General features: G+C 53.7%; 17 protein-coding genes across 17 annotated transcripts; 10 read left to right on the forward strand and 7 right to left on the reverse strand.

The window, feature by feature from the left end:
- Positions 1-294: 294 nt before the first annotated feature.
- Positions 295-1,835, forward strand: J4E83_010550 (uncharacterized protein; the record flags this gene model as incomplete). The annotated part of the gene is made up of 4 exons (XM_049337431.1): positions 295-359; positions 413-1,174; positions 1,376-1,500; positions 1,678-1,835. The coding sequence occupies 4 exons, from the start codon at positions 295-297 to the stop codon at positions 1,833-1,835; spliced, it is 1,110 nt and encodes a 369-aa protein (XP_049183415.1).
- Positions 1,836-2,413: 578 nt separating this feature from the next.
- J4E83_010551 (uncharacterized protein) lies at positions 2,414-3,373 on the forward strand (the record flags this gene model as incomplete). The annotated part of the gene is made up of 1 exon (XM_049337432.1): positions 2,414-3,373. One exon carries the CDS (start codon positions 2,414-2,416, stop codon positions 3,371-3,373), a length of 960 nt encoding a protein of 319 aa, XP_049183416.1.
- Positions 3,374-4,186: 813 nt separating this feature from the next.
- On the forward strand, positions 4,187-6,060 carry J4E83_010552 (uncharacterized protein; the record flags this gene model as incomplete). Its single annotated transcript, XM_049337433.1, has 2 exons — positions 4,187-4,193; positions 4,262-6,060. 2 exons carry the CDS (start codon positions 4,187-4,189, stop codon positions 6,058-6,060), a joined length of 1,806 nt encoding a protein of 601 aa, XP_049183417.1.
- Positions 6,061-7,069: 1,009 nt separating this feature from the next.
- On the forward strand, positions 7,070-9,172 carry HSP90 (heat shock protein 90; the record flags this gene model as incomplete). The annotated part of the gene is made up of 1 exon (XM_049337434.1): positions 7,070-9,172. One exon carries the CDS (start codon positions 7,070-7,072, stop codon positions 9,170-9,172), a length of 2,103 nt encoding a protein of 700 aa, XP_049183418.1.
- A 714-nt stretch (positions 9,173-9,886) lies between these two features.
- Positions 9,887-11,424, forward strand: J4E83_010554 (uncharacterized protein; the record flags this gene model as incomplete). The annotated part of the gene is made up of 4 exons (XM_049337435.1): positions 9,887-9,932; positions 9,979-10,593; positions 10,642-11,043; positions 11,138-11,424. 4 exons carry the CDS (start codon positions 9,887-9,889, stop codon positions 11,422-11,424), a joined length of 1,350 nt encoding a protein of 449 aa, XP_049183419.1.
- A 2,602-nt stretch (positions 11,425-14,026) lies between these two features.
- On the forward strand, positions 14,027-14,740 carry J4E83_010555 (uncharacterized protein; the record flags this gene model as incomplete). Its single annotated transcript, XM_049337436.1, has 3 exons — positions 14,027-14,347; positions 14,392-14,399; positions 14,596-14,740. 3 exons carry the CDS (start codon positions 14,027-14,029, stop codon positions 14,738-14,740), a joined length of 474 nt encoding a protein of 157 aa, XP_049183420.1.
- A 947-nt stretch (positions 14,741-15,687) lies between these two features.
- J4E83_010556 (uncharacterized protein) lies at positions 15,688-17,335 on the reverse strand (the record flags this gene model as incomplete). The annotated part of the gene is made up of 4 exons (XM_049337437.1): positions 15,688-15,736; positions 15,796-16,198; positions 16,257-16,764; positions 16,820-17,335. The coding sequence occupies 4 exons, from the start codon at positions 17,333-17,335 to the stop codon at positions 15,688-15,690; spliced, it is 1,476 nt and encodes a 491-aa protein (XP_049183421.1).
- Positions 17,336-19,179: 1,844 nt separating this feature from the next.
- J4E83_010557 (uncharacterized protein) lies at positions 19,180-21,513 on the reverse strand (the record flags this gene model as incomplete). The annotated part of the gene is made up of 1 exon (XM_049337438.1): positions 19,180-21,513. The coding sequence occupies one exon, from the start codon at positions 21,511-21,513 to the stop codon at positions 19,180-19,182; it is 2,334 nt and encodes a 777-aa protein (XP_049183422.1).
- A 2,960-nt stretch (positions 21,514-24,473) lies between these two features.
- Positions 24,474-29,104, reverse strand: J4E83_010558 (uncharacterized protein; the record flags this gene model as incomplete). Its single annotated transcript, XM_049337439.1, has 11 exons — positions 24,474-25,666; positions 25,715-25,938; positions 26,836-27,474; positions 27,535-27,649; positions 27,700-27,807; positions 27,893-27,972; positions 28,021-28,183; positions 28,244-28,265; positions 28,324-28,496; positions 28,546-28,681; positions 28,742-29,104. 11 exons carry the CDS (start codon positions 29,102-29,104, stop codon positions 24,474-24,476), a joined length of 3,216 nt encoding a protein of 1,071 aa, XP_049183423.1.
- Positions 29,105-31,335: 2,231 nt separating this feature from the next.
- J4E83_010559 (uncharacterized protein) lies at positions 31,336-32,021 on the reverse strand (the record flags this gene model as incomplete). Its single annotated transcript, XM_049337440.1, has 3 exons — positions 31,336-31,770; positions 31,819-31,847; positions 32,009-32,021. 3 exons carry the CDS (start codon positions 32,019-32,021, stop codon positions 31,336-31,338), a joined length of 477 nt encoding a protein of 158 aa, XP_049183424.1.
- Positions 32,022-33,391: 1,370 nt separating this feature from the next.
- J4E83_010560 (uncharacterized protein) lies at positions 33,392-35,523 on the forward strand (the record flags this gene model as incomplete). The annotated part of the gene is made up of 2 exons (XM_049337441.1): positions 33,392-33,519; positions 33,558-35,523. 2 exons carry the CDS (start codon positions 33,392-33,394, stop codon positions 35,521-35,523), a joined length of 2,094 nt encoding a protein of 697 aa, XP_049183425.1.
- Positions 35,524-38,295: 2,772 nt separating this feature from the next.
- On the forward strand, positions 38,296-39,211 carry J4E83_010561 (uncharacterized protein; the record flags this gene model as incomplete). The annotated part of the gene is made up of 2 exons (XM_049337442.1): positions 38,296-38,514; positions 38,567-39,211. 2 exons carry the CDS (start codon positions 38,296-38,298, stop codon positions 39,209-39,211), a joined length of 864 nt encoding a protein of 287 aa, XP_049183426.1.
- An 817-nt stretch (positions 39,212-40,028) lies between these two features.
- Positions 40,029-42,529, forward strand: J4E83_010562 (uncharacterized protein; the record flags this gene model as incomplete). Its single annotated transcript, XM_049337443.1, has 3 exons — positions 40,029-40,173; positions 40,226-40,590; positions 40,637-42,529. 3 exons carry the CDS (start codon positions 40,029-40,031, stop codon positions 42,527-42,529), a joined length of 2,403 nt encoding a protein of 800 aa, XP_049183427.1.
- A 6,467-nt stretch (positions 42,530-48,996) lies between these two features.
- On the reverse strand, positions 48,997-51,312 carry J4E83_010563 (uncharacterized protein; the record flags this gene model as incomplete). The annotated part of the gene is made up of 4 exons (XM_049337444.1): positions 48,997-49,698; positions 49,949-50,402; positions 50,455-51,204; positions 51,263-51,312. The coding sequence occupies 4 exons, from the start codon at positions 51,310-51,312 to the stop codon at positions 48,997-48,999; spliced, it is 1,956 nt and encodes a 651-aa protein (XP_049183428.1).
- A 5,690-nt stretch (positions 51,313-57,002) lies between these two features.
- On the reverse strand, positions 57,003-58,527 carry PHO85 (negative regulator of the PHO system; the record flags this gene model as incomplete). Its single annotated transcript, XM_049337445.1, has 3 exons — positions 57,003-57,923; positions 57,971-58,257; positions 58,524-58,527. The coding sequence occupies 3 exons, from the start codon at positions 58,525-58,527 to the stop codon at positions 57,003-57,005; spliced, it is 1,212 nt and encodes a 403-aa protein (XP_049183429.1).
- Positions 58,528-62,376: 3,849 nt separating this feature from the next.
- J4E83_010565 (uncharacterized protein) lies at positions 62,377-64,374 on the reverse strand (the record flags this gene model as incomplete). Its single annotated transcript, XM_049337446.1, has 1 exon — positions 62,377-64,374. One exon carries the CDS (start codon positions 64,372-64,374, stop codon positions 62,377-62,379), a length of 1,998 nt encoding a protein of 665 aa, XP_049183430.1.
- Positions 64,375-64,837: 463 nt separating this feature from the next.
- On the forward strand, positions 64,838-67,108 carry J4E83_010566 (uncharacterized protein; the record flags this gene model as incomplete). Its single annotated transcript, XM_049337447.1, has 1 exon — positions 64,838-67,108. One exon carries the CDS (start codon positions 64,838-64,840, stop codon positions 67,106-67,108), a length of 2,271 nt encoding a protein of 756 aa, XP_049183431.1.
- Positions 67,109-67,921: the final 813 nt, after the last annotated feature.

Raw genomic sequence — 67,921 nt, forward strand, 5'->3', positions numbered from 1 at the left:
GTCTGGGCACGACAGTTGTGGTTGGTCAGAGTGCGCTGCATTGTCTTAATCTGGAAATATACAATAACCTTTGATTGCATCTGCAGGAAGCAAAATTGGGGAGTTCTGCACAGCCTGCCAATCATCGGGTTGTGCCTTTGATTGCAGGGAAGAACACAGTCAGCAAGTTGGAAGTTCGGTTGCAGTCCAATATAGGCTCAATGATACAGGTAGAGTACTTTCCTGCTACTTTGCGCTCAGTCCTAGACACATGCAAAAGAGCGTTGTTCATCTCAGCCTAGAGCTTTTCGCAATATGGCAGGAGCGCTCTCACTTGCAGCATCGGGTGGCTGGTTTGGTAATGACGGAAGCTGGTCGACGTGCGTCTCTCACACGTTGCGAAAGTGTCCCATGCTCGTGCTGACAATGATAGGTTCCTCGTTCATGTGGGAAGTCCACCACAGACATTCAACGTGTTGCCTGCAACACAAGCTGCAAACATCTGGCTTCCCATCGCTGATGAGTGTATGAGGCTGCAGAACGGCTCGGCTTCGTGTGGCAACTCTCGAGGTGTGACGCCTTTTCAACAACGTCCGAGTCCTGGGTTTCAAGCGAATATGTCGTCAACCTGGAAAACCATTGGCCTTTATGAACTCGGAATGGGAAGGATCCACGAAATCAACGGGAATGGCCTCCAAGGATTCGACAGTGTTGAACTGAACGACTTCACAATGGAGGGTCAGGCGATCACCGCCTATGCCTCACCCGGTTTCTGGATCGGTCAGATGGGACTATCGCCATTGCCACTGAACTTCTCAGAGACAATAAGCTCGCCATCTTTGATGTCAGCCCTCAAAGATGAGGGCCATATACCCAGTCTATCGTATGGATATCAAGCTGGTGCTTCGTATCGCAAAACCAGAATACCCGCCAGTCTCGTTCTCGGAGGATACGACCTGTCACGCTCGTCAGAACCCTTGACGGTCGACATCAATTCCGATCTGTCCAAAGCTCTTACAGTCGGACTCCAGGATATCATAGTGACCGATTCGCTGAACGGAACACTTTCGATGGTTGATAACGAACGGATACTAGCCCCGATCGATTCGTCCATTCCAGACATGTGGCTCCCCAAATCTGTTTGCGACCGCTTCGAATCTGCATTTGGCCTGGAGTATCATGAAAGGTCTGGGAGGTATGTCCTCACAGATTCGGCCAGGGATCGACTCCGGGAACTCAATCCCACCTTAGCGTTCACCATCGGTACCAACGCTGTCACGGGTGGCAACACTACCATAGTCCAACTTCCATACGCGGCCTTCGACTTGCAGGCAGGATATCCGATTTTTGCGAACGCGACGAACTATTTCCCGATTCGAAGAGCTGATAACGAAAGCCAGTATGCTATAGGCAGGGCGTTTCTACAAGAAGCCTACATCGGCGTTGACTTCGAGGCTGGCACATTCAATGTCAGCGCAGCAAAATGGGACGACGTAAAGCCTGAGATTGTAACGATCTCAGGTAAGGATAGTGATAACGGAGCGGCTAAGGAGCCAGGCCTCTCGGGTGGTATGATAGCTGGGATCGTCCTTGGCTGCGTGGCAGCGATGTTGATTTGCGCCGTATGTATATGGTCTGTGGTACGGAAATCCAGGCGGATGCGGGAGCCAGATACAGCGCTGGCAGCTGACAAGGGAGCGCACGACGCGCTGTATTCAACTCCACAGTTGGCTGGTATGGCTTTCCACGAGCTCCCCGCTAAGCACGGCGATAGCGAACTTTGGGAGGCAGAAATGATACCTGAACTGGGTAGTAATGAGTGTGCGCACGAATTGCATCCGGACTGCGTTCGGTGAGGGACGACTGGTGCCGGATGACGCCTGCCAAATGAGCGACGCGCCAATGACTAAGCACGCTAGCGCGTTAGCTTCCAAGGCTGTCGCGCCCCCGGAGCGCTCAACTGTACACCACCTTTCTCTCGACATGTCATTTCTCAAAGAACATTGGAACAGATAACCTCTTCTTTTCCCCACAGATCACGAGCAATCAGCGCACTTGTCAGCCTCGTATTGCATCATACATTCCTTTTTTACACTGTGGTCCACCGGAGAGGAGTGCGTAGGTCTCTCCTTTGCGCCTAATATATAAAAACTTCATTCAGTTGACCTATTGAAGCATGCGTAACCATCATGCGTAGTATTGGTACTACCTTCACGCTCGGTCAATCCCAACTGCTCCATGATTGGATAAGGCAACCTCGACTAAACACCCGTCTAGACTCTGTGAAATGACAGGAAGCGATGGATGAACACTATGCGGCAGGTTGCGACTCATCATAAGTCTTTCACAATACAACCTCTCCGACGGCATGTGAACAGAATCATTATTTTTCTCCTGATCAGCGCAGCCCGTCACACAGTCCCAACGCATAACAATGACCGTCGACCCACACACTCTCACGCTGTCCACCGCTCTCGAAGCTCGCTATTCGCCCTCTGGTGAGAAGTGTGCTATCTGCCAGGAGTCATTAGAGGACGCGCCTCCTGTCTACGATCCAGCAAATGAGCATACATCCGATACAGATGGTCAGGCTGACATGGAAGCAGTCGTTACGAAGGCCTGTGGCGACAAACACTTCTTCCACCGAATTTGCATCGAATCGTGGTGGAAGTCCGGTAACCCTCATCTAAACACTTGCCCTATCGATCGTACACTTTGCTACGGCGACGTACGTGTACCCCAGGAGCCTGTCAACCTTCCTACGTATACTACATTCCCAGGTCATGACCCACATGCACACGGTACCGTTCACCTAGGACGTCTTTCAGCTGATGATTTGAACTTCATTACCAGCGCACGAAACGAGGCATTCATCTCAATGCTCACTCCGCATCAGGTCATTACAATCGGTCCACTCGTGGGCAATCTGCTTGAAAGTGCAATCGAGACTGTGCAGAGACGTACATCGGAGCTTGCTAACGAAGTTACGATCGACTGCTACCTGGATGCTCGCGACCTTGCGGAAGGGCTGGCCACAGGTTACATCACGCGCGAAGATATAGATTTGGCCAACAGCATCGCCGAGAATATAATGATCACGGCTGTGAACCGTAGCATTGTGCCGGTTGGAGCGGGGGAAGGTGTGCAGGCTCCTTCCACTGCCGGTCCACATATTTCTGACGACATGTTTGGGCAAACGGTAAGAACTGGAGCCGACGAAGCCATTCCTAACCCCCAACGTGATCAACTCAGCCACAATGGTTCTGTGATTCACAGGACTGTACGCCTCCAGCTACAAATGCACGGGCCACAGCATTACCTTGATAGTATCACTCATATGGTTGGCTTCTTCGACGATGACCAAGATGATTCTGGTGGGGGTAACATGGGTTAGGATTCTGTTGACGAGGCTGGTGATACCATCAATGCCAGCTTCTTCGAACCTCACCATTGAGATCATTGTAGATAGGCAATGGCAAAAAGAGTATCCATGCGCCATACGTGTATCGTCTAGGTGAAGCTGAGTCGAACTGTGAAATCGTCTCCAAGGCACCCCGACGTCTACGTCGCTTTCTACAAGCGTGCGCCTTGCCACAAATACTAGCCACCGTACCCCTGAGATTTTCCGGATTTATCCATCGGCTCTTATACCAGGTAGAAAGGGAGGTTAATAGCAACAAGGCAAGCCGGTGGGGAACATGCGCAGTTCACACACGGCTCGACTCGAGCTGACAACCCCACCCCGCCACCGCATGCGGCAAAGCGCCAGATCCCGCTCAGGATGGCTGGCTAGCCTCCCAAATAATCTCAGCACGTCACGAGCACGAAAGCAACGCAAGCACGGTATTCTAAGCCCGCAAGTGAAATCGCAAAGATCTCCGACTATTTCCATCTCTTGCAGCTCCGATGGCCATGGCCCCTTGGATATGTCTCCACTGAAGCGTCCGAGTGAGGATGCGGAGCATGAGGATGGGCGCCGACCTGCACCACGAACGCCGAGGATTAGAGCTTGTAAGTTCATGGACCGCGCCCCACTTCATTATTGCTTCTCTTTTTTTTTTCTTACAATGTGTTGTTGTAGGTGCGGAGTGTAAAAGACACAAGATCAAATGTGAGCCTGTCGACAATGAAGCGAAATGCGCAAAGTGTTTGCGCAGCGGGACGGAATGCGTTCCTTATAATTTGAATCAACGGCTTTTGGATGAAGATGCGGCGTAGGTCAATGTCACACGTGCTCTCTTTACCATCGCTAAGTTCTTCAGTTGGAAATCAAATGCGACAGCCGAGTTGTCGCAGCTGCGCTCTGCGGTGCAGCGTCTGCTGCAGCACAACAAACTGCCCGGCTTGGATAGTCCAGTTAGTCAAGACACGCCGCCGCATTCAGCAGGACGTACCATGACCATCAGCCCGACAAACGTCATGTCGGAGAGCGGACATGCGACGTTCGTTGTTCCGCCGCCCATGGATATGACGAGAGATACCTCTGTCGAACGCGAGTCTGGAGAAGAGTCTGGCTTGGTGACAGCGCCCATGAAGAGTTTATACGACCTTACCCGGATCCGGAACCTTCGGAGTAGCGTGCGATGGAAGCCCAATTCCAACTCTGTGGAGGAGGACTTCATAGCTCAAGGCATTGTGTCGTTACCGGAAGCTGAGGACCTGTTCAGACGGTATATGCAGGACATTCGGCTTTATCTCTGGGCTGGTGTACTTTTCCCGTATGACTCTCTCGATGCAGTCCGTCGCCAGTCCACTCTTCTCACTGCGGCTGTGCTCACCATCTCCGCACTACACACGCCTGGTCGAGACGAAGCATTGCAGAAATGTTACAACATCTTCGTTTCATTAGTCTACAGTGCCTTTCTCGCTCGGCCTCAGAATCTGGATGACATCCGCGCGCTGGCTCTTGCCGCTTTCTATCTCTCGAATTTGAGCTGGAAGTTGGCCGGCCTGGCTGTGAGGAACGCCGTGGAGATGAATCTGCATATGTCGTACCAGAAGCTGATGCGAGGGCATGAGGACCAGCGCGATAACGTGCGTCTATGGTACGCATTGTATGTCTGCGACAAACAGTTCAGCATCGCATACGGGCGACCATCTATCGTCCACGAAGACATTGCCATCAAGAACATTGAGAATTTCCTCGACAGTCCCAAAACGACCCCAGGAGATATCAGACTGGGAGCTCAAGTTACTTTGTTCAAGATCCTGACAGAAGCATACATTGCCTACGGCAGCGATCCAGAGCAACCGCTTACAGAACCCGACTTTCAACAGCTCCGCCTCTTCAACTTCGCCATCGAACAATGGCGGCTCGCATGGCAAGCCCGATCCGCCGACAGCCCATCCATCGGATCCTACCCATCGAAAGGCGTGGTACTATACTACCACTTCGCCCGATTCCAACTGAATTCCCTCGCGCTGCGTGCTCTCCCACCACCCAGCGCAGCCACATCGGAATCACTCTCCTACGACCGCCGCGAAGCAGCCAACATCGCCATTACAGCCGCAACCAGCACCCTCACCCTAATCTTCGAGGAGCCTGATCTGCGCAAGGCCATGACAGCAGTACCCATCTTCACGCACACCATGGTCGCTTTCTGCGCTACTTTCCTGTTGAAAATGGCAAAGACCTGGGGTGGCATGGCACAAGTGCAATCGCCAGAGTGGGCAACCGAACCCGTTGGTCTAGGTCTCAACTTTAACATTAACCAAGTCCTATCCTTATCGCGGCGCTCCTCTTCTTTTCTCGCGAAGGTGGCGGAGAATCTGAACGAGAAACATATCACTACGCATATCGTGCAAGGTATCAATGATCTGTTGAAACGACTGGATGTTGCGGGTACGCCGTCGGGGTCTGTGACCCAGGGAGGCTTTCCGGCTGCTTCGCCTGCTGCCACGACTGTGTTTGATCCTGTCAAAGCGGCTACGGCGCGCAATGATGAGGGTGTGGATGTGACGGCGGGGAATGAGTATAACATGTATGATTTGATTGGTTCTTATGGGTTTGGGTTTGACGAGACGTTTTTGGGTCAGGTTGCGCCTACGAACTTGGATTTCTGGCAGACGGAGCCTTTTTGATGGGCGGTATGTATTCGTAATTCGGAAGGGAAACCCTCTCGCCCTATGTTCCAATGCACTTGAGGGTCTTGGGATCCTTGTGACAATAGACTCCACACCTACCTTTACATTATATCACTCTTGAGGTTGTAGCCCAGCCAGGTTTGGCGCTCCTGATTATTCCTACGTCACACCTCCACTCAGCCGACACCTCGCATCCAATGTTGTTATTCGAACGTGGTAAAAGGCGGCGGTATTGGGTGGTGAAGGTGAGCGCGCGGAGCTTGCTGGGAACTCGGGCGTCGGCAATGGTGATGTTTGGCGAAACGAGCTGCAGTTTGCTACGTCGATGGGATAGGCAGCAGCAGCGATTGCTATGGCGGAGCGGGTATGTAGGCAGCTACACAAGTTTAGCTATGCGCAAGGCTGGACAAGGCTGCTCGAGGCTGAGGCCGATGCTCTGAGCTTCCGCGCGCGCTCGTGAGGGGAAGCTGCGACGGCCGCCGGGGAAGCTCGTGCTCTCCATCGAGACGGTGACAATAATAGCAACGAGGTTTCTAGAAGGATATTATGCGGTGTCGCCGGCGAGACAAGCATCGTGTGAGTGCATCGACAACGTCGCGATTGTTCTGCCCCTCGCTACTAGGCGTTGCCGGGGAAGGCGCGTTTGGCGGTGAGGCGCAATTGGAAGGCGCGCCCCACCGTGATTGGCTTAGCCGCAGCCTTCTCTGCGTTTCTGCCGCTCTGTCTAGAAGATTCTCGAGCTCCACCAAAGACTATATCAGCCCCAAACTCGACTCCTCCCACTACTTTTTCTTCATCGAATTGCTCTCTCCCACTGCCACTACACAGACATCGACGTCGCTCTGCTTGCTCTTACCCACGCGCATTAGAAGAGCTCAGCAACCGAACTACCCCGCCTAACTGTACGTCTTCCCCACACTCGCCCACTCGCCTGTCACGTCAGCCTAGTACCATTGAGCCCGGACTGACTCTTCTCCCACAGCTCAACACCCACACAACCGCCACCATGTCTGGGGAGACCTTCGAGTTCCAGGCTGAGATCTCTCAGCTGCTCGGCCTCATCATCAACACCGTCTACTCAAACAAGGAGATCTTCCTGCGAGAACTCATCTCCAACGCCTCCGACGCCCTCGACAAGATCCGATATGAAGCCCTCTCAGACCCAAGCAAGCTCGACAGCGGCAAGGATCTCCGCATCGACATCATCCCCAACAAGGAAGCCAAGACCCTCACCATCCAAGATAGCGGTATCGGTATGACCAAGGCCGACCTCATCAACAACCTGGGTACGATCGCCCGCTCAGGCACAAAGCAGTTCATGGAGGCGCTGTCAGCCGGTGCCGACATCTCCATGATTGGTCAATTCGGTGTTGGTTTCTACTCCGCATACCTCGTCGCCGACCGCGTCACCGTCGTCTCCAAGAACAACGATGACGAGCAGTACGTCTGGGAGTCCAGCGCCGGTGGCACCTTCAAGATCACTGAGGACACCGAGGGCGAGCAGATCGGCCGCGGCACCAAGATCATCCTCCACCTCAAGGATGAGCAGATGGACTACCTCAACGAGTCCAAGATCAAGGAGGTCGTCAAGAAGCACTCCGAGTTCATCTCATACCCCATCTACCTTCACGTCCTGAAGGAGACCGAGAAGGAGGTCGAGGATGAGGACGCCGCCGAGGAGACCACCGAGGGCGACGACAACAAGCCCAAGGTCGAGGAGGTCGACGACGACGAGGAGAAGAAGGAGAAGAAGACCAAGAAGGTCAAGGAGTCCAAGATCGAGGAGGAGGAGCTCAACAAGCAGAAGCCCATCTGGACTCGCAACCCTCAGGACATCACCACCGAGGAGTACGCCTCATTCTACAAGTCCCTCTCCAACGACTGGGAGGACCACCTTGCCGTCAAGCACTTCTCCGTTGAGGGTCAGCTCGAGTTCCGTGCCATCCTCTTCGTTCCCAAGCGCGCTCCCTTCGACCTGTTCGAGACCAAGAAGACCAAGAACAACATCAAGCTCTACGTCCGCCGTGTCTTCATCACCGACGACGCCACCGACCTGATCCCCGAGTGGCTCAGCTTCGTCAAGGGTGTCGTCGACTCTGAGGACCTTCCCCTCAACCTGTCCCGTGAGACCCTCCAGCAGAACAAGATCATGAAGGTCATCCGCAAGAACATCGTCAAGAAGACCCTCGAGCTCTTCAACGAGATCGCCGAGGACCGTGAGCAGTTCGACAAGTTCTACTCTGCCTTCGGCAAGAACATCAAGCTCGGTATTCACGAGGACTCGCAGAACCGCGCTTCCCTCGCCAAGCTGCTCCGCTTCAACTCCACCAAGTCTGGTGAGGAGCAGACCTCGCTTACCGACTACGTCACCCGCATGCCTGAGCACCAGAAGCAGATGTACTACATCACTGGCGAGTCGCTCAAGGCTGTCCAGAAGTCGCCCTTCCTCGACACCCTCAAGGACAAGGGCTTCGAGGTTCTCTTCCTTGTTGACCCCATTGACGAGTACGCCATGACTCAGCTCAAGGAGTTCGACGGCAAGAAGCTCGTCGACATCACCAAGGACTTCGAGCTTGAGGAGTCCGAGGAGGAGAAGAAGGAGCGTGAGGCCGAGGAGAAGGAGTTCGAGGGTCTCGCCAAGAGCCTCAAGACTGTCCTCGGTGACAAGGTCGAGAAGGTTGTCGTCTCCCACAAGCTTGTCGGCTCACCTTGCGCTATCCGTACCGGCCAGTTCGGTTGGTCAGCCAACATGGAGCGTATCATGAAGGCCCAAGCTCTCCGTGACACATCCATGAGCTCGTACATGTCTTCCAAGAAGACTTTCGAGATCTCGCCCAAGTCCGCCATCATCAAGGAGCTGAAGCGCAAGGTCGAGGCCGATGGTGAGGATGACCGCACCGTCAAGTCCATCACCCTGCTTCTCTTCGAGACCTCGCTCCTTGTCTCTGGCTTCACCATTGACGAGCCCGTCCAGTACGCCGAGCGCATCCACAAGCTTGTCTCCCTCGGCCTGAACGTCGACGAGGAGGTCGAGACCGAGCAAGAGAAGACCGAAGCTGCCGAGGCACCCGCAGCGGCTGGCGAGAGCGCCATGGAGGAGGTCGACTAAGCGCATCGCCCGTCTTGACTGGTTTTGAAAAGTTTGGTCGGCGCTCTGATATCCCTTTCATGTGTCATGGCTTTCTTTCACTTTCTACACCTCACTTGCATGGTACACGAAGCTTAATCTTCGATGGCGTCTTAGAGTGGTGGTACTTTATGCATCACGAGTAATGGATATCCCGAAATGTATCTTACGTAGACTTGCCTCTGGGTAGTTTTCATGAATGATGAAATGTTCAAACAATCTTGACTGTGCTTTTGATGTGGCTTTTGCTTTTGTGGTGTTGATGCATGGCCTTTATGGTCAACGGGGCTGGGCATCGTCCACCGTACCAGCTAGCCATCGACGGTTCAAATCTACTCGCGTTCTTCCGTCATCTCTCACTAGCTTTGCGCTCTGTTTGAAAGATGTCAGATTTGACAGATGCCAGTTTGGTGTTGCGACGCATCTCACAACGTCAGGGTCCAACCCATGCAACGGCGATCGTCCCGTGTCCGAAAAACAGGAATCTCCACAAGCCTGGGCCGTTTCGTACCTCCACAACAGCAGGGATGAGAGGCGTGCATGACGTATGACGGAGCCGCGTTCAAGATGTCTAGAACGCGGTTTCTTGGTACAGGACCATAGACTACTAGATTCTGCCCTCCCTTTTCGCTGTCATTACGATACTTTGACGTTCCAGCACCAACTTCCTGAAGCTTACGTTGTTGTTATTTCGATATGTCGGCCGTAGACCAACTCAAGCAGCAGAATGCTGCGCTGCAATGTATGTTGGTAGATGATGTAAAGGACGGGGGCTAATGCGCGCTCAGCAAGTGTTGGAAACATTTCCAAAGTCGCTGGATCGACCGCGACGAAGCCGGCTTCTACGACTCCGGCAAAGACAGCGACGTCGGCTAGTAAAGCTACCCCTGTGAAGAAGCCTGTTGCGACAGCTACGGATACCGCAGGATCAGCTGCTGCGCCAGTAAAGAGAGTACCGAGGAAGCTCAATGCAACGGGCGCGTCGGCTTCAACGCCAGTAAAGACCACGCCTGTGAAAGCGACCCCAGCAGCATCTTCAACACCAGTAAAGAAGCCCGCAACCGCTGCTTCAGCAAGCAAGCCCGCCTCTACCACCACACCCGTAAAGAAGACGCCCGTCACCACAGGCAAAACACCCGTCAGCGAAGCCTCCAAGCCCGCCCGCCAACGCACCCCCCTCGGCACCACGAAGCCGCTGCCCATACGCAAGAACCCCACAACCGGTGCCGCGCAATCGCAGCCCGCAAGCGCAGTCAGCAAGGCGCCCGTGAAGAAGACAACAACTGCCGCAGCATCATCTCCCGTTGCAAAGACCACTCCGGCAGCGAAAGCAAGCCCCGTCAAGCGCACACCCACCAAGGTAAACCCCGACGGCACAGCGCCCACCAAAGTAAACATCGACGGTACCTACCCAACCCCTCTTGACGTAATCTTAGCTCATCCCGCTCCAGGCCAACCTACTCCTCAGTCTACCATTGCTACCGCGAAGAAACAGCCGGGTATCGTGGGTAAAAGTGTTAATACGGCTACGGGCACGCTGAATAAGACTGTTGGGACGACGACGGGTGGTTTGAACACCGTTACCGATAGTGCTACTACGGGGCTTAATAGCACCGTCAATGGCGTGACGGGGTACGCGGGCAAGGGCCTGGATAAGTTGCCAGGTGGTGTGGGAAAGCCGGTCAAGCATGTAACTGATAATGTGGGTAAGACGGCGACGGGCGCGGTGGATAACGCGTATTACACTGTTGGGTCTGCGACCAAGGGGCTGCAGGGCACGGTTAGTAAGACGACGGGGGCGATTGGTAGGGGTGATGCGAAGGGGACTGTTGCTGGGGCGAGCAGTGGTGTTGGTATGTTCTCCTTTTTCCCATCTCATCTCTAACACATCTTCGTCGATATGCACTTGTTACATACGTCTGAACGCCCCTACTAACACCACCACAGGCAACACAGTAACAGGCGTAGGCAAAGGCGTCGGCAACACCGTCGGCGACGGGCTCGCAGGCCTAGGCAACACTGTCGGCGGCCCTGTCGGCGGCGTCGTCGGCAACGTAGGCAAAGGTGCTAACAACGCTGTTGGCGGCATCACCAGCGGCGTCGGCGATGGCGTTAGTAAGCTCGGCAAGGGCGATGTGATTGGTGGTGTGGGCAGTACACTGGGTGGTGTAGGAAAGGGTGTGGGTGGCCTGCTGGGCGGCATCACGGGGTATGGAGAGGATAAGGAGAAATGAAGGTGCAAGGTTGAGAGGTGGTTGGCGGGGGTTGAGGAGCGTGATGAGGAGGATGAGGGTGTGGAGGAGTTGGGGGAGGGGCAGGAAGAGAAAACCAAAGAAGAAGACGCCAGAGAGGGCGATGGTGTGCGGGAAGAAGGAGGAGAAGGGGAAGAAGCGAATGTGAAGGCTGATGTTGTCGAGGAGGAGGGGTTGAAAGCAGATTCCGTGCATGGCGGAGGGGATAGGGATAGTAAGGAAACCTGATATTATCGCACGTATGTATGTCTATGTAAATTGTTATCCTCATTACTTTTAGCTTACCGACATCTCCTCTACGTCTTCCCAAAGCTGTCTGATGCTCTCTCTCCGTTTCGAGCGGGAAGGTATGCAGGCGCATATCCCCTATCTCACAATAGAACCCAACGCCATATTCCTAACCCACCGGCAGAAACGGCGTTGTGTTGCACAGCCTAACTAACGCTCGCCCGTCCCTCGCTTGGAAACAAGCCACAACTGGCACGAAACCTCGCGCTGATCACTTTGGAGAAATAACGCCGAATCCGCTCCTTCTGCGGTGGCATATATTATACGCGGTATACGGTGGTGCGGGACTGGGTTTGGGACCTGAGTTCGGGGGGTGGTTTTGTTTTGATGGGATTCGATGGAGGGGGTGTAGTTGGGTCTTGAGAATAAGGGGATGGGATGAGATGTTGGGGAAAGGGTGGAAGTGATGATGCGGTTGGTGGTATGGGAGGAGGGCAAGGGAGAATGAGGGGGAGCTACCCGTGGATATAAGGGCTAGTGGAACGCTTTGTGAGGCATTTTGCGGTAGACTTGCAAGTCTATACCACGTTGCCATGTTCAAGTCGTATGCACCGTATGTGAAAAAGGTCGCTGGTACTTAATCATCCACGCTACCTAGGTATCTCACCCTACCTAGGTAACCCAACGAATTACCAAGCTCCCCATCCGGTTACCCAACGGCCCTTCCCAGCACGCCTAACACACCGGGCTTGGTCAAGAAATTGAACCACAAACCTGCGCCTCTTTTTGCGTCGTCACCTCAGCCACTAACCCAGCACCACGATCGGCGCTTGCCCGCTAGCCATCTCGTGTTCCCAAACGCACTCACCCAGAATTGTAATTATTCGCGAACTGGACTTTCGGAGTCTACGCCGGTCCGCGGTGTTATGGGACGCAGGTCTAAATGGCCCGATATACGCTGCGGGGGCTGTGATAGGTAGGTAAGGGTCGGTTTCGAAACTCATTAGGCTTTCGGGAGGCACGTTGCGTCCGGACAGGGAGGGGGGATGAGGGATTTTGAAGGGCTGCATGGTCTGAGAGCCGGGAATATCGTGGCTTGCGCGTCAGGGTTTGTGGAGGGATAAGCTTTTTGAGAAGGCTTGGTATCGTTTTGACAGGTGTCTAGGAAAGCTTGGTATCATGGCTGGTGACGATCGGGGAGTCGTCTGCTCCTATCAGCTTGGAGATGGAACTTTTTGATTAGGCGATTTGCTGCTTAGCTTGCATACATGGGCATATCTGCACCACTTTGCTTTCGTGGCATCGGTTGCACGCAGCAAACAATCCCCCTCGAGCAAGACATCAGGCAACATCTCACGACACGACACACTCAGCCAGCTGTTCCCTGCTTTGACACTGTAGCACGATGCCCAGGGCCCCCCAAACCACTCTCGTAACCTTCCAGATTGGTTTCGCGCATCATCAGCCCTTTTTAACGCCAGCGCGTCGATTCAAGCCACAAGCACAGACGCGCAGAGCGCACGCACTAACCCCATCGCAGCCGTAAACCAGTCGATCAGGGACCAATCCGCCTACCTCCCTCGCAACGTGCGCGGAAACGTGTGGCTGAGCTAGGCAATTATCACCGGCACTATCCTCCTCTCACGAAACGTGTGGAACAATAGCGCGTGCGACGACACCGTACCGGTGTTCCTTCTGGAGACGGTCTTGAGAAGCTGGAAATGTGACTATCGGAACTATTGGCTCGCCGGAGCCGGCGTATAGGATGACCACCGTTTCCGGGCGGCCGCTCATGCAGCGTGAAATCTGTCGTGTGAGACTTGATTATGTGCCTGGGAAAGTCAAGATCGCTGCAAGGATGTCGTGTGATATTCACTCACGCATCTGGGCCCCCCAGTTAAGTTACCGAGGTTTAGCGCCACGCGAGGGTGAATGCAAGCTTGCGCATACATGCCCTGGTTCCAACGCTCATACCCACGCTTGTTTCGAACGGGTTCATAAGCCACTTCTGTCGCTCCCCTCGACTGCACATGTGGCTCACGACGATTGTTACTTCGAGGTACGCAGATATTTCATTGGTAAGTTGGTGATTGAGGGTGTTGTCTGTTCGCTTAATCAAGAGGAGCAGATATACGATAGTGAGGGCTGCGCTAACGAGGGTCTAGATTGCTGCGCATAGCTCTTGGACCATATTACCTCCATCCCAAAGCAGCAGGTTGACTCTATATCGTGAGGTTTCTCCGCTCCGCCGCTGCGAATCCAGAGTCGTTGGGTTCCTCCGTTTCGCCCAAATTCAACGCCTGCGATTTCAACCGCAGCAACGATCCAAGCTGCCAAACACACAACTACGCCAACCATGTCGTCCAACCGACGAATCCCCCTCCTTCTCACCATCATGGCCCTCACCAGCGCATCTCTTGCCGCCCCCACACAACCTGACCCTACACCCCAACTAGAAGACCTCCAATGCCGCTGCCTCACCTTCTCCACCAGCCGCACCCCAACCCCATGTTCCTACCAAGAGCTCCTAACCCTCGACTGGGAAGCCGCCTTCTCCCTCTCCATCACCAACGCGCTGCCCATCCAATTCGCCAGCCAAACCACCATGGACACCTTACTCGCCATTCCCAAGCCCCTCCCGCTTAACCTGCTGCAGAGTATGCATGAGGGAGGGGAGGTTAGTCCCTTGGATCCGAGCAGCGGGGTGACGAGTGAGAACAGAGTTGTCTGTGGGTTTGGACAAGAGGTTGATGGGGTGAGTGGGAGGGGGAGGGGAGGCGTCGAGCAGGAGGTGCATTATGTGGGGACGGTGCTGGGGCTGTTCATGTTGGCTACGATGGTTTGGGTTGCGGGGGAGTGGGTGTGGATGAGGTGGGTTGCTGACAGCTTCCGGGAAAGAGACGCACATACTAATATCTGGCATAGGTTCTTCTCGAGGACTGGAGCTATCATGCTGGAGGGCGATGAAAAGGCTCTAAGAGCCGAGTTCGACGCTCTGACTGCTGAGGTCGAGGCCCTGACCGCTGAAGTCAAGGCTGAGACGAGGAGATTGCCTACCGATTACTCTTGAGGGGAGTCGACGTGATCGACTACCTGATTTGACGACACGGTGGCATCGGCATGTTCATTACGGGATTCCCATCGAAGCGGCGGCCTTACGGCACTCACACCCCTCCCTATCAGAAGCAAGACCACGGCCGAGAAACGCTCGACCGAGCTCCTTACTACCCACCCACACCTACCATCAGCTATCGTCCCGGACAGGCGTATCCCTGGAACATCATCATCCGCACTGCCCTTTCTGAACTCTACTTTCGACGCTGGAGAGGCAAACACAGCGCAGTGACCCCTCCCAGACCATCCAGGAGGTTTTGTTATCTGTCTCTACACACACACGCTCCTGCACTCTGCATCGCGCTATCCCGCACTTCGTCCACCTTCATGGGGACTGTTGAGAGACATAGGCCAACACCACACACACACGGTGGCTGAGGCCCAGAGGAACAATCAGCCTCGTTGCAACAACCAGGCGGGGAATGCATATAGGGGCTCTGGGATTAGTACTGACGGTCTACGAGATCTTGTATCAATAACAAAACGTTACATGTATACAACTCCCTTTTTCACGTGTCTGCACTCCTTTCAAGTGTGAGATGTCTTTTACCATGTGTCGCAGATTCAACAGCTCTGAAACGGTACTGTAGCCGTGTGTATCACGTCATAAGACTATCACATAAGATACACGCCGATAAGTTCAGATCTCATGCGTGTGAACTAGTCATGTTTGAACCAAAGCTATATTACGCATCACTCTACATAGTATCGTAACTAGTTAACATCGCTTTTACTTCCCTCTTCTAAAACCCCCATCGGCCAAGCAAGTAAACAAAATTCGCAAACGCGAAAGGGGTATAAACGCTCTCAAATAGCTATCCCGCCTATACTCCAGAAGATGTAACAGCGGCCAAACAAGGTCAGCTGCTATGTAAGTATGCGAGCGAGTTTGAGACATCAAGCTCAATGCGCCGATTCCGGGTACGAGAGTTGGATTTTGGGTTCGTAAAGCCTGCCAGATGTGTTAGCCCTGCAAATCTTCACTCTTTGCCCGAGTCCGAGGCAACTTACATGAACGTCTCATACCTTACCCCCCTCCTCCTCACCCTATTCCTCTCTTTCGCCATCCCATCCTCACCACTCCCAGCAAACAACACGGGTTCCCAATCGACAACATCCCTCCACCTCTTCATGAGCTTCCGCCAATAACACGCTTCGGCCGCTTGCGTCAGATATCTTTCCCTGAAAACTTGCACCGAGTTATCTGCTATGCGCTTCGCCTTTTCAGGGTGGTCGAGCAGGTCTTCCATAGCGGATGCTAAATCGGAAAAGTCGCGTTCGACCTCGACGAAGTTCTGGTTGGAGCCGTTGGAGCGGAAGAGGTAGTGGTGGTGTTGTATCCATTGGAGTTTGTGCGAGACGATTACTGAGCGGCAGAGTTGGCGGTATTTGAGGGAGCCGGAGTAGGAACGTCCTAGATGGTGTTGTTAGTCTCCGTCGAGTCAAGCTTGATAATGTCAGGGCTGTAGTACCTTCGGCGTGAGCAATGAACATGTAATTACACTGATCCACCGGGCCCAGAAACTGCTCTTTGAAATTTGGATCCGTCCACTTGAGTTGGCCAACGTCACTCCATGGCTTGCCCTTTGCTGCATCGAGAAGCGCTCTCCGCAGCTTAGGCGCGAAAGTAATTTTGCCTCTCCAGACTAGCTTCTCGATCTTTTGGTCCCACGACTCGACGGCTTCCCGTTGTACTGCTTCTTGAGCGACTTCGTCCAGTGTGCCCAGCGCGGGCATGTCCCAGCTCCAAAACCCAAAGTCAGGTATCAGCCAGAGGTTGTGGTCTTGGACGCGGCGGGTGAGGGACCATATCGGTTTGTGGGGTTGCGCAGGGAGGTCCTCTACGGAGAAGACGAATTCGATGTTTGGGATATCGGCGGTTGAGGGGGCGGCGAGAACGGCGCGGTATATGGCGCTGAGAGTTGCAATGGCTTTTTGGCGGTTGACGTTATCGACCATGTGAGTCTCGAGGATGTAGAGCTGTTGTACGTTAGCATGCGCTCAGCACTTGCCAATTGTCCTGGACTCAACAAACCTCTCTATCATAAACCATAGCCCTCACCATCCCCTTCGTAAGCTCGAAGCTATTGAGATCCGCCTGCGTCACCTTACCCCAGCGACTCCGCACCTTGACCGCACGCTCAATATCCTCATATTGCCCCGGAAAAGCGCTGTCGCACTGCGCCTCATCAAGCCCATAATTATTCTTATCCCTTGGATACGTAAAAGTCCACAGCCCATGTTCTTCCAACTCGGTCGCATTAGTCGTGAGAATAGCCTGGTTTGCAGCGCAATCGAGACAAGTGTCGCAGGAGAACGTCGTACTGAACTCGCATAAGCAGCGGCCGGCGGGCATGTACTCTTTGACCAGCGGGGGCAAAGACGGGTTCTGTGTGCGCGTGCCGTAGAGAATGGTGCAGATGATGAGGAAGAGCAGGGCGCATGCCGAGACGAAAAAGAAGGAGAGGACTTCTCCGCCAGTCGGACAGCGGCGACGGTATACAGTCTTGTCCTTCCGCTCCTCCACTATCCACATCTTCTTCATGAGCATGGGTGCTAGCGGGATCCGGGCGACGTGAACCGGAGCGACGATGGGGGGTGCGGGTAGCGTGGACACGCGAGCGAAGTCGGTCGCGCGTGTCTATATTATCGAAATTGGGGAGCTTCGGAGCGTGGCTGGAGGCGACATGGATGGCGACACTACCAATATGAATATGTACAAGTGAAAGGGAAGCGAAGCGCTATGACGGCGTCGACGAGGAACGAGGGTCGGCACGCGACTGGCAGAGGTGAAGGGTTCCAAAGACGGTTGTGGAAAAAGAAGAGGGGCGGCGATGGGGACAGCCGGCGGGAGGAATGACGATAGACGCTTCACGGTGGAGTTGGCATGGTGATGGACAAGACGGGTTGCCCCCAATGGGAGATACGGTGAGGGCGTTGCGGAGTGCAGTGCGCGGCGGGATATTTAGATCGGTCAACGCTTAGCACATTACAGTAGTACGTATGACAGGGGCGAGAAGGTACCGACGCCTCAGATGCACCTCGTCGTTACCTCAACACTATGTCTCCAGATTATTCGCAAGCAGATACTGTAACCCCGAGTGCGAAAACAAGAAGAATATACACTATATCTGCATACAATCCTGTACAAATGACCTCTACCACACACGCCCCGCCTTCCCCACGCGTTGTCTGTCGTCCACGGGTATGTCAAGCATTCGGCTGCACCCGCTGCAGGATGCGAATACGAGCATAAGATCCTCGTCTATCAACTTCAGGCCCCCCGTGCAACTTCAGGTGCAACTATGATAGAATACCAGCACAACCGCACTGCATCCGTCGTGAGATGCGACCCTGCGCGCGCTTACCTTGGAACTGTTGAAGCACGCGCGGCCTCTAGCACCTGCCAGCCCAATCCAGTAAGGTGGCGCACGCGACCCACCTGCATTTCCTTGATGTCATTCAAGCCACCTGCTTCAAACGTGTCTAAGTGCATTGTCGAGACTATTGAGGATGGCAATAGTGTAGGTATCATCATTATACCGGACTGCGAACTCATGCATTTACATTTAGCTTCATACAAGTTCATACGGTAGAACGCGTACGTCTTCGTATAGCGCATATACACATACTTGGTCAGTAGCGTCCTGCGGCAGTTGAAATATACCCGACGTCAAAGCAAGTGTTGATCCATCGGGCATTAAATTCTTCTGCGTTTGTGGGTCGTGGGCCAGTTCCATGGTTGTCACACTCGTGGGTAGTGGGTCACCCGTTGCACGTCTGCATCTGCGCAAGTGCCGGTGTGGAGTACCTTACATCATCGAACCACGACACGTTTAGAGGGTGGAGCTTACGAGAGTCATGGCAGATTGTGAGGACGTTGGCTTTTATGATGGTGATGGACATGCAGTCGAACGTGGCAGAAGAAGATTTGAACACATCAGTGGCACGATATTCAGCTCATGGGATATTCGCATTCCATACAAAGCATTCACAAACTTTCCAACCGGCGCTCAACCCGCTATACCTTGCGAGGAGGCCATCAATGCTATGCGTGACTCCTGGATGCAACAGTCAAAAACAAAAGAGACACTAAAACCATATAACGTGAAGAAGCCACACAAAGGTAATTGACCAAAATATAGATAGAAAGGCTATGTACATGAGAAGCCTATAAGTGAAAGAAGAAGCTCGAAAAAAAGAAGGTAAGTAGGCAAAGAAGAGGAAAAGAACAAGGAGCCTAAGAAGTTTGAAATCGCTGGGTGCTTCCATAGCAACCCTAACGAGAAAGTGGGATCAGCGACCAACAAGCCCTACAACAGACTGCAGGGAACATGTAAAAATGCCGAATGTATACGGCGGCGCTGATCCTCACCTGTACAACACGTCTGTCGTCTACGCCGACAAAACATGCATATCCTCCTCATCCGCATCTTTGCGGATTCCAAACGGCTGAAAGGCATTTGTCTTGCCTTTGTGAGCGTGTACCGCGAGTCCCATCTCGCGCATGCGTTCTGCACCGCGACCAGGAGCGGGGCGCTTCTCTTTGGCACCTTTTCGGTGTTGCTTGCGGTACAGCTTCTCCTTGCGTCGTTGCCTCTTCTTCTCGAGCCCGACTTTGATGTCAATGGCGCGGCGGATGGGCATGTCGGAGCCGTCGGCGTCTTCGTCCTCGTCGAGGTCGAATGGGTTGCGCATGGTGATGGGGGTGCGTGGGACAGAGGCTGAGACTGTGGGTGCAGGGCGCTCGGCGATGCCGGCGAAGCGAATGGATGTGTCGCTGCGTTGACGTGTGGTCATGGTCACGGGGTTGACGGAGCCACGGCGTGTAGGTGGTGGAGACCTGAGGCGCATTGGGGGCGGAGGAGAATGGTGGCGCTTGGGGGAGTTTCCAAACAGCTTGCGTGGTGGAGGGGAGCGATGCACAGCACGCTTTGCGGGTGGAGGAGATCGTAAGCGCTTCGGTGATGGCAGAGGAGAACGCTTTTTTGAAACCTCTTTGCGGCGACCTCGTCCATCGATGTTGACAGGGTCCATGCGGCCATGAATCATGAGATGATCAGTCTCGGAAGCTTTCTCATCTTCAGAAACCTCATCCTCATCATCGTCAGGAAGCTCCGGATCTGATGTCGGGAAGGTAGGGTCGATGTCCTGTGGAGTAGGCTTGTGCTTGGCCGCACGTCGACGTTCGAGTGTCGACATGTACGCAGCTTCAGCTGGCCTATCCTCATCAAGTGTACCGCAAACAAAATCTGTGCTGTCGGGCAGCTCAGGGGTGGGAACGCGAATGTTGACCGGCTTCGATGACTTTCTGCGCTTGGAAGGCTTGTCCATGATCTTGAGACCCTCACGGCTCTCCAGGGACCCAATCGATGATTCAGAGACGGTTCGGTGAGTCTTCAGTCGAAGCTGTTCCAGATGCTCTACAGATGTCGCTGCAGTTGATGCTCCAGGCGCCCACCAGTCGTAGTCAGATCCGGCATCGCTGTCGTCATCTGAGACGGCAAATCCATTCTCATCGTCAGTCTGGAAACCCTCGTCAGTCGCATCGCTGTACGCGGCGTCGTCTTCATCCTCGTCTAGCAGATCGTCATCGTCGTCATCCATTTCGACGTTGTCCTCATCATCGTCCTCGTCCTCTTCATCAATGGCCTCCTCTTCAGCAACCTCTTCGCCTAGCTTACGCAGGTTGTTCTCAATCTTGAGAGTATCCTGGACCGTAAGCCGGCTTCGATGGCAGGTAACTTCTTGAGTCCACTCTTCGACCTCCTCTTCTGAGCTAGCAAACTCGTGGAACCGGTATGCTTCACAGCGGGCAAGGTCGGAGTTGGAACTCAAGCGCCGCGTGTGGTCAACCGGGCGGACTTTACGCACGCTCACGGGGGAATTGTTGCGGACCGTAGAATCAGAGTCGCGATGGACTTTGGTGGTTGGCTTAGGAGACGAGGGTATCCGGCGTGGTGGCGGTGCGGGGCTAGCCATGCGGCGGGGTTTTGGCGCTGCTTCTGTAGATGGCTTGGACGGGCACGCGAACTTGATGGTGCAGACGCGCTTAGGGGGTTCTTCTGCTTGAGGAGCAGGCGCGGGCTTCGCAGGTACCTCTGCTGGCTTCTTGTCCTCCTTGGGCCCGCACGCAAACATGATGCGCCTCTTCCTTCCCAGAACAGCCTCGATGCTCTGCTCGGTGCTCTGAGCAGGCGCGGTCTTGGGTACTGGGGTGATGTTCTCGTCGTCGTGTGAGACCACGGAGATGGGTAGCTCCAACGGCTTGTTGTTGAACGTGGGCAGCATGCTGTGGAACGCTGCCGAAGGAAGTGGCGGGCTCGGCGTGCAGGGCCGTGTGCCAGGGCTCGTGAAGCCTCCATCGCTAGTGAGATCTGCGGTGCCGCTGTTGTTACTCCATGTCGAGACGCACGACATGCCGCGGACGGGGCTCGCATCCGAGTGTTCCTCAACAGGCGAGCTCGCGTTCGAGCCCGACTTGAGCGCAGAGGTAAGGAGCGATGCTTTGCGGTCGATTACGGGCTTCGATTTGGTGAAGGATGTGGAGGAGGAATGCTGGAGCACCAGGGGCGCAGGGCGTTGCGCGCGAGGTTCAGGGGGTTCGTCCAGGTCGCCGACCGCCTCCTCCTCTGCTGTCATATCTGGCGGACATGTATTCGACATGTTCTGCTGTGTGTTTACTTGCAACGCGCCCTGTCTAGCAAAGTAATCCTGCTCGTTCGCCATGTGTTCTGTATTCGGTGGTGTGTCGATCGAAGAACGTGCGTGGGGTCGGTGCAAGGTCGTGTATCAGATTCAATTGCTGAGTGCGAATAATATTTCGAAGTGATGCCGTAATAGTGAAGTTGTGTGGTCGTGATGCAAGCGGGTGAGGCGTTTCACGGTTTCTTTTTGGCGCAGTGCACCTGGCGCAGCGTTCCTGGACCCTCGTTAGAGCAGGAGGCGTGCTATGTCGATCGTGTCGAGTGCAATGCAATTAGAGGCGGTTCGGCGGATTACTGCTGGGCGGTATGGATGGGTGTGTAGGAGAGTGGGGCCCCAGTGAGGCGAAGTGTTATAATATGGACAGAAACATGGTGGAGCAGTGTGTGAGGAGCCGTGGGTGGAACTAGAAGCGGGCTCGAAGACGTGTCAGAAGCGACAAGCGTCGGGCAGTGTCGAGTGGGAAGGGGTACCTGGAGAGGATGAGGTCGAGTTCCCACAGCGACAGCGACGTGTGGCGACGGGCCGCAGGCTAGCAGAGGGCCCGTTGACAAGTGCGTGAGTGCGCGGTGCTAGGGACGGTGCAGATCGAGAGCCAAGCTGTGCTGTCAGACGACTTCAGACTGCAACAGTAGTGGCGCAACGCAGGTGGGACTGGTGGTAGGAGAGAGGGAGCGAGGAATTTGATATGCGCTCTGGCGGCTCGGCACCATCTGGTCTGCAAAGCACAAACAGTGGGTAGCCGGCATTTTAATTCGCGCCCACGCCCGCGCAGCCAATGCCACGCTGGGCCTTTGTCAATTGTGCACTGGTCTAGCAATGCACCTGCTCACGCTGCCACACCTGCACTTCCGTGACACGAGCCCTCTGGCCGTCAGATTCGGCAATCTATGCGCGCAGTCACCCTCACTCATCAACAATCAATGAACTTTGTTGCGGCTGTTGTATTGCTTTGTTATCGCCTTTGTTGTTGATTATTGACTTCCTCCCCTTGTCAGTGCGGAGATGACATCTGCGACTAGAATACTCCAGCACCTGGGAGTACCCCAAAGCAGGTTTCATCCCTCCAGCACAGCCGATGCAAGACGCAATCGAGCAGCGCAGCCCATGCCAACCTTCTTTCCGCAAGCTTCGGAAGCAGGACCCTGATCAACGCGACGCCGCCGACAACGCCCCGCTAGCCAGCCCTCACACCTTCTTTTGTACCATCTGTCCGACGTCGCATGCATCAACACGACCACATGCACGCCCTCTGCTCAACCCCAAGCACAGCGGCTTGATACCATTTTCCTCAAATGCCTCATTCCTCGCCATGTCTCCATACCTCCTTCCTTCTCCCTTCTCTCAGCTCCACATGGCAGCTTCATCTCTCGCAACCACCTCCACACCGCTACTTGACCGCTTCTCCTACACCCGCGCCTCACCTTAGTCCAAAGAGGACGCGTCTACACTGTAGAAAGTAGTCCATCATCTGACTCCATTCAAGCCTCAAGAACGGGATATCGGTTGAATCCACCGTGCTCTGCCGCCAATCTGCAGCTGCACGATACTTGTCGTGCATCGCCGCCTGCAGTGCCCAGCAAGAGCCCTGGAGGGTCCATCTCACGTCTGGGGTTCCGTTCGCTGAGACGCAGTACAACATTTCGCCAGCAAGCGCCTCAGCCGGCTCCAAACGAGCCTGTCCCAATCGCCGACATTGTATTCGCGGGGAAGGCACCCGTACCCCATGACGCGTGACGCTCCTGCTTAACAACCCCCACGCGTGGTTTTCGCGCCAATGCCATCGTCCTGTTGCTTCGTACTCCTCCATACGTATCTGCTACGGCTGTGTAGGAAGAAAAGGTACCCCACACAACTTACGCAGTGTACAGTACGACAGCTTGGGTATTACCCGGTATCCGGCACGGCTTGCTACTTGCGGTCAGGCCTGAACAGCTGTCTGCCGTCCTCTTACATCTAATCCTTGTCTCTGCATCGCAGTATGACGCAGTTGCTCCCTTGCCATTCCCGAACAACCGATCCTCATCATATGCGCGTGATATCAGCAGCGTCGTAAACACACATACATCGGCGCTCTCCTCCACCAGCACCACGTGTTGGAATGTGGAGAGTACGAGCGATGTAGTTTGGGATTACCCCTCATTTGCTAGTTAGACTCGGCAGCGGCGCGCGTACTAATGTTGCTTGCTTGCGCCATACTTGCCTGAAGTGTGCAGTGTGGTTTCAAACTGGCTAAAACGTTAGAAGCTGGGTTACTCGTCGCGACATGCGAAGAGCTAGCAGTGACAGACCGGGATGATGCTTTGCTGCGAACAAGACCCTTGGTTCACAATACGCAGAGAAGTACATCGACAGTGCATCTTGGAAAAGAAGTGTATGCTCTGCACACCTCTAGACCTGAACATCTTTCTCGCATCATCATTCCACATCACCAGACCTTCCCTCCCCTGCTCTTCACCACACTAATCCCATCTCACCCATCACCCACCGTCACACAACAACGTCCCGTCGATCCCGCACCTGGGGCAGCCGCCTAAGCTACACACAACCTTCCCCCCAAGACACTCCTTACTTCAGCCAAGCGGCTCGGCATTTCTCCTAGTCACCTGCTTGTTTCACGACCCGCTGATCCAGTGCGAGTAATACCGAACAAGAGACCAACAACATATAGTACACTGGGGTAAACTCCGGGGAGTGCGTGGAGGCTATGGGGTAAGACGATTGCTGGAGATTGGGTATGGGACACAAGACAGGTACTCTGTCTAACATTCTTTCCCTGTAAGTTGTAGTACCAGATACGTGCCTCATACATCGCACAATACAGATATTTTGCTGAACGTTCATGTCAGAACACCTACTCACTATCGAGAACAGCTGTGGTGATTCTCGTCTCGCCCCAAGACTCGCCCCTATGCAAAGATATCGCTTTCTCGGTGTAGTGAATTTCTATTTACCAGACGTAAAGCTGCACTTAAAACTCCATCTTATTCATCCTCACCAGGTATACTCAGCCTCCTCAACTCCTGAATCTGATTCCCCAGCTGCCGCTTCTCAACCTGCAACTCCCTCCTCCAATTATCCCTGACAAAATCCAGCGTCCGTGCAAACACCAACTCCCTCTCACTGCGCTCATGCTGAGGTACAAAAGTATCCGGAAACTGCGTCCAACCATGTCTGCACCCAGGTGCGTGCCACACTTCCATACCTCCGTTCTGGCTACTGGGCACATTGTCTGATCCCGCTTGTCCACCTTGCCGGCCGTCCCAGTCGCCTGAGCGCCCGTCGCCGAAGCGTACAGGCCCGTTCCAGTCGTTGTTGTTCATCTTGTCGACCCAGACGTCGCTTTGCACGGCCAGGGTGTCTTTTTCGGGGAGGACGAGGAGGATGGCGGCGTTCTTCTGGATGTGCATGGGGTCATTCAAACCGGGGCTGGCTCGCGGGTGCGGTCGTAGTTTGCGCGGGAGGTAGGTCGGGCCCATGATTGAGAAGAGGCCAGGTGCTTTCGGCTTCTGTTTGTGGTGGTCATCTGGCCGTAGCGCGTTGGGTAAGGGTTTCATGGGGCGCTCGTGTGGGAGTAGGCGTGCGTCGAGCGAAGGGTAGAATAGGAGGAGCGGCAGCATGCGGGGCTGTGCTTGAGGGGGAGGGAGGAGAGAGGGCCACGACTCGAAGGGATCGTCTAGGATAGTGGCTCTGCGGTTTTCGGGCATGATGGGCGACATGGTGTCTGCATGCGCAGGCTCATTCGTGCGCGAGCGAGGACCGATCGTAGTCGACATGCCGAGTTCAGGACAGGGCGGTACTGATATAGCCATGTTCAAGGCGATATTTCCTCCTGCCGAGAAGCCTGAGATCGCGAGACGTGTAGGGTCGAGGGTGATGGTCTTGACGTGCTCAAGATGTGGTGCAAGAGGTTCCTTCTTCTTCTTTTCCAGTGCGCCATCCCGTACTATGGAGTAGTATCGCTGAATTTCCTCTCTAAGGACCTTGCCGGCTTTCGAAACTCCACTCGTGTCTAGGATCGCGGACAGCACGTCTTCCGCGTCGTGAATAGCGGCGGGGAATTGGTGGAAGGGTCCGATGCGATAGGACACGCTGATGACTACGGCGCCGAGCTCACGCGACATCATCGACGCATACGGGGCTTGCTCCAAGGGCGATCCCATTATGAAGCCTCCGCCTGGTTTCGTTAGTCATGAGCGTTCTCAGAGACATGCGAGTTCCATACCATGAAAATCCAGCACCACAGGCACACGCCATTCCCCAGTCTCTTTCCTCTCCTGGTCGCCATTGCCACCGAGATCGACCGGTTTCGGCGGAACAAAGACGTAGCAGTAGATGAGGTTGCCCTTCCGACTCGGCAGCGATATGAGGAAAGGATGCGGCCCCTTAGGCGACGTGACGTGTAGGATGGAGAGAGGAACGAATCGCGGTATTTGGACAAGCGCAGTGCTGGATGCAGTCAGTGTCGGCCTCGCGCATTATTCGTTACGGGATATCCTACCGCCATTGTATGTGGAAGGGAAGGCGGAAAAAATAGGCAATCGAATGGAAATAGCTGCTCATCGTGATTATGACACGGAGGTAGACAGGGCGACGGCGGTCATGACGCGGAGGACTCGTTGTATGCGGCTGCGTCACGCATTGAATGCTGAGTGAGCAATGTGCGTTGCGCGTTCAAAAGGACTAAGGGGGACGCGGACTGTGTGCCCAGCTGGAAGGCACGGAAGCCATGGTCGGGTGTGACGTCAGAAGTTGTTCGCGCTGCGATGCGATACAGGGAGATCGTGCGTTGCCGAAATTGTTGATGGTGTTTCAAGCCGGCCCCGGCTAGGCCAAAGCTTGATTGCGCGAAGCATCGCAGGGGTCATCCACCACACCTGGGCACTTCCTATTAGCACTGTCTTGTGTCAGTTCATGCCCAATGTAGATACCTTCTGGTTCTGATTTTCACAACTCCGGGGCATACGCCTATGTGAAGAGGACCCGTTGAATGAACGTGCTTGTTGCTACACCTGGCAATGTCAAAAGTATCGAACGTCACATCACGAAAGCATTGACAAGAACATGGTTTCCAGATTTACTCTGATATTTGGTATATGTAGACTAGCTGACCATGATCATCATGCCACATATCAGCGGTACTGCACCCTGCAACTCATATGCAAGGCCCTGGACCACCGCGAAGGAGAAGTCGTTGTCGCGTCATGTCGTGAAGCGTGAGTCGTTAACCGGAGTACTCAGCCTGAAGCCGTGGAGGCGCAGGCGACGAAAGCAAGCCGCATGAAGCAGGCTAGCTAAGCACTTTTGGAAGACAGTGAAGGACTTTGGAGAACCAAAGCAGCTTACCAGGCAGCGGCCTTGTCGTCGGCGTCGGCATCAGCAGAGAAGCCTCCTCCACCTCCACCGAAACCGCCGTCATCGCCACCGAATCCAGTATCAGCGGCAGCCTCTCCACCGAAGCCAGTAGCCTCGGCGTCGAAACCTCCCGCGTCACCACCGCCAAAGCCACCACCAAGACCGTCATCAGACTCATCGTCAGTGCCGTCGTGCCACTCGATAGTGTTGGGATCCTCGGGCATGTGCTCTTGGAGAAACTCTGGAATTGCCTGCTTGCTCTCGCACAGAATCTTGCAGAGGTCTTCGCCAATATCTTCATTGCGGTCGTTGAAGAAGGACGTCGCCTTGCCCTCATTACCGATACGCGCGGTACGGCCGATGCGGTGAATGTATTCTGTGATACCGTCATGCATGGTTGACGGAAGATCGTAGTTGATTACATGCTTGACATTGGCGACGTCCAGACCACGCGCAGTGACTCCGGTAGCGACGAGAATGGGACAGCGGCCGGTACGGAATGAGCGAAGAGCATCTTCACGCTCACGCTGTGTGCGGTCTGAGTGGATCGAGGTGACAGGCATGCCCTTATTGTACAGGAAGTCATCGACCATGTCGCACTTCACCTTGGAGTTGGTGAAAACGAGGGTGCTGTAGTGACAGAGTTAGTATCTTGCGCTCGTCGTAGATGTGAGAGGGCATTGTACGTACCGCTGAGGGCCTTCACTGAAGATCAAGTCAAACAGTGCCTGGCTCTTGGCGCTCTCCTCGGCGAAGATGACTTGCTGCGTTATGTTTTGGTGGGTGCTGCCAACCCTACCGACCTCTGTATATTGTGAGTGGGCTATTCGTTAAGCAGGGGAGATGAAAACATACTGATACGAACGCAATCCTCATCCATGTATTCACGTGTCAGACGACGAGCTGACTTGGGGAATGTGGCGGAGAACATGAGATACGTGTGGTCGGCGTCGTCGTTCTGGTCTAAGCGGTTGTCAGTAGATGATACAAAAGATGATCCAGCAAGTAATTCTTGGAAGTCCATGCTGGGGAGGATGTGTCGACATACCTGAACCAGCGAACAACTTCTCCATGGCCTCTTCCCAACCAGAGGAAAGGAGCTCGTCAGCCTCATCAATTACGGTAAACCTGTTCGTGTCAGTCAGTTGAAGCACCTTACAAGATTGCTTGACTTACTTCAGGCGGTTGAAGGACAGCAGGTTGATGTTCGACATGAAGTCCATGAGGCGACCCGGAGTCGCGATGAGAATGTCACAGCCCATCTCGAGCTGTTCCCGCTGATTCCTGCTGGGGGCGCCACCGTAGATGACGCAAGGACGCAGCATAGTGCGGTAGCACACTAAAAGGAGGGTATGAAGTCAGTATGTGTCTCACATGAATTTCCTACAGGGGTACCTACGACGACGCGCCTCGTCAAAGATCTATCACAAACCCAGGTCAGTATACGTTCAGCATGTACTTCGTATGATGGAAACTTACCTGGCAAGCAAGCTCACGCGTAGGGCAGACCACCAGGACGAGCGGCTCCGCACGGACTTTGTCGGTGAGAGGGTTGTAGCGGACCGGGTTGGGGCGCGGCGCAGCGAGTTGACGGGCCTTGCCCATGAGCTTGGACAGAATCGGGAGGAGGAACGCAGCAGTCTTGCCGGAACCTAGGTAACGTTAGTAAGAAGCAGAGTGAGTGAGGACGAGGCGACTTACCAGTCTGTGCAACGGCAACAACGTCGTGTCCAGTCAGGATGGCAGGGATGCAGTAGGACTGGATCGGAGTCGGGTACTTGTACTGGCACAGCTTGACGTTTTCAAGCATGATCGGGTGGAGACCTGCATCTTCGAACTGACAAAAGTTAGCAATGGAGTGCGCGAAGACCTTCAGGCCCAAGGTGCAGTGACTTACGTTGCGGACGGGGCTGATCTTGGTGGGACCCGAGAGAGTCACGTCGAACGAGAGCGCCTTGATTGCACCACCGGCGCGCTGGAGATACTCATCGGCGAAGAGCATCTTCTCGAGCTCAGGGTTAGGCTCTCCAACATCGCCGAACTCGTCGTCCCACTGGTAGATCGCGGCGTCAGAGAGCCAGACGGCGGTGTCTCGGGTCTCATCTTCAGCGGGTGTGCCACCGACGACGCTGTCGTACTGGAAGGGAACAGGATTGTTCCATCCAGCTTCCTGGGCGCGCGCAAGATCTTGAGCCTGCTGCTCCTTGCGGGCAGCGCCGGCGTCGGTCGCAGTCGCCTCGGGAGCTCCTGCGTCAGACATGACGATGAGGGGAGAAGGTAGTAAGTGTAGAAAGTGTAGCTATTGCTTGAACGAGACTGCTAATTGCAGCGTGGGTGAGAGTTGGGGATGTGGGGTATGGGAGTTGGAGGTGGTGGGGAGAAAAGCTTGCGTTGTTTATATGGACAGAAAGGGTAGGAGCTGTGCGCAGTAGCGTCCCTTAGCGCGCTTTCCCAAGGAGATACTGGTGCCTGGGTGACCACGACGATAAGCGAGAGACGAGAAGCTTCCACAATTGAGGTGAGTGAGGATAGGTGAAGGAGATAGTGAAGGGACTGCCGGCATCTGTCCTGCGGTATCGAGATGACATCGACGCACTGTACGATGATGCAGCAGTTTCTGGCAGCAGTGACGAGTGGACTGTCATCCTGGATCAAGCATGAACGACTCGACTCAAATTGAAGAAGCAGCCGGCCATGTAAAACCCGAGCTCTTATATCTAGCACGCAGGTACAGTGGTGAAGTGACGCTCGAGGCGATGGCCCCACGGTGAGAAGAATGGTGAGAAATATGGAGATGGCGAGGCCCGCATGAGGAGTTCTATCAGGCTGAAAGTGATATGTTGGTGGGAATTTAGATCGATCTACAACAGTACACGTCTGACATGCTCATTCCCATCTTCTCACACAACAACAACATGGAAGAATTGTTGCTGAGAGCAGCGAATAGCTGTTGGCTTCCTTTCCTCTTACTTTGAACGAAGGTGTACTTTTCTGCCTCTAGAATATGTGACAGTCAGGGCGCTTTGCGAATATGAGGACTGAGAAATGACTTGACAATGAATTGGTAGATGTCGATAAGAATGGAAGGATGCAATGGGAGATCTTCTTGCATATACACACGTACTGAAACTACTATCTCATGATTCACATTCGCAACAAGGTCAGTGCTGTCGAGACTTCGCTTCGTTTCACAAGTCGTTGTGTAGGACCAACTTACATTTCCAACCCCTTGTGAGGTAGATGCAATACACGTAGCCCAGACGGGCCTGTATGCACATAGCACGACTCTGTAGTGTATATTACCTGTGACGTGTAAGACAGTACGGAATCGCGGCCACAAGAAGTCGTGAATATGTGAAGAGATGCAGAAGACGTCTACAGCAGTCGTCGTCAAGACGTGACCCAAGGAGGACACTATGCCGGAACCGAACTGGTGTACCGTGCCTGAATCATGCATGGCGGGCCGACTGAATCACACACGCGATGACGCGCCATGCATGCCGACTTCAACTTAGCTCATAGCCGTAACGTTCGTCTTCTTGGCCATAGCGATCGAGATGGCGACTACGGAATCGCGGTGGTCAGCTATACGTTCTGCGGTGCATAGGGGAAGGCGCTACTGACAAACTTCTTCGCAGCCCCCGCGGCTTCCTCAGCCCCTCGATCCTCTCCTCACGACCGCGACTGCACGACCGTATCTACTACAGCAGTACACATCGGCCATGTGCCCTACGATAGAGAACGCACAATGCCATCAACACTCTGCTCCCCTTCACGCGATCTCGACACCGCCGATGGCAGCTTCGACAGCAGCCACAGCGCTGGCTTAGACTCGCTTACCCACATGCATCGGCGGTGCCTTGTAGTCCGCCATAGGCACCTAGAGGTTTTTGTAGAACCATGGGACTTCAGCTGACAGACAGGGCTGTGGCGCGATGATGTAGCGCTGAGAAGGCACACGATACTCCGGCGTACTCCAACCTGTCGACGACACCACGTAGCTGCACATGCTCCAGCAACTAGAGCGATAATATATTGTTTTACCGAACTGCGGAGTGCACGCACTGTTCGCCAGCAGGGCGCCCGCCGCCTCAAGAGCGACCGAAGCTTCGCGTTGAAGAACCCATTTCATAGGAATACCTCGCCCGAAGGCCTCTAGCCCGACATGCGAAGCTACACGCTCGAAGAGAGAGGGAATAACAAGGACACACAGCCATGACGGTGCGCGCTCTCTCTCTCTATGCAAGAGGCCCTCTCGCATCCGTCATGTTGGAAGCCGGCCACTGCAATGTGAGCCGCGAAGTCCAAGTCCTTTGAGACGCCGAAGGATACAAAATGTTCCGGAGGCCCCAGTCTCAGCCCCAGAATCTCGCTTGTATGCTTCGTTCAATTGGTTGTTTGTCAGCTTTGTTTGTCATGCGTTTTCCAAGAGAATGTTGTCTCTCCACCAATGGAAAAGCATTGACTTCTTCCAAGTCGACAGGATTGGACTTACTTGTTGCGCTTCCATTTTGCAGGCGGTTTGCCCCAGCCTCCCAAGAGGTTGCTGTAACGACGTGGATCCATATTCGGATCCCACAGCGACTCTCCAGGACGGAGCGGCATGTACTGCTCGTCGCCCCTGGGGCCGTCGGGAACCGGTTTCTTTCTCTCCACCTCTGCAGAACGAAACGGTGGGTATCGCTCGTTGACCTTGGGGGCGGTAGGGCCCGTCTTCTTCACCACCACCCTCTCCGCCTCTTTCGCCGCTGCCTTCTTTCGCTCTGCCTTCTCTTGTTCCGCCTTTTGTCGTTCCTCCCTCTTTGCAAGGGTGACGCTGGTAGGCTCGAAACCGCCCAGGTCAAAACGCTTGGTCTTGCCGTCGACGAGACGGTTACCACCGAGAAACATAGCGCCGTGGTGCGCGGAAGATCTCGAGTTGTCCATCTGATGTTATGTTAGCGTCAGTCAACAGTCGCAGGGGTTGAAGCTTACCGCGGCGGAGACGTGCGATGCAGATATATCTGTTATTATAAGTTAGTGTGCTATTAGGTCTTTGTTGAGCTTCTCCCTGAAGCAGGTAGCATTGTAGTCATAGGCAGATTGCTACCCCGCCGTCATGCTTGTGTATACTCGCGACGGCGCGACCGTGGTCCGATCGAATACCTCGAGGCGACTGCGAGACAGTCGAAGAGCATTGAGAAACTTACGGGTACTTGTGTGTCGGTAGCTGGGGTCCTTATTATAAGGGTGGCGTTGAGGGTGGTGCGGTGATTGTGTTAGGAGCACGAAGCAACAGGCAGATCTGCCTGGAAATGCTCGGACGATCTGTTTGCACCTCCGCACTCACCCCCATCACCTTGTACTTTGCCACCTCTTAGGAGCAGTACATGCGACGCCAATAGCCGCTGGCGCCCCCGAGATCCCTCTTGCTCATTGAGCCAGTTCGCCTCTCCGAAGGCAGTCCTCGCATACAGGTCAATTTCCCCAATTCCTGATACAGCTCAGAAGGAATCGCTGCTCAACAAGTTTCGCGAACGAAGACAGGCCATGTCCTGCTCACACAATACTTCTCGAGGAAGTCGACCGTTTCATCAGCGTCAGCTTTGCGTACAGGACTGATTGGTTAAGGCGGGGGATGCAGCAAACGGTTAGACCGCTATTCGGATATTTGATGGTGCTTGTAGTCACTCCTAGTCTCAGAATCACAGAAGGGAAGGTGAACTCAGGCTCCACAGAATGGCCTTGGGAAGCCTGCAAGAGTTACTATCTAGGTACTCCCCCGAAAGAACATGCCTATGGATCTTCTGACATGGTAGGCCGAGTCACACTCGTGCTCGCATAGATGCGTGGGTGAATGGTCCGGTATGTTATGACTTTCTCAAGTCCACCTCGACCGTTTCTTCAGTGTGATCTTCCAACTTTCACAGGAATATGACTTATCTTTAAGACTGAGATGTATGCCGGCGACACGGAAAAACTTCACTTGTGTAGCGTACAACGGGCTGGCGAGCAATGTCAAGCTCATTGGGCAAAGTCACTATCTAACACTTGTGGCTTGCTGCATAACACTTGCAGCATGGATCCACCCAAAGACGTTACGCACCACACACATAAGAATGCCTAGAGAGCTAGACATGTAGCCGAGTCAGCCGCCATACGCGAGGCTGTGCTGTCTCGCATGTAGTCTAGGCGAGTTGCTACAAAGCCGTTACCCTACAAAACTCGGGCCGACTGACTCCTTCAACTACAAACCATACCATTGCACTAAGCCTCTCATCGTGTTAAGACTTCTATCTCTGAGAATTTGCAAATGTTGTGCCTAAAGCCACCCGAAATTGGTGGCTTGTCAAAGTTAGCGAGACATACGTCATCACTCCCTGACTTCCCTGGCGTTGTCCACGCGACAACCCGCGCATCTTGGTTATCTCACATGCACGCCCCTCGTGCACATACCTGCAGGTAGATCTCCAGATCTCCAGATTTGATTTTCTTCTTTACACAACAGCATGCACCCAGACTCGTTGTTGTCTACTGCAGTCTTCACCACACTACCAATTGACTGACAATGAACGACCCCGGCCTCGACGAGCCAGCAGGCGCAGCAGCGCAAGATGTTAATGACACGGTCCACGACGAGGACGAACAAGCCGAGCAGGAAGAGCGGGAATATCTCGATCCAAGTTATGTCGCTCAGTACATCGAAATCGCTTTACGTACGCTGACAAACTCAGTCAATGGTGGTTTGCCTCCACAGCGAGTCCCCTCATAGCAGGAACATTCGGCCCCATCGCCAACGGCTTCTCCATCTGCGCTCTCGTAGAAAAATGGAGAGTGTACATTCCGCCTGGAAGCGACGAGGGACACGGCTCGAAGATTACCGATCCGAAATGGCTTATCGCGGTCAATTCGGTCTCGCTCGTCTTCGCTCTGAGTGCAAACATCAGTTTGCTGCTCAACATGTCGAGGAGGTTGACATTTGAGATTGCGCAACCTATCACTATCATCGGCTTCTATCTGGCTGGTTTCCTTCTGATGGCGCTCGTGGGGGTTGCTTCGTCATCTGTGTTCCGGATTCAGCCTATGGAAGAACATGCTCTCAGCCAAGCGTATTACTACGCTATCATCGCTGCGGGTATCTACTTCATTATCGCTTCGCTAATGGCCTTTACTGCTTTCGGGGCGTGGAAAGGGCATTACGCTAGAGACTTCCGACTGACGGCCAGTCAAAGGACGTTGATGCTGCAGACCATCGCGTTCATGGTCTACCTGCTTATTGGCGCTCTGATCTTCTCCTACGTAGAAGGCTGGATGTTCCTGGATGCAGTGTTCTGGGCCAACTTCACCCTTCTCACGATAGGTTTCGGTGGAGAGTTTGTGCCTAAAACGCATACTGGTCGCTCACTCCTCATTCCTTACGCAATTGGGGGTCTAGTGACGGTTGGTTTGGTCATTGGTTCTATTCGATCTCTTATTCTAGAGCATGGAAAGCAAAAGATGGCTGCTCGCTTTATGGAAGTCAAAAGACAAAAGGTTCTCAAGTCTATCGATGGCGACACGCAGACGATACGCATCTCACTGTGGGAAAAGGTCGAGTTCTCCTCGAAAGGTTTGACAGAAGCACAGAGACGAGAGCAAGAGTTCCACATCATGCGCCGCGTGCAAACATTATCCGAGCGAAAGAGGCGATACACCGCATTAGCCCTATCAACAACAGCAGCAATGCTGTTGTGGTTCCTAGGAGCTCTAGTATTCATGTACTCCGAAAAGCCGCAAGGATTCAGCTACTTCGTCGCCCTCTACTACGCCTACGTCTCGCTCTTAACGATCGGGTACGGAGACTACGTTGTCGAAAGCAATGCCGGAAAAGCCTTCATGGTCTTCTGGAGCCTCCTCGCCGTCCCCACACTAACCATTCTTATCTCTAACATGGGCGACACAGTCATCAAAGCCTTCAAAGACTTCACCATCTGGCTCGGCTCTCTCACCGTCCTACCAGACGAGGAAGGTCTCAGCGCCGCGCTCAAAGTTGGATGGAAGCGCATCAAATCCGGCAAGACTGGCGAAGAAGAAAAGACAGGCTCAACCAGTCCTACCGAACACCGCATTGAGGACCGGCTGACAGCATACATCGAAGATGAAGAGCTAGGCAAAGCAGAAGAGGCCGGCGAACATGGCGACTACCTCGAACGCGACATCCGCTTCTACCACTTTGTCCTCGCAAAAGAAGTCCGCAAGCTGATGAAAGACGTCGAAAGCTCCTCGTCAAAACAATACGAGTACCACGAATGGCAGTACTACCTGCGTCTAATCGGCCAAGACGAAAACGACCCTTCGCACCACCGCCAGCCCAAAGCCAACACCCCGCATAAGCACGATGATGGCGAAGCTCCTGATATCGGCTCTGCGGACGATGGGAAGAAGCGTGCTTGGAGTTGGCTTGGCATCCGCAGTCCGCTCATGGGCAACCAGTCCGAACCCCAATGGCTACTGCAGCGTTTGGCGATGAAGTTGGAATCCGAGATGCGCAAGATGAGTTCCTCCGACGAGAAGGTGAGGAAGGCGAAACCACCCATCTCCATGGCTGAGTTGAGAAAGCGCAAAGGTAGCGGGAAGGCGTCTGAAGAAACGCAGACGAGGACGTTGCAGGAGGATGTCGAGGCTACGGCGGTTGGCCAGCGTGCTGTCAAAAGTGGTTGATGCTGTGAAGGGGGATGTCTAGGGACGATTATGTGAAGTGCATGTCACGGCGTTTGCAAGTAGTGTTTGCTGAGGGGTATACATACATTTCCTACTTCCTCTTCCGTACATACAATTTCGGCAGCTTTAATATCCCTCTACCACCCTAATACATTAGCAGTATCACAATCTCCACCATGTCCTCAACACCACCCACCCCCCTACCCACTCTCTATCTCTTACCCCCTCCCGCCCTCCTCCCCTCTTCACCCTCTTCACATACACCCAGCATCGAACCCGCATCCCTCGCCATCAGCGCCCTCCTCGGCTCCCTCGCCCTCGTCTTCATAATAACCTTCCTCATCAGGACCCCTCGCAATGGAAATTTCCTAGACAGAGCAAGCGGAACGCCGGAGGAGGAGCAAGCGGGAAAGCAGCTTAGTATCAGTGGGCCCTTGGATGCTGTTCTGAGAAGGGGTGGGAATGATGAGATACCGAGGTTGTGGTCCGGGTTCTCGAGCTCGAATGAGGAGATTGAACGTGTAGTGCAAGGGGGTCACAGGAGGGAAACAGGAGCAACGGCAGCAGTAGCGGATAGAAGGGCGGTGGAACTTGACAATATGCCAGCGAGGATGCCGGATACGTCGCACAACACTACACCAGCATATCCGCCATATCCCGTGGAATTGGATGTTCTCCCGCGCTCACCCCAGGGTATTCATCATCGTTATCCGGATACGTACGCTGGTCGTCCGGTGCCACCACCACCGCCACCACCTCCCAAAATCCCCATTCCAATCCCCCAACGGAATCCCAACCTCAACACTCACACCACCAACCCCACCTACAACACCACCATCAACAACAATGCCTCAAGCTCCCGCCCCACACGCCCCGCCCCCCGCAACCCACGCTACTCCTTCGGCGACGACGACACGACCGTTGTAGGCGACAAAGCAGATGTCGAGACTCTGCGGAGTGATTTGAGTTTCCCGGATACGGATTCGGATAGTGCGAGTTATGAGGAGGGAGTGGATGGGAGGAAGATGGGGTTGGTGGGGAGGCATTGGGAGTGAGTAGGATGAGTAGAGTGGATTGGGTGAGGATGAGTGAGGGGATGGGGATGGGACGTGTAATAGTAGTAACGATTGGAGTGGGAGACGGAACTGGAGTGTGAGAGACAATGTAACTCATCTTAGAATACCAATTATTCCCCAAGAACGCAATTCTGAATTCAATCCTGAATGTCCTTTATTTCAGTCTCCCAAAATCCGCCCTAACATCCACATCCCCCTCCTCATCAACAACCTTCCCTCTATCCCACTCCCTTCCCTCCCCCTTCTTCCTCCACACCACATCCTCCTCCCCCTGCACATCCCCTCTCTCCCACTTCCTCACCTGGTCATCCGTAAACCCGGCTTGTTTCAGTCGATCGGCACCTTGTTGCTGCCAGCGCGCCCGGTCACGCAGTGCCTCTAGGGCGTCGCCCCAGTCGTCTTCCACGTCGGATGCCGGGCGGACGTCGGTTGTGGGATCGTACGTGGAGGAGAAGCGGGATTCGATGCCGCCGTTTTGCGGTTTGTACGCGTTGCGGCCGCGTGAGCGGAGGGGCGGTGAGCGCGGGGGAGGGAGGGGGCCGACGATGGCTTCGAGGGGGTCGGAGGAGGATGATGCTGGGGAGGGGGGGCGTTTGGTGGTGTGGCGGCTGGGTTTGGGTGGTTTGGAGGTGGTGGGTTTGCGTTTTGGGCTGAGGGAGCGAGTCCGGTCTCGGTGTCGGCTGTGTTTTTTGTGCTTTGAGGAATGAGGTGATCGTGATCGAGAAGAGGTTTGGCAGTGCGCTGTTCGCCCTGCGTGCTCGCGGTCCGTGTGGTCTCTGCCCCGGGGCTTGTAGCGTTCTTGCTCTTTGGTGTATTTGTCTTTACGCGATCTGTCACGTGGGGACTTTGATCGTCTCCGTTTCCGTTTGGAATGGTCTTCCTCCTCGCTATCATGTCTCCTCTTGTGTCGGTGTCCATCTCTGCTTCGGTCTCGATGCCGGCGAGATATCGGGGTCGTCGAACCATCTTTCTCTCTTTCTCCGCGCCTCCTCCTATGTCTATCCTCATCCTTGCCGCGATCTTGTCGTCTGCTTGACTCTGCTTCGCATCGGTCGATGTCGTTTCCTGATGGCGCCAACCGTCCCTGATTGCCTGCGCTTTCGACATCACATCGGCCTGGCGCATATGCATCCCCTTGCCCTGACGCGTGTCTTTTCTCCCGATCCATCATTCTGAGTCGAGCGCGAGACTCGGCGGCCTCTTTGGCAAGAAGCGCAGAGTTGTGGCTGTCAGTCTGTCGGATGAGGTGTTGCAGGAAGCCCTTGTTGGGTCTAGGTGCGCGAGACTTCATCCTATAGTCTGTTAGCACGAGCATTCTCATAGTGGAGTGCTCATGTACTTTCAACGCTCATGCGACTGCACAGCGTGTACGGAGGCTCATGACGCACCTCGGGTTGAAGGCATCGATGCCAACGAGCTCGTATGTCTTGGTCGCCTTCTTTGCATCTTCTTTCAGCAGCTCTGCAATATACGCGTCGTCATTCAGGTCCCTGGCCATGGTGGGCGACTGTTGTTGGGGTGGAGAGGAAGGGTCGCAGAAGTCTGACCTTGAGATCCCGGGCGGCCATGTGAAATCATTCCACGCGGCGGGCCGTGCTAGCTGCATGCGGTAGTCGCCGCGGGGAACTCAGCCCTACGCGGGCATTCACGATCCCAAACAAACATTCAATCCTCCAATTCACATACAACAGACAAAATGGGACCCAAGCGGAAATCGGCAGCGCCAACGCCAGCCGCAGTGTTGGAACAGTTGCAGCAGTCAAAGTCACTCAAGCTCTTGGCTATTGCAGAAACACTGTCGCCAAAGGATCTCCCACAGGCCGCGAAGAAGCGCAACTCGGCGGCGTCAGAGGACAGCGAGCAGAATGGCGACACTCATCCGGCTGCCCTCGAGGCTGACTTACTACATTACAAAGTACGCGTCTTCGAAATGTTATGAGAGAGATACAGGCCTAACATTGTTGCAGGAACTCTTCAGCAAGCTACGCTTCAGCTACGTCGAGCAGGTCACCAAGGAGAAGTTCCTGCGCAGCATAACGGAGAACCCACCCCGCCTGGTCGACGCTCACGAGAACGACGAGAAGGAAAAGGAGATACTGGGTCTCAAGGCAGAGCTCAAGGAGCGCAAGTTGGAGGTAGCCGAGATCCTGAAGCAGCTGGAGGACAAGGGAAAAGAGCTCGCACTGCGCTATGAGGGTCTTCAACTACGCACGCAACAGCTTGAATCACTTCCGACTGAGATTGCTGGCCTGGAAGCTACCATTGAGCAGCTGAAGCACGAGCAAACACCAGTCTCAACGAACCCTGAGCTGTCTCTCCCACTTCCAGAAACTCAGCGAGTGCTCAGCGAACGGGAGGCGGAGCTTGCAGCCCTGAATGCGCAGATCGCAAGTCTGCAGGCTACCATCCCGAACCGAACCAGAGATTTGGAGAAGCTGGAGCGCGAGCTGAGGCCGCTGGAGACGCAGAAACAGGGAACCGTCGCGGCAGCTAGAGAGGCCCGGAGACGGAAGGAAGAGGGCGGTGGAATCGGAGACGAACTAGAAGAGAGAGGCAGATGGCTCCGAGCGTCTGAAAAGGCGCTAAGGGACATGTTGGATGTTGAGGGATGACGTCCTTGCGGTGAGCGTGTGCTGGGCTTGTTACGGCGTTTGGACTCGAGATACCACTGCTTGAAACGACTTTTTCTCTGCGCAATCGACTCGTGTTAATCCGTCTTCTAATCCGTGGCCATGCACCTGCGAACACGGTGCTTGAGCATGTCCCCTAAGGCCTAGTGACGGTTCGCCTCACTGCCAGCGCATGCACGCCCAAGAGCAGCGGCCAGCAGCGTGCCGAGCTAATCAATCGGCCTCGGAAACCAGAAATTCGAGTCGTCTCAGAATCTGGGCGGCTGGGTGCAGGGGTGCGGCGGGCTGTGGTTGGCCGGCCCCAGCCACTCACCGCCCTTCAACCTATCGATTACGTTGCCAGGCCATTCCACCCATAAACATGCGGCTGGTGGAGCCCTCGACGAGCTAATTGAGCTGGCTACCGATTCCATCCTTTCGTGACATCTGCAGCTGCAGCACCGAGTAAAGACTTTCGCTCCCTGCAGTCACGGAAACCGCTTCTTCCCAACGACGTCCATTGCACGGCGCCAGGAGCTGACGTTCCCCCACCACCGCGAGCTGTCCAACCGGACACGCTCTACACGACTACACGACTATCCCACCTCGTCCCGGCCTACTTTCGCTATTCTTACGCCTGTCACGACGTTACGACTCTCTGTTTTCACGTATTGTTGCTTGCCTGCGTTGTTAGCGAGAATCCGGTTTTCTGTCGTTACCTCGTCCGTCAGCCTGGTGTGTTTAACGACTTACGCACCTACCTTACGACTGTTTCTGAAGGAATTGGCCATTGAGCGCGAAACGGAACATTATTGCGATAATGTCGAACCAACTATCAGACCCCGGGTCGAGCGTCTACGACTCGGCCACGATGCACGTGGGAGATGGCACATGGGACTCGCAGCGCAACACTTTTCTGCTGCCCAACTTGCAAGCCCCCAACTTTGAGACGATGCAATTGAATGGTAAGAATCTTCGTTGTTGAAAAAAAAAAGAATACAGAGACTGACTACTCAGGCATGGGCAATCGCTTCCGCAGCATGGCCAGCTACAAGGCTCTCATCATAGCCCACGGCGTATTAGCAGTCATTGCTTTCCTATTCGTAATACCTGCAGCTATCTTCATGGCTCGCTTCTACCATCGCAACCCACGAACCGCCTTGCGAGTCCACATCTGGTTGCAGGTAGCAGCAGTCCTACTCTCGACTGCTGCCATAGTCTGCAGCTTCCAAGCTGTTGGCCTCGAGAGGTCGCTGACCAACCCTCACCACGGCATCGGCGTTGCGCTATACACTCTTGTCATGGTTCAATTCCTTGGTGGCGCTCTCATTCACAAACTAGAAAAGGGCAAAGAGCGATTCAAGATCCCTCTGAAGCTTATGGTGAGTGAACAACATGCAGAAGTATGGCGAAAACTAACATTTATAGGTTCATCAATGGCTAGGCCGCACTATTGCACTGCTTGGACTTGCCCAGATCCCACTTGGTCTGACACTATACGGATCGCCGCTGGCCTTGTTCATCCTTTTCGCAGTGTGGACTTTCATCCTAGTCATCCTCTACTTCGTCCTTTCCTACAGGACCCAGCCCGAGATGGACTTTGATGACCGTAGTACCTACATCACCGACCGCTCATACAGTACCAGGATAAGTCGACGCACGAGCAGAGGCCCTGGCGCTGGAAAGCTCGCAGCAGCGGGAGCAGCCGGTGCAGGATTAGCCGCGCTGGGGTCAAGAAGATCTCGAAGCCGCACCCGCAGCAGGCACGGTGGCACAGTTCTGAGTTCCCGACCCGACTCTCGGTCCCGCCGTGATTCCCGATCCCGCGTCGCCGACTCTGAGTTCACTGAATCGTACTTGAGCGATGAGAAATACCGTGCCGATGGCAACAAAGGTTCTACATGGAAGGACAAGCTCCTAGGAGTTGGGGCTGCAGCTGGTGGTATTTTCGCCGTCAAGAAACTATTCAATCGCAAACCAAAACATCCTCCGACCGAGACAGGGAGCGACTTCAGTTACAGCCGCCCATTGGGACCATCCGAAGTTACCCAGACCGATATCTCCAGGCTCGAAGAAGGAAGGGCACCCGAATCTCCAGCAAACCGTCGAAATGACTGGCGTCGAGACAACCCACAAGCATCGGCTTTGTCTGGAAGTGCTATGCGACCTGGTCACCGCACAAACGGAAGTGTTACCTCCATTGACTCTTTCGATAGCCGGACAAGCCTCAGCGAAGAAACTGAGATGAGGCCTAGGGATCGACAGTATGGTCTAAAGGAGGGTGTCGCTACGATGGGAGTCGTCGGTTTCCTGAAGCATTCTCTCAGCAAACGCAGCAAGAAGAAGGAAGACGACCGCGTGGAAGAGATGAGACAACAAGATCTCGAAGAGGAACGGGTCGCCCGCATGAACAGCCAACGCCGCAAGAAGTACACGGGTGATGGAGCACCTCCAAGGAGAGGCCACAGACCGCCGTCCACCATTCTGTCTGAGAGCGACATGACCGGCATTACACCCTCAGTAGCGCAGCGCCCATCTCGACCCATGGATTCTACCGTCACGCCCAACCCCAGTCGTCCCCCTCGCGCCGGTGTCTACAGTGTCCTGTCAGATTCTGGTTCCGAAGCCTATGACTCACCGGGAGGCCGTCACCACAGCCGACGCCGCACGGGAGACGCACCAATAATACCTGCAGGAGCAGCAGCGGCAGCTACAGTCACTTCCGCCGGATCGCCCACCAAACGCGAACGCCGCGGCAGCAGAGACGACGTCGCCTCCCCTCCCGTATCCGTCAAAGTCAAGATGCACAACGACGGCCGCCACGTAACCCTCCGCCGCCTCAACGAAGAAGAAGCCGCCGCCGAACGCGAAGCCCGCCGCCGCGAACGCCAACGCAAAAACCGCGCCGGCAGCGTAAGTTCCATGAGCGGCGTCGGCGGCGACCGCTGGCGCAGAACCGAAGCCATGGAAGCTGCTCAAGCCGCGGAAATGGCTCAACAGTCTGGTGGTGCTGCTCCTCCTCCTCCTATGCCCATGCCTAGTTCGAGCACCTTGCGCATGCCTGAAGCCACTATTCCTCCGCCTCCGCCGGGTCCACCTCCGATGTTCGGTAATGGCCAACAACAGCATCTGGCGCCTGATCAAGCTAATTATCCTCCTCCGCCTCCTATTCCTGCTGCCGCGGATACGGTGCTGAGTAGTCCGGTGTATGGGACTGAGACGGATCTTAGTAATTATGATTCCAATAGGAGGAGACGGAGGGCGGAACGGGCGCAGGCTAAGCAGGCGAGGTTGGGGGGGAGTCGCGTTGAGTTTTCGTGATTGTGATTGACTCCGCGGTATTTGAAGGTGGTGATGTGGTGAGGTAGAAAAGGGGAAAAAAGGTTGAGGAAATGCATGGTTGTTGATAGCGAGTTTGGTTGGCATTTCTCTGGCGTTTGTGTGGTTGTCATTATTGAGTCTGTTTACCGTTGTGTTTGACATCGATCTGGCCTTCTGGCAGATTTCCAGCGTTATGCCTTGTTTATGCTGCGAGAATGGAATCGAAATGGATGATGAGAAGAGTAAATAGATTGAGCATAGTTTGTGTGGCTTTTGTATAAATGGATAGATACGCGCTTCGGCGTTGTGTAAGCTTCAATCTTTGTGGTTATTATCGTCAGGGTGAGGTCAAGACGTTTAATGTAATGTTGTAGTTTGGTGAGTGGCAGTTGTCGTGGTATGATATGGTGTCGTGGAGGGAGTCTTGGTATGAAAGTCATGATGTAGGTGTTATCACCAAACAATCTCTTTCTGGGGTTGTGGTGTCGATAAGTGAGCTGAGGTAAGCTATGAGAAGTCGTTGATGTTTCTCTTTTACGTCTTACAATAGTACAGTAGATGAAGAGGCGCGTTACAGCGACAAGATAACGTCTAATGAATCTATGGGCAACTTATTTCGTCTTTTACATTGGACCGGCTTCTTCCAAACTCATCGAGTCTGTCGTTTTTTTGCAAACAGTATACTACGAATATTAGAATTGGGTGCAGCTCCTCGCTGCTGGGCTGAACCACACTAACTGGTTATCAATCAACAACGATAGAGTGCGCCTTCCGACCCAGACTTGGGGATTGATATCGTAGATAGTGCGTCAATTAGGCGTACGTATGTGGATGTGTATATAAGTGTGGATATGTAGTGGAAATGAAAATGTTAAGAGCAATTGCAAAAAGGCTCAAGACCTTTTCCTTCTTTTGGAACCGTGGATCTCCCTTTCGAGGAAATTCTTTACTTAAAATACAGGTCTCAAGCACTACGAGCAGCAGACTATACGACTTGCAGAAGCTCTAAGAACACGAATAGTTTCTTTTTGCAAACACACTAGATAGTATAATGTCAAAAGAACGTAGAGACCGTGGCGTGAAGGAGTATATTGGAAGCTCTCTTGTAGTCTCAATCCGTATACATATAGCTAAGAGCGACAACAAGATACTGCAAACCGTCGTGCAGATATCTTCTGCATGTACATCTCTACCAATCCATTCACCAAACACTGTCGCACTTCCTTTCCCTCAAGCCCAACATTCCCAGCTTACGGGCGCTCCGCGACAATAGTCCCAACTCCCACGCTGAGCTCATCGAAGACCAGCCATGTATGCAAAACGCACGCGACAGTACAAATCGGCAACACGCATCTACCTTCGCTTGCTAAGCGACGCCGCGGAGCACATCTGCAAGTCATCACCACAGCCCTACTCAATCTCCGTACGGCGTCCCGTCTGTACTCGCTCGACAAGCCACGCTGCGTGTGAAAGCCTCTACAAGGAATCCCCCCCCCTGTCCCGAGTCCGCCCGTGTCTATGCCCTATCTACGCGCCATGCGCTCGTTCTTGGCCCGCATGCTCACCAGCGACGTGGTCAAGCAGGCAAAAAAAGAAGAAGAAGAAAAACCCGCCTCATCGAGCGTTTCATGCCCGCGATGCATTATACCCAGTGTCTAAAAGTTATTTCCGGGGCTCGGCTGGCGGAAGTCTCCTGCATTGATGTGGAATTGACGTAGAATCTTCGACGGAAAGGGGGAAAAAGGATGTAGTGACTGCAGGTCCTAGTGCATCGGACAAGGGCGAATGTGGTAAGTGGAGATGGACGGGAAGGGGGGATGTGTAGAGTGGCTTTGCCGAAGATGCCGAAGATGCCGAAGGAGATGTCGTGGTTATTGCTATATATCCTCGCGTGGGTAAGCGACGCGGAACATATCTGCAAGTCATCACTACGCATCTACGGAGAAATGCTACACCCGATGGCGTTGATCTTCGTGATGTACTTTGGTCATCATATGTCCAATCCATCAAGCTCTCCGCGGGGCGCGGTTAGAGCGGGTTCCTTGCTTCAATTTTTATAGAGAGAAAGAACGATGCGGGATTGTCTGATGATCAGAAAGGGAAGTCGGAACGCAGCCTTCGCCAGTCCTGGTAAAACGGGTAAAAGCGACTTTGGCAAGTGGAGATGGGTGGAAAGCTGTCCATCTAAAGTGAGTTTACCGAAGTCGCTCAGAAGGCTGAAGAGTTAGTTGCTGAGTAAGACGTATGTGGCTATGTTCTTGTTTGGTGTGAGATGAGGCTGAACGGAGTTGGCGAGGTACTGGAGGACAGCGGGGCATCGAAGGTACTTCGTTTTCATGTCTCTTGCCACCCTCATCCTCTTTGAACCTTGCATCAACCGTACTTGCATAACGCTAGATTCTGCCACGTTCAAGCTTCGTCCCGTATGCAGCTACGCAGATGTAGTCTCCGCGGACGTGTGTAAGCGGGGAGACGGCATCGAGCCCGAGGATATGTAATGGTGATGCAGGGCCGGGTAAGGAAATAAACATCTGGTGTAGGTGGTGGTCCGGGGTGGTTAAAGTGAGATATTGAGATGCATGGAATAGGCGAGACCGCTATGACGACAGCGACTTGCATAAGAGAGCTGTTGGCAGCTTGGCTTTCGAACTTGAACGGTAAAGTGATTTAATCGGTATGTAAATGCGACGCCTCTCGTGGGTTTGCTTTGATTGGCTTCGGAATTTGATAGCGAATTCATAGTCGGACTTGAAGCTGGAAAATTGGAATCTAGAATGTGTCGTCGTTCTGCGAATTTTCTGGAATGGTTGTAAACTTGCGACAATTCGGACTCAACGGATTATTGCTCTATCCTATGTGAGTCTTGAAAAAAAAATTACTATACCAGAGAGCAAATGCTACCATATGTGCATGAACTCGATGGGCGATCTTGCCGCTGGCTCAATAACTGTCCTGGGCTCGTATGCTACCATTGTCAAAGGAATACCCAACGGGAATAGGGTCGCCAAAAACAATTCCGATAGTATCCATACACGGCAGTGTATTCCCGAGAGTATGTGTAGGAGTGAAGTCGCGTTTGCCTCTGGATATGCAGCGTCCACGGGTAGATTACATGACCCGGTAATCAGCCACATCACTCGGATGGTGACTCGCAGCCACCAACGCAGAAGTGATAATCCAGATGCAGGAATAATTCTTATTCGGAGTACACCGATCAGAACAACATAACGTTTCCGCACCTCCATCGCTTGGACAAGATTCGGCTCAGCGCATAACACGCAGGAAGGTGAAGGATCCAGAGGCTTTACTGGCGTGTATCGATAGGACCCTGAACGGGAGAAGGCGATCCGCATCCGGATCCTAGGGAACGGAGCTGCGCTTGTGGCACACCGATTGCAGTAGATCACCGCTCGCATTCGAGCGCAAAGAACGATTACGATGTATCTCTGCTTTTTTTTTTTACATACATAGGCGAGGCGATTGGACGGCAAGGTTGGTTTGTGGCTGCAATTATTGGCCTCGGCATACGATTCCCTTTCCCAACTGCAGCCTTTGCGATCGCGCGTCGCGATGTGCATCCCCAGCCGCGGCTTTTGAAGTACGCGAGGATCGAGTTGGCCATGCCGGATATGATTGGGCCAGGCGTTCTTCGACAACGCAAGGCTCAAAAGCAAAAGGCGTCGTCACGATTGATACCGCGAACCGTCAAAGACTAGGATCACGAGTCCTTTTTCAAGTGCAACGCTGGACGTTTGCAGCCTTGCGCAGCGACGGCGCGCGCGTCCGGTGTAACGGTGCATGCACATGCCAGCCACACGACGTCCCGAAATTCAAGCCGTGCTGAGGTATGCCGCTGCAAGACGCACAATGGCGTGCAGGAAAAGCAACTCGTAGTGTGGTTGCAAGGACATACTGCGGTTTTTTCTGCCCACTGCCCGGGCAGTTCCGCTGAATCAGCGGTTCAAGGAAGACTCCGCGCCAATGGGAGTGAAGTGAAGCAATTAGACTCCGTCCCGATGTCGCTATGGATCAGATGATGTCTGGGTAGATTGCGAAAGGAGTATCCGTTCCGTTGTCGCTGCGCAGCAGAAATGTCGCATCGCATCTTGCCGCTGCATGCCGTGCGTTCCATTCCATATCTGTACAATATTGAACAATAATAATTTGTGCAGCTAACCAGGGCGCGAATGGGAGCATCCGGGGATGCACAACTACCACCGCCTGGGATTTCATGTGCCGCACAAGCCAGCCGAGTACGAGTCAGCGGCCTCTTTACCCGCCAATCAGAGTCTGCATGCATCTTAGTCAGCTGGACCAACCACATGCGAAGTAGCGCGATAGTTGATGCGACGACCTGCAAGTCCGCTGAACGATTGCCATGCTCACATGACTAACCCGTGCGCCGAGACCCTTTGCATCTCCAAGCGCCCAGGGAGGGGAAGTGTGCCCCATTTCGAAGAGCCCGGCGATCGGTTCCTGATCACTCGGCGTGGTCATCACTGGGATGGCAGCGGAGTGCGAAACGTAGCGCTGTGGAATTCGGTCCGACCGGAAAGAAAGCATGGACGAAGGAATGCAAGAAGGGTGGAAGATACCGGTGCATGGGAGGAGCATGGAGTGAGTTGGTATAGTCGCCACTTTGCTACAACAGGAGTAGGGGATTAGAGTTTTTTGCAAACGATGGACCCCCATGGTCGAGCGTCACGACGTCGTACATAGACCACGTTGGGCAATTGGGCCAGCTGTAATTGCAGCAAATCTCAACAATGCTAATGCTCAAACCGCCAGTCTCAGACCCAGTGCGTGCGCTGTACCAAACTATGCCCCAAACCTCGCAATACTAACGTGTCGTACGCGACAGCAACGTACGACTAATCGCGCAATCCCTCTTGTCTGTGTCGTCCCGGGCGGGCAAAGGCCACCGGATGATAACGAACTCTAAGACGGCGATTGCATTCGTAGACGGCGATGCATTTCTCACCATGAGAGCTAAGCCTACCCTTCCCATGGGTTCACGGTCCATCTGATCACGTTGCGCCAAGCCTTTCCGTCGCCGTTGGAGGGACATGGCCTTTGTTACCAAGACAGGAACGCGCAATCGACTTTCTTCTCGAAAAGACCAAGCCTTTTTCTTCCTTCCCACGAGGCTGACCCGTCCCTGATCCCCAGGGTCCCATCCAACGCCTCCAGCGCCAGAACCGCGACATGGTCCACCCCCGTCCCCGGCCGGCTGTCACTCAGCCAGCACTCGGAGGAAACTTTTGCGAAAAGTGCCTAAGCAAACGCTCCGACGTTAGACGGGCCGACCCCAGAGATAAAGCTTGAGACACTCTCAACGCGAATCGTGTGATTGGTGCCCAGATGGTGAAATGAAAGCCCTGTTGCAGCCCAATGGACATGAGTCGCTACCTTGTTGCATATGGCAAAGTCGCGTGGGATATGGCATGTGGCATGACGACGTGTTTCGCGAGGTTTTAACGTATTCGACTTGTCTTGTGTAGCTAAGGCTGCCCAAGTTGCTTCACCACACCTATCATGTTTCGCTATTTTGGAATTGTTTTATGCATAAGCGATTGACTTTACTACAAGCAAGTTGAACGCGTGTACATGATGCTAGGCTGACTAGGGCTCACTTCACCCTATTCTTCCTTGTGAACCATTTATCCGGGTTCGCATACCTTGCTCCTTGAGCTTCATGATCTTCATCCTGCACGCGTCGGTAGATTCCGAACTCGTGTTGTAATAACGACAGGCCGGGATTGCCATACCCTTCCCTGGTTGCGGGTCCCGTCGAAGCTACACAGCCGCAATAGTGTGCCACCATGTCATGTCAAAACCGGCTTTCCCAGACCTAACCGCCTCGTTCCGCAGTCAATCATTGTCCACCTCCAAGGATTCCGAGTGCCAGTGCTCGTCTCTTGGCTACGCTTTCGTAATCCTCGCGATCGAGAAGGGCGTCCGGGCCATGGCTGCGGTAATCCAGCACATGGATAGCCCTTGACACTTCATCTTGAAGAGGCAAGCCGGTGCTTCGATTAACCCATGGTACACATGTCAAATCGCTTAAAATATCCACGGTGGTCTTAGTCCTGCATGCAAGCTCATCCTCCCGCACGTGTGCTTTTGACACCATGAGCTCCTTCCCGTCGGAAGAACTACCGGAGGATTGACATTCGTAGCTCATTAGATCGCTAATGACCGGGAATCGCGGTATTCGTGTGCTGAGCCCTGGCAACATGACGCTTTTGGATCTTGTGACATGGCGGTTCAACGTCGTCCGTGTTCCACGTGCTCCTTTTCGAAGCTTTGATCACTCGAAGATTGTAGGGCGGTTGCCGTTGTAAAAGCTGAACGTTACTTGAATGGTCAAAAGCTATACCATGCTACCGAATCTAAAATTGGCCCATTGTCGGGACCAGAAACTCCACCGCGCCGTTGTTGATATTCCTACTCTTCAAAGAAAAAAACTATTGCTTGTACATCATAGGGTCGACAGGGTAACTCTGAATAGAAAACCGTGGGTCGTATGCTGTGGCATTAACGCCCATGTGATGACTCTGCATGTGGCCGTGCGAAGTGGGTAATTGCATGGTCGGATGACCTACGAGTTGCGACCCCCGTTGTGCCATTGGAGTCTCGTAGGGGCCCGGTGTCGTGGAAGTGCTCCTAGGAGCTGAGCTAGAAGAGTGGGAATGCGCTGCGCTGTGGGAGGAGTCGTACAGGGACATGTCGCCTACGTGCGTAGTAGGTACATTGACCATGGAATGCTGGGTCGTATTGAAAGGGAGTTGGGCTCCAGTCTGCGCGGCCAGTCGACGAATCAGATCGTTGTTAGGATACGAGGGCGACGTTGCGTTCGGGTTTGCCGAGTAGTCGTCGGCGACATTGGAGGGAAGTGTCCCCGAGCCAGTAGAATTTAAGCCGAGCGTCGAAGCGGGAACCGTCTGGGGGAGGTTCAGAGACCGGGGAAGCGGAAGGTTCGGGAGGACTTCAGAGAGCTTGGTGAGCAATAGAGGGAGGTATCGAGTCTGTCCTCCACGGAGAGTCGAAATGAGGGTGAGGAATCGCGATACATAGTCGCGAGGGCCCAAAGCGAATGCGTCAGGCGAAAACGAGGTGCATGCAACGACATCTGCTAGACAACACGCAATGTCGAATAGCTTCTCGATCTGCAGAGCTGTTAGCTAACGTTTGGCGTGACAGATAGGGTAAAACGTGGCAGGGGTATAGGTGGAAGGGACAGTGCTGCCAGTTTGGCTAGTCAGGGCATGGACGTCAGAGATAGACGTTGCCTAGTGCGGCACTAGCGCGATCGAATACAACAGGGATTGTTGCAGCTGGAGATGGAGGGGCTCTAGCGGTGACAATCTCCAAAAATTGGGGGATGATGATGCGGAAAATTAACGGGAAAATACTCACCAGTCCGACGCCGTGCATCTCCATGGCTTGTTGCGAGAATTGATGCGAGATTGTGAGAAGGTCCCTTGCGATTTCGATTGGGTATTTGAATGTGAGGGGGATGTCGTTGGAGACGCTGCTCACAAGACCCTGGCAGACACTTAGCTGCCATGTCTGCGATCGCAGCCATTGTTGAGTTATGCGAATCTGGACTTCCTGGACCTCTGTGCACTCGAAGTATGCTGGTACCGCCTCGGAGAGCTGGGTTTGAATCTGCGTAATCCATGCAGCGCTTGCATGTGTGTTGTGCACTCGGTTCCAGAGGTTGATGTATGTGTCGTCGATAATCTTGAACATGTTGATCATAAGTTCCAGGCCAACGGCAATGGGCCGATCGGAGGGGACCTCGTCCAGCGAAGGAGGGTGGATGGTGGGGTATAATGTGATTGGGCGGTGTTTGTGTAGGGCATAAGTCCTGTAGGCAATTAGCAAAGGGTCTAGCAAGACGCGTGGGTGTGAAGTCGTACCTCTCAGCGATAAAGAGGAGCCAGTATAGGACGCGCTTGCGCGATATATCCAGAGGGTCGTGTTTGTAAGTTTCCTCGTCGTGCATGCCTAGCAGTTGCGCTTGTGTGGTGGCTTCCCGGAGGTATGCCCATGCTGTGTTCTCGCGCGCAAGTCCAAAGTAGCAACCAGAGTAGAACCACGATGTGAGCACGCTCATCTGGGAGGGGTTCTCGCGGTGGTCGTAGCCTTGTCGCACACGGACAGACTCTTCCAGCAGGACATGGCCGATGCCGACGTTTGACATGTGGGCCATCTCTGGTCGTGGTAGGACGTTGACGGGTGGTTTGTGGTTGGCTTGGATCATGACGTATGCGCATAGTGCGACTACCATGCAATACGCCTCGGTGGAGCGGTCCATACCAACGGCGGCTTCTTGCGCTCTTTGGCGGTGCAGGACGGGTTCTGAGGGGTAGACATGGGCGAAGAAGTATTCTATGCAACTCTCAACGAGAGCGGGGGGCATGAGGCCCGGCGTGCGAGCGAATGTCGAGGATAGTGAACGGCCATCGAAGCCAAGGTCAGTTGGGAATCCGGCAGCAAGTTGGGCATTGCGTTGTGTTTCGCGAAGTTCGGACAGGACTTTGGCACGACTGCCTTTAGGTCCTTTCTTCTGTGGGATGGCATTGTATGTGCATGCAAGGCCAGCAGAGACGCAGTTTTTGCAAGGGGCCGTGCCTTCGCCAATGCACTTTACTTTTCTTCGGTGACAGCTAGAAGTTGATGATGTTAGTGGTGTGGCATGTGAAATGTGTACCGACGGCGACGTACCTATCGCAAGCCCGCTTGACCGGAGCAGTGGTGGTAGGAGTGGAAGCCATGTTGGAGGACAAGCTAGTGTGGGAACGTCTCGTCATCTACTTGATGAGGAATGCAGTCGCCGAGCGGATCCGCTGGTTCCTATTAGTACAACAGACATGTTGCGCCTACACTCGGGGAGATATCATCGAAGGTTCCTTGTGTCATTGTGCTTGAATGAATGCTCATTCGCACCTAGGTAACCTGGACGATTGAAAAGCCCAAGCGTCCAAAGTGCATATTAGACTCAACTAGTTAGCATCACTGCGCGAGGTGACATGGGGGTGATGGTTTGCGAGTCCAATGATCCAGCATGGAGAAGCGGCCTGCGTCCCTGGTTCCACGGCTGGGGAAAGAGTCTGCAGGGCAGCGCGTCGGACGCCGGTCAAACGCCTACCACACGGTCGCAAGCCATGGGGCTTAGGCGGTCTGGTGGGCTGGACCTTGCTTGGAGAAACATCCTAGCCTGACCGCTGGGCATCCTGCAGCGTTGGCACGGGCGGTTCTTGCAAAGCGACGGGAGCTTCGTTAGTGCCTTACTAGGGTGACTGTAACTAGCCGAGATTCCCCCGTTGGGCTGTTATGGGCAGGTATTCCGTAATGGATGTCCCGGGGTTTTTGCGATATATTTTCCAAGTGCTGATGCGGCTCTGGTATGATAAAGGGAACTGTGCACGCAAAATCTGGCATGGGCAAGGACGAGGGGATCCGTCCGTGAGGCTAAATGGTCTCCATGACGGGATGTCAGGGCTCTGAACACTGCTCCAACTGGCGACAAGGCCTCAACTCCGGACTGACCGCTTCCCGAACATCAAAACTGGTACTGACTGGCCATGTCCCACGGGATGGTCATGAAACGGAGCAATGGCGCCGACAGTTGCTCCATACTCGAGAGATTTCATGTACACCTAATTGGCGACCTAATTGGCGGTATGGGCCGGTGTTTGCCGCGCAGTCGTCGTCATGCCACCCAACAGGTACGACAGAGGTCATGCATCTGGTCGGGAGGTAAGGTAGACTGTAGCCATAATCCGAATCCGTATTCGATGGGTAGTTTCAGCGAGGCGCAGCTGGCGATGCGTTGGTAAGGTTCGCGGAAATACCCCTGGTAAGCGTAGCGAGTGAGGGCTGCATGGGATGCCGCATTCGCCACGAGGCGTCGTCGACCATTGTGCTTCTCCGCACGAGATAGCAAACTCTGAGTTTCTGTACTGGGGACAGTAGCGACTCCCTCATGGCTTATATCCTCTTTCCTAAAGGGCCTTTTGCGGTCTCCACCGTCGGATCGAGACAGTCAAGGTTCCGAGATGCTGCCGGCAGCGATCAAAATTGGTTCAACGGCGTCGAGACCGCGAATGAGACACGCTGGACCCGCCTCCAGAAGTAGGTTTGCCACCAGTCGTATCATAGGTACGCCACACGTCATGGCTCGGAAGGCAGCAAGATTGCCCACGAAGAAACTCAAAAGTTCGTGAGATGCAGTCTTGGTAATGGGTGAATAAGCGATGGTGTTGAGGCTTGTTGTAGATCCGGGGCGTTGGCAATGCTATGTATGTACCTTCCCATGTCTATGCTCCGCTAGCGGCTGCGCCATTGGTAAGATTCGTGATGCTTGGCATGAGCTCCGCGGAGGACTGAAGCCAACGTCACTCGTTAGCATGAACATGGCGTTTTGGTGTCTCGAACATGCGATATGGCTTCATTGAGATGGATGTTGGGTCAAGAGGAAGCGGTTTCCTGCGATGACATCATGCAGCTCCATGCATGGTGTGGAAAGAACTCTACCTAGGTATCCCCCAATACAGAAGGCACAACTGCCCGTCCGATTTGTCGAAACAATGTAAGGCCATCCGTCTATGCTGATTGAGTCATGGATCGTGGAAAGGCAGATCAAAAACTAGATACGGCAATACCTCCGGCACATCACTGTGAGGTTCGTACGAGGTACAACGCGGGAAGAGTCAGTGCCCTGAGCTCAGGCTGCACATCTCAGGTAAGCTTCAGCGTACATCGTCAGACGGATTGTTTGTACATGGAACGATCATCATGGCCTTTGCATATCTTGTTTGAACGTCAGATGTTACCGACTATTCGACGACTGTATCGCCAGTCAGGTACGCACAGTACGGAGTCCATCTACCAACTTGCTTTGCTAAAACTGAGTCTTCCCTTAGTGCAATGAATCGAGAAAAGCACCATGGTATCCCCAAGACGCCCTGTTGTGCGATGGAGAGATTTGTTGACAAGTAACATGACTAGGACAGCACATAGCAGTACCGTGGATGCAAACGGAGACGTACCAGTTCAGACTCTGTCGGCAAATCGGCGCCCTTCCAAGGTTACATACCCAACCACCCAATGTACCGCTTACAACCGCTACAATCGAGTTATCCCGAGACGACTGCGATCGCAAGAAGACTGCGAGAGCATGCTCACAGTTACCGATAGAGCTTCGAGACTACCAAGGTAGCTATGCAGCAATCACGCCCGCCACCACATCATAAGTCTATTCGTCAAGGGAATAACAGCCGTCTCATTACTAGTAACTGGAACGGGGTAAGTATCCTGCGTAGAAATGTTGACATTCATTTCTATTCGCGCGGTGGACGCATCACTTGGAGTCCGCGTTGGCCGAACGGAAGAGTACCCGTCTTCTCCAACTTCTCCCAAACACACAAAGTATCTTTCACCACAATCACGGCATCCAATCCCGAAGTCTGAAACAAGTAAGCGAAGTACCAACCTAATCTTTTTGACATCTCGCCTAGATCCGTCTACCCGTACAAGCTTTCGTTGGAAAGTAAATATGGAATGAAGATTGAGATCGTCAATTCTCAAACACTACTCATCCTTTCAAAGACGACCCATTCTCACGAGTCGATACGGCCAATTGATGTTGAATAGAATGGCACTACCTTCGCATCCTATCTGATCGATTGCTGTCGCGAATGTGCCAGTGCTAAGACGTATCATGGTTCTCGGTAGAGTTCCTTCTCAACGACCAGAGTATACAACGATGATGTGCTGCTGCTGGTGTCTAAAGAAAGAATGTGAGGATGGAATTGCGCATCTACGCTCGCAGTTCCTGTCTTCGTTACGCTCCCTTCTCAGTGACTGGCTGAGAATCACAGCAAAGCTATCGCGATCACACTGTATACCAAAGAACCATCTCAATGACCAGACCAAACTAGGACTACGCCCTAATAGCGAAGACAAGACGGAGGAGAAGCCACAAAGTAGCATAGACAGCAAAGTCGTAGTGCTTAATCAGAAGTAAAGCAAGGGCGTAAGTCGCGAGACTCAGCCCTCGTGTCTTAGGAAGAGACTAACAATGCACAAGGACATGAACTAATTCAAGGAGATCTTACCACGTCTCAGAGCGAGTCGCGCGTAACTCTTGTTGTTCTCCCGCGTCCGCAGCATGTAGAGCAATCCAAAGAAGCGAAGCGTAGCTGCTTTAGTACAGGGTAGCCCTATAGAATGCTGCAAGAAGGCATGGAGAGACAATCGAGCAAATAGACGCGCGAACACCTTCTTAGCAATATCTGTGTAGCGCTTTTCGTCAATTTAATAGTGTCTTAGCAAGATTATGAAGCGAGAACGTGTCTTGGTTTGTTGTCAACTACAATTGAGCATTTTCGGGTAGAGCAAGGAAGATATAGAGACACCTATATATTTCGAGTAGAGGAATGCGCATTGCTCTCTTGTAGGAACTACGTAATGTCTAGAGAGATGTTGTAGCAAAGTAAATGCAATATCGCATTATTCGCGAGAGAGAGGATAAGTAAAAGTGCTAAAAACCATAGTAAGGCAGGTCGGAGCCTGATATCGCAGTATACACCCCCTATCTCTCTATCCGTTTATTAAAACTGCAAGGCTTCCTGTATTTCGCACTCCTTTTATCACGATCGACTCAAACCTTGCTATGTATTTCTATATATCTGTTCCTTCGCTGCATTAGCTATTACAGCTATCCTCTGCTTCCTCCGCTCCTCCTGAAGTATCTATTACCCTCTCATTCTATTCTTTTTACTCTTCTCTCTTCTTCTTCTTCGATCTAAGCTTCTCAACACACATCCCCTCTAACTAGTCGTTCTACTACCTTATCTACACTCGCGACACTTAATAAGCGCACGCGACCTAGTAGCTATTGCGCACTCTAATCTCGTTATGTCGCCTGCATAGCTTCGAGCTTAAGACAAGGATATAGTTCTGTGTTCTGCGACTATCCAAGTAATGTAATAGAGAGCAAAAGTCCCTTTCACCCAACCTTAGAATGGTTCTGCGAGAACGCAGAGCGAAACAAGTCACTTACGACTTCCCTAACATCGACGACCTGGACGAAGAGACGGGATACTCTCGCAGATGAGAGAAGTCACAGGTGTGGTGTACTAGGAAGTAGAAGACTAGGCATTACGCAAGAAGTAGCGTTCTTATACTATAGATAACGGTAGTGTTAACACGGAGAAGAATAATTATGCACGCGAGACGAGATGGTTTAGTTCCGACAGCAGAAGACCGTTGAATAGCTTGGTGTTACAATGCGGGCTACACTTCATGGGCTTCTCGAGGTCATGCAGAATGTTTGTTAGATTGTCTAGCTCGGCTGGGGATGTTGTATATGCTACGTAGGTAGTTCTGAGATTACACGCGGATAAGGAAGAAGAACGACAATAGAGCCAGCACGTCCACGGGCAAAACAAAAAGCGTGACTAGCCTATAACAAGTACCAAAGACGGTAGAATTATTATAAGAGATAAGTAAGACTAACCACGCCGCTCCGACAGTGAACACACTAGAAGCTGCTCTTTAGTTGTTGCCTTCCCGAACATTCTCGGTGTATGTAACTTGGAATGCACTTAGGCCTAGTCGTTAAACTGGCGTGAGAGGAAGAAAATGGATTCTGGCGGGTATTGATTACGAGTTCTTAACGTACTGATCTAGTCAAGTCTGGCAGGACTAACACATGAGGTAGTAAGCAGGCTTGAGGGTCCGGGGTGAATACCTTGAGGACGATGGGAAAGACGATGCTATCGTCCAGTTGCTCTCCAGAGGGATACAAAGTGCCCGCTTGGTGTTGAAAAGAGGAAAGAAGCTCGTTCGTACTCAATGTACCCGTCACTGAGAACATTGGTTAAAGGCACACGTGGTATCTTTGTCAAAGCAGTGCAAACCTTCGTAGTAATGCGTCGTTGTTTGGGAGTAGCTACCCACTAAGAAAGAGCCTCTTGGTATGAACACAACCCTAACAGCCATCTACAGCTGTCAAAGAAAAAAACGATCTCAAGAATAAACCGCATGCCTTCCAGCCTTAATCTGATTCACTAGGTGGCCAATCAAGCGGCCCCAGTCCAGCCACCATAAAAGTTTCCCCATTCCACACACCAAGCCTCCCCATCGACACGTACGGGCGCGGTGGCAACTGACATGATGCCAGAGAGAAATCGCGGGTCCTTCGCTCGGTTACAAACCATGTGAAGCGCTCGCCGTTATACTAAAATGGCCCGTGGGGCCAATGCTCATCGGGGATGTACGTGTGCTGGTACTTTTGCCCATTCCAGGTAACCTATTTCCCTTTATAGCAATACGAATCTCGACTCGTTTGGTACCCGGGCGCGTCCTTGTAATACTCGCGTGCAGTATAGGCAGCCTCCAGTTGCGCCGTTATGAGATTCATTCGAATTTGCGCTTCTTGATTAACGGGGACATACGTCTAGTATGCGTTTTGAGGCACCTGGTAGCCGCCCATCTGCGCTTGTTGGGCCTGCGCGTGTGCCTGTGCTTGGGCCTGCATCTGCATCTCCTGCTGCCGTTGAGGCAGGTCATTAAACCACGGATGTGAAAGGGCGTTCGCAGCACTAATGCGCATCTCTGGCCGCAACTGCAGCATGCAGTTGAGTAGACTAAGCCCCACCTGGTCGACTTGCGGCAATATAAGGCGCAGATCCTGGGTGTGGTATACGGGGAAGTTGTTCTTGTACTCTGGCAGCTGCGAGATGCCTGGCCATGATCGTTCAGACGGTGTGCCCATCAGCCTAAAGATCTTCTGCACTTGGTCTTCGTTGGTGGTTCCGGGGAACAGCGGCCGCCCGGTGTACATCTCGGCCATGATGCAGCCTGCTGACCATATATCGATGCTGGTGTTGTAGGTCCGGCTGCCGAGCAGCACATCGGGGGCGCGGTACCACAGGGTTACGACTTCGTTGGAGAAGGTGTTGACTGGGATGCCGAAGGCGCGAGCGAGACCGAAATCGGCCAGCTTCAACTGGCCACGGTTGTTGATCAGGAGGTTCTGGGGCTTCAGGTCGCGGTGGAGGACGCGGGCTTCGTGGCAGAAGGCGATTCCCTTGAGCAGCTGGTACATGAAGGACTTGATGGTGGCGGGGTCCAGAGCACCGCGGTCGCCGCGCGAGTCCATGTATCGCTTGAGGTCCTTGTCCATGAATTCAAAGACGAGCATGAGCTTGTTCTCGGTATGTATGACGTCGTGCAGCAGGACGATGTTCTCGTGGCGTAGTTCCTTCATGAGGGAAATCTCGCGGATAGCCGTCGAGGGCGTGCCTTCCTCCGAGTCGAGGTGGATCTCCTTGAGGGCTACGAGTTCGCCCGTCTGGCGGTTTCTGCCCTTGAAGACCTGGGCACGTTAGCACACAGTATAGCCGACATGGCGCTCCTGCCTACCGTGGCATAGGTGCCCTCGCCGAGCTTTTCGAGCTGCTGGAAGGAGCTGGGGTGTCGGCGGTTGTCCATGGTAGGCACGATGGGCTGGGTGTAGCCGTCGCCGAGGTTGCGGACGCTGATGGACGAGTCGGTGCGGTGCGGGGCGACAAGCGTGCCGGCGTGGACGGGCTGGAGGCTGCCCGGGGGCGCTCGTGAGGTGAACTTGGGGTCCCAGAGGATGGCCGAGGCGGTCGTGAGCTGGCTGGCGATGCGCAGAGGCGAGGGCGGCTTCGGGGGCTTGTCGGGGGCTGGGGCTGGTGACGCCGTCGTGGTGAGCGAGGGGGGTGATGATTAAATAAAAGGGTCCAGTCGCGAGAACAGCAAAGGCAGGGGATCTTCGTCGGCGCTTGGGTGGAGAATGACTGTTGCACGAGTCCGCGGGTGGGATGTGAGTGGGTTTGGTGGGGCGAGAGTAGCCGCCTGCCTCTGCGCTACGCCCATCCAACTTCTGCCTTCAGCCACGGCCTTTGTTCTTTATCAAACCAGCTGCTATTTATGGATGCAGTCATTAAACGCATTGCTTTGGAACACTCTTACTGGACACTAGAGCCTCAAGTCAGGAATGACTACAATCACGATATCAGCTGCTACAGGAATGCAGAGACCAGAGACATGACTGATGCCGTTTGCATTCACGCACACGAGACTTCACACTACAACTGGATTTTGAACGATACACTACGACACACACTTAAGCATTACAGCTTCCACCACATCGCTGTAACACACGCATGCCATGCCGAGTATCATGTTATACACGCGTGTGATTAGCCACCACTTCTGGAAGAACGCATACAACCCGTCTCTACGTATGCTTTCCACTTATCCTTATTACGCAGCGCCTTGTAAGACGACTCAACTGCATATCGCACAGCATGCCGCAGTGGGTGACACTGTGTGCACGCAGATGTTGGTGCTTATTTCCAATATAGGCAAACACTTTTGAATGGTTGGTAATATTGTACGCGCAAGCTACTTGGGATGAATGGGGCGTGGTCAGCCTCGCAACTGTCGCCTGCTCACCGGTGGTGGTATTTAACGCTCTAGATTTTCGTGACATGAGGAGCTCCTCGGTACGATCTTAAGCACCTTACTGAACCAGCAGCAAATCACGTGCATGTCAGTCCAAGACGGCGCTCGAGCAGACAAATAATACGGTTGACAGCAAGAGAAGAAGATCGACATCCGCAAATCTGATCGTCAGAACGGAACAGCGAACATGGAAAATGATCTTATCAACACTTCGACATCTATAGGACCAGGGTTCTTCGGAGACATGGCGAAAATTTCCGAACATGCCTTCGAGCGAGCGGATGCTCGACATTGGGCATCAAGGCGCATTCGCTTCTTGGTTTATGACGACTCAGATGTCAAACTCGACGATTTTGACAGCGACGACGAAGAGGGAAAGGAGGAGTACGCTATAAACATGAGTCTTGGAAATGACAAAGCCCGAGACCCAGAAGGAGGTGGCGAGGTTCCAAATGCAAAGGGAGGCAGTGTCGCTGAACACTCAGAACAAGCCAACAAATCCACACAAACTAAATGCCGCGTTTGCGCATCATATCCCGAGTTTCCGCACAGGTGGAAGCCTAGAGAATTCCGTCTGGTCAATCCGGTGGTCGATCATCCGGAATGGTTCAGTGGGAACGGCGTCAGCTCGCGCGACATATGCATACATTATTTAGCGGTGTCATACTGCTGGCCTCCTCGTGGAGAGAACCCGACTCCGAAAACCTACACGGTCCGTGATCTCGACGGGCATGTTCGCGCCAGTCGTGCCCTCGACGATGTTCTAGATCGTGCTGTGGACTTTGCCACTTCATACGGCTTTCGCATGATATGGATCGATCAAGAGTGTCTCCCCCAACCGACTGAAACCAGTTCCAAAGAAGACTGGGAGGAGCAAGAGCTCGGAATACAGTCGATGGACATTGTGTATAACAGAGCCGTCGTCACGGCGGGTCTACTCGACATCGAGATCACATCGCAGGAGCAGCTTACAGCCATCGAGTCTTTGCTGTCTCCTGGCCGAACAGGGATGCGAAGCGTAATAGATCGCCGCTTCTGCGAACAGATCCTCGATTTCCTTCATCGAACCAGTCAAGACCGGTGGTACACCCGTGCGTGGGTTGTTCAAGAGTCGGTTTGTGCTGGGAATGGACTGATGCTGGCTTTCCGACGCGGCCCAGGGATTACTTTCCAATCCAGTTTTCGGTTTGGGCGAGCGGAGGGAGAAGATCTCCGTCCTTACCACTCACTCGACGATAATCGTGGAAGCTGGGAGTCAAAGCTCGTCTGCATACACTTGCGTGGATTCTGGCGTATTCTAGACCAGATGCGATCTCTGCTTACACGCGACTTTGTTCATATGGGAAACTATCTTGCCCGATCTGGGCTCGGCTCAGAAGAAGTCTATCCGGGAGCTCGATCTGTGCTTGAAATAGCAGACCGCCTCCATCCGAGAACCGAGAAAGCAAACACAATTAATCAGATCGTACAGGCTCATACCGAGGGGTTCTACGGAAAGCGTCCTACGATCAACGCCGCGGGAGCTCTGACACTGCTGAAGCATCGCGAATGTTACTTCAATGCTGACAGACTTGCCATCATAGCGAACATGTGCGATTACGACTTCCGACTGGACACAAGGAAAGTCAACGCCAATTGCCACTCACTGCGTCTAGCTATATTGGCATTGGCGTTGAGCAATGGTGACCTGTCCTTGCTAGTACCAGAGGCATATCTACCTGAGGGCCACGAGAACCAAGGAGATATCTACGCTGGAAGTGTATCGAGCTCGAACTTATTCCAGAACATCTTCCTGGAGGCTCATCGGATCGAATACTGTGAAGTTCGCGACTACATCAATATACGACTCCAAACAAGCAGACAAGGCCGATTCACTGCCGAAGGGATGCTCCTCCATTCGTATCTCTGGTCCGTGGAACGCGAAATCGACTTTTCACCCGTCCAAGCAGAGTGGGCCGATGTATGGGAATCCTACAAATGCTGGGTCATACTGTTTGAGCGCCAAAAAGACGAGACCGGGGAACAAGCTCATGCGCGTCAAATGGCATTCCTCCAGCGTTTCAACCAACCGAATGTAGCCACGCAGGCTATTCAGGATTTCCGCCGTTGGGGTCACATCCCAAACGAATCGTCTGTGTGGGGAAACCTCGATCACGCCGGAATACAAGTAAAGCGAAAACTCGATGCGAAACGCGTTCAGCAAGTCCCCGAAATGCGTGATACAATCGCTCAGATCGTCTTTAGCATTCTCCGCTACATCAGGTACACACTGGCGGCATCCGAGGAAGATCGAGAATTAATGAAGGGACTGGCCAACAGCATATGGCACTCCGTCCGAACCGATCAAGTCCCAGACTCACAGCACCAACTCCCAGACGAAGTCGACACGCTCTTCGCCCACCCCGACGTCGTAAACCGCCCTTTTGCCGCCTTACAGCTCGACGAGACGCTCGAAGCGAGCCTCGCGCAGTTATGGTTCATCGACCGCATAATGCAGCACGGCCGCCTCTGGTGCGGAACCTACACGCCACCCAAACGACCAGCCCGTCTTACCTCACCGCCAGACACACACCCCTTCAAGACCACGTTCGAAGAAGACCTCCAAGCACACAACGACCAACTATCCGCAGTCCCATCATCCATGCGGTCCGTTGTAAGTCGTCAACTTGCCCGCCAGTTCCTCACCGTAGCCATCGAGAGCGATCTTGCGAAGAATGGCAAAATGGGGGGTACACGCCACACTATGGTTACGTACCCGGAGATTCTGCGGAGGGATCTATGGTCGGATCGGAAGGAGAGGTTGCGGGAGAGGACGCTGTTGGCGGCTTTTGATGTGGATGGGCCGTGTTTGGTGGCTACGCCGTATGATCCAGAACGTGAGGTGTTGCCAAGGCCGAAGCTTAGGAGCACGAGTACGTGCTGGGTTGTTGAAGTCAAGGAAGATGGTGATGGCGGTGCTGTAGGTATGTCTGCTGGGGTGGAAGATGACGCCCCTGGTGTAATGGGTTCTGACGCTGCGGACGGAACGGAAGCTGGAGGGAAGGGCAAGGAACGAGCAGTGGACAACTCACCGGAAGCTGAAACTGACATGGAAACTGATGATGCAAAGGCCAGGAAGCTTCTGGACCGCCGGGATCTGGACTTGCGTGTGCTGAGGAAAGTGAAAGGGCTGTGGTGGATTATGGATCTTCCTTCTCAAGTGTATCTTTTTAGTTAGTTGGCTTTGGGACTCAAGGCACATCTCGTTCTGAATTACATCGCGAACGCAAACAGCCGACGACGGCATTACGAGTAGTCGATTAACTTCTGCATTACCTATGTGTGATTCCAGATCATCAATTCCCAAGCGTAAAGAACGCTCGTCTCTTCTCCCTAGCCTCCTGCTCCGAGGACGTGCCTTCGTTCTTGGGCCGTCCGCGCTTGCCCTTCTTGGACACTGTTTTGGAAACACTAGACTGCTTCTCGAAAGCTGGCAGCGGGGGCGGCAGCGGTGTTGTAGACTTTACAACCTCCTTGATAGTTTGTTTCGAAAGGCAAAAGTCTATATGTGCGTTGAAGCTTGCGTCGTCAGGCGCCTGCGGAACAGAGCAAATAGGACACTGCCACTGTGGTTCAGACGGTGGCTGTTCACCTTGCTGTTGCTCCTGTTCTTGAGACAGCTTCTCGAGTTCGTTCATTTCATTATTTCGTTCTTGTCGTGCGGCTTCCTCGAACTCTTCCTCAGGCCATGTCTCCCATGCTCCTTCATCCTTAGAGATGAGGGTCTTGGTAGCGGTTGAAGATGTCTTAGCTGCGCGGCCGAAGAAGTCGATTCCAGGCTTCTTCGTGCTGATAATGTGCGTGACTCGTAAACCCATTAAGCGTAGTTTCATATTCGGTATCTCTTTCATGAGCTTCTCTAGCATCGGTAGACTGTACTTGAAGAGGTCGTCTGCTTTGTGTATGGCAAAAGGTGGCGTTGTCTGTCGCGTGTGGACTTCGTAGGTGTGGAGCTTGATCTTGATGCAGAGAGTTCTTCCTTTGTATTCTGTACGTTTGAGATCCCCTTCTAATTCCTCAGCGATATGCCGAAGCTTGTCACGCAGGGCATCGCGACCCTGTAGCTCTCTGAAAGTAGTTTCAGTGCCGACGCTCTTGCGTTCGTGGTCTTCCGCTGGCTTGATGACGGTACGCCCTAGGCCCAGATAGCACTGCATCAAGAACTGGAATGCTTTCTGCCCAAATAGCTTTGCCATGTATGCTCGATGTGCGTAGATGTCTCCGCATGTCTTGACGCCTATGGCATCCAGCTCTCGTTCGAAGACGCGACCGATACCATTGACCTTTCGCGTAGGCAGGGTCTTCATAAACTCCATGATCGTCTGCCTGTCGCTGGCAAGCAGGAACTGCCCGTTTGGCTTGTTCTGATTGGAGCAAATTTTGGCGAGTTTAGCATTGGCGGCGATGCCAGCGGAGACGGTGATCTTGGCTCTTGCAAAGACGTCTGCGCGCAGCTGGCTCACAGCTTCCTCGGGTGTCATGTGGTGCTCCTGGCAGTATTCTGTCAGATTGAGATATGCCTCGTCACAACTCGCACTTTGGTAGTCAGGATCGTATAGCGCCAGTACTTCGCGGACCTCTTCGGCCTTGGCCATGTACTTCGCAAAATTCATAGGAACGCAGATGAGCTGTGGACATAGCTTCATGGCGACGAACCCAGCCATACCGGAGCGACAGCCAAACTTGCGTGCATGGTAGTTGCAGGTAGTCAGCACGCCCTTGCCGACGGCGAACGGAACGTCTTTCAGTTCCGGTCGATCAAGCTCTTCGACTGCCGCATAGAAAGCATCGCAGTCGAGGTGTACGATGACCTGGCTCAAGTCCCTGCTCAGCTCCAGCTCTGCGATGTAGTCATCAGCTCTGCGTTGGTCGGAGGTCAAGTCGATCTTCTCCAGCTGGCGTCTCTTTTCCAGGATCTTGTTGATCTTCTCGGTGAGGTTCTTGTCCTTGACCTCTTCATTGTTGAAGAACTTGGAGCCCTTGGACGCGTTGTAGATGACCTCAGAGACCTTCGATTGGTCTACACTGTCTTGGCCAGCTTTGGTGAGCGATGGGCCGAGGAGGTGGTACTTTAGGGAGTCGTGCTCGGTGGACGTGGTTCGGGCAGGCTGCGGCCGCTCTGGTATATCTCGGGAGGTGTCATCTCCTTTGGCGGTGGTCATGGTGGTTGCGGTGGCCACTCGAGGCAGGTCGGACGCGTCGTGACTACGGTGACTGGGTGCATGCTGGGGCACGTGTGCGCGACGGGGCTGCGCGCATGATGGTGGTGAATGGGCGGACCCTGCATCGCTCATGGTAGGTGGGGGGTCATTTTGTGAGGGCGACAGGAGGCCCCATAAAAACGCGAGATGAGGCCCTCTCGAGGTCATGACGCGCTTTCACGTCTACTCCCCACTCGGACTAGCGGCGTTTGAAAGGCTCCAGGATCACTCAGGGCCACCAAAGTTACTTCATCTCGCACCAACACAGACGCCTCCCCACCTGAACCCTTCTCCTGCTCCTGTCTGGCCCCCGACCATGGACTGGACGCCAACCATCTGCACTCCTCCACCGCTGGCATTGTAGAAGTGGGGCAATACACGTAGAGCGCCGTGCTGTATGACCTGCAGACATCCGACACGCTACTAGCGTCCATCAACACACCATCGTCAACACCGCCATTACCCCCCGAGCCGCGCCCATTGCCCCCCGGCAAGGCCATGATCTCCCTCCGCATCCGCAGTATAACACCACAACTATAGCCGCACTCACCAGAGGATGCCCATCGAACGAACCGACCGAAATAACCCACGGCCGCTGAAGCCGACGCTCGCCAGCACCCGAACCGCCGCGAAGACGCCCTTGACCCCGAGACTTGCCGTTGCGCCCACCGCCTCTTCCACCGTCAGCTCCTCGAGCACCCGCACCGCCCGCACCAGCAATGGCACCACGCCCAAGGTTGCGGCCCCGGCGCCCTCGCACAACGAGGTGACGCCCATCAAGCCCTTCCTGAGCAGCAATGTCACGCCTCGCTCGTCCACGAGGAAGTCACGGGTGGGCGTAGACAGCGCCTCGTCTACGCCCAGCGGCACCCCCTCTGTTACCCCGAGCAGCTCGCGACCAGGCTCCACGGTAGACCACCACACCAGGGACCAGACTGGCGGATTCAGCGGGCACAGCGCTGTTGGAAGGAGCGGTTCGTCAGCAGTAGGGGGACGACCGCGCAGTACACCGGGACCAAGCAGCAGCCATGTCACGCCGACCCCGAGGCCGTCGCTCTCCATGTACAACACCGCTCCGTCCGACGCTGGCAGGAAAGACGCTTCATCCCTCTTCTTCCATGCCAATGACGCACGTCCGCACGAACAACCAGCACCGGTACTGGCACCCACGAAGAAGGCGCCCGCATTCTTCTACGCCGACGGAAGACAAGACGAGCCCCCTGCGAAGCCCACCGTACCATCGCCACCGCTGTCGTCCCTGGGGAGATCCCAGCCCGAGAGCAAGTTCTTCCATGCCGACTCCCAGCCCGAAAGCAAATTCTTCCACGCCGACTCGCTTTCCGAGAGAAAAGAACGCCAGCCGATTCTCACTCCGCCGCCTCCTACATCTCCAGATCTGCTCCCGCCCTTGGAAAGCGGACAAGGGGGGTCGCTTCGCCCGCCTTCGCCTACAAAGGACTTTGCACATCTCTCATACCGTAAGGGAGCCTCTCAGGTCCGGCCAGCCCTCAGCAGAGGCAGTTCAGGAAACTCCGCTCTCGCCATGTTGACTGGATCGAACACGCCAGATGTGTCTGATGGCCCCAGACGGAGATCTAGCGTCGCCTCCACTATAAAACGAGGGCACGTCAAGAGCTCCAGTCTGTCGTCCATTGACTCTGTGACGAGTGCGAAGAAGGCACCGACTAATGAACCATCCGCCATGCAGCCAAGCCCACTTCAGACTGAGAATCGTGCCTCCCTCCCCGATGATGCAGCACCTACGCCCGCTCGTCGCTACACCGCGTTCTCCCCTGTCGGATCTCCAGTATCAGCAAGCCCAACAAGAGACGGCAAGAGGAACAGCGACACCAAGAGTGCACTCGAGATGATGAACGAACTTGCTGCCAATGCACGAAGGGAGCGTAAAGTGCTTGACCTCGAAATCAGCAACTCTTCGCTCCTCGCCATCAACCGGTCATTGGAGAAGGAGGTCCGAAAGCAAAAGGCGGAGCTCAGACGCTTCCGTCGCATGAGCCGAGCTGGGCATTTCTCTGCTGATATGGCTAGCTCGCCTCCTGAAACTTCTGCCATTGGCTCTGGAAACATAGGGGACCTGTCGGACATGTCTGAAGCAGAAGAGGAGGACGAAACACCTGAGGAGGAAGAGGAGGATCCAGAGGATAGCGAGTCTTCATTCGATGAGGGTGCTCTGAGCCCGAGCGCTCAGCTAGAGCGAGACGAAGCACACCGCTCACGCGACGAGAAGCGCCTCCAGCTCGACCTTTCCAAACATCGCGAGATGTTGAACGACAGCCAGAAGATGAACCAGAGCCTTAAGAAGTGTCTCGGATGGACAGAACAGCTGATCAAAGACGGCCAGAAGGCGTTGGAGTACAAGGTGCACGTCAGCGATGTCAAGATCGGTGGTCGCGTACTCGTTGCGGAAGACGACGACAACGATGCCGCCGAACCACAGGAATCCAGGGGTCTTCTCAGTCCCTGGAGTCCAATTCACAACGCCATCGACGCTCTAGACTCGCCTTTCTTCCCTCAATCCGATCGCGTCATCGACCGGGACAGCGGCATAGATCTTGAAGGTCTTGAGCATATGGAGCATCACAGCGACCACTCTCGCGCAGCCTCACCCACGGACGACGGACAAGATCAGTCTAGAAGTCCTGTCAAAGAATTCCGTCCCAAACTACCCGGTACATGGATCTCCTACGCAACGACCCGCGAGTCCGACCTAAAGAAACACGAGACCCTCAGTCCCCTTGGTTCCCCCTTCGAAGAGCGAATCAGATACCTCCACGCGTCCATTGACGCCCTGGAAGCATCTTCATAACCACGCACACACACACATACGCACGCACGCACAGCTCACATTTATCTCTCTCTCTTGCTTTGCTCAACTTTGCACATACCCAGCTTTTTTCTCACTTCATCTTGCATGCATAGGGCACAACGGCGTTATACCATAAAGGACATTTTGCATTTTCCACCTTACTTCCAAACCGGCGCACAACGGCACAATGCGTCGAATGCGATTTCGACGCCCCCCACGACCGTTTCCTTTGTTCTTCCTTTTCCACTTTCTCTCTCACGGCCGCCAACATATATATATACATACTCTCGTTCAACTCCATAATGTTTTTGAATCTACGGCCTACGTCAACAATCTTGGAAAAGATCTTGTCGTCTGGCTGTTTTTACTTGGGCTCGTGTCTACGCGTGTTGTGTGCACAAAGTCAGTTCGGTTTTTATGATACCCCCCACAACTACTACTACTACTCAGTTGCGAGAGAGAGAGAGTTTTTATATAAGAAATCTTTACATAGCCAATATACGTCGCTTTACACTTTGGAAGAACCTTGTTGGGATTTAGTGTTGCATGCGCTTGAAGGTTATCGGGATGAGGTTGTTTCAACGCGTTGCGTTGCTCAACCTTGGAAGTTTATGTTTAGCACCCACGTAAGTACAACACTTTACTCGATCACATGACCGTCTCTCCTGGGAATCACGAAAAGATTACTCATGCGTGCGCAAGATGAGAACAATATGAGTCAAGTGTCGATAAGAAGAACAATCAAGCATGAAAGATGTATGCTTTCATTGAGGCATGATGAAAACCCCGTCTATGTATGAACAGACCTAGTGA

Source organism: Alternaria metachromatica, assembly GCF_023757995.1.
Source record: "Alternaria metachromatica strain BMP 0045 chromosome Unknown scaffold_47, whole genome shotgun sequence".
NCBI lineage: Eukaryota > Fungi > Ascomycota > Dothideomycetes > Pleosporales > Pleosporaceae > Alternaria > Alternaria metachromatica.